Consider the following 72,089-nt stretch of genomic DNA (forward strand, 5'->3'; position numbering starts at 1 on the left):
GTAGATTATCGGTAGACATGTGCGCAAGCTACGAACGAGATGGTGACGCAAGACAGACATGAGGTTTTATCCAGGTTCGGCCGCCGTGAAGGTGTAATACCTACATCCTGCGTCTGATTGTATTGTTGTGTGTAAATGAGATGATTTTTGAGAGGGGTCCCCTGCCCACCTTATATAGTCTAGGGGCAGGGTTACAAATCTGAAAACTAATCCCAACCAGTTACAATTGCCATAGGTGGCCGAATAAGGATTCCTATTCTAACCGACCAGGATCTTGATTGATCTCCAAGTCTGCCTTGATTCCTTACGCGGGACTCCGAGCAGATCAGCTAGGCCATGCGTCATCTTCTAGTGGGTCGGACCCCCTGGTCTGGACCGGCCCAAACCTAGCCATAAGGGTATAGGGGTTAATACCCCCACAGCATTACAAGAATAGGCCACATACTATATGTCGACCTAAAGTTGCCAAATGGATTGAAACCATCTGTGGTGATGGCAAGCCTCAAGTTCCTTGGATCATCTGCAAAAGTTAGGTGCTTTCTATCAAAGTCCTGCCATGCCTCATCTGCTAGATGGCTCATTTCACCGGTATTCTTCTCTCGCTTAGTCTCATGACATTCGGCGTTTGCTATTGTTCCTCGAGCAGCAAAGATCCTCTTCAACCTCGGTATTAGAACAAAATGCCTCAAAATCTTATGTGGAACCTGCCTGCTACCATCTGCATCCTCCCATCTGGACTCTTTGCATTTTGGGCACACTTCCAATTCCTCACGATCACCCCAAAACAACACACAATTGTTTTTGCACACATGGATACTTTCATAACCTTGACCCAATTCTCAAATATATTTGTGTGCCTCCTCACATGATTTTGGTACGTTGCTACTAGGGAATGCATCTGACAGCAACGCTGATAGTGCATCAAAATAGCTGTTGCTAAGTCAATAGTGGGACTTGATATAGAGCAACCTGACAAGGAAGGAGAATCTTGAAAAGGTAGATCCAAAAGAAACTAATTGCTTCAACTCATCCAACACTCTTTCAAACTTTGGGACTCTTATAGCCCGCTCTTTAGATGTCAACAGGTTTTGAACTAAATCATCAAAATCTAGTAATATGTTATCATCACAGTCCTCCTACCCCTCCTCTGCTATCCAACCATCATGATGAGATCCATGCACATCTAATGGCTCTATAATGTCAGTACCTCCTCCCTCTTCCCCATGATGAATCCATGTGGTGTATGTGGGTGACATTCTATGTATAAGTAAGTCATCCTTCACCTCCTACCATGTTTTAACCACCTGGTTAAGACAATATGTATACGGGCAAGGGATCATTTGCTCCAGATATTTTTGTTTAACCATATCCATGAACTCTTCAACTCCTGCAATGAATGTCGGCGAGAATGGTCTCCCATTAGGAATCTAGGATCTGTCCATCTATTGCAGCAAAAGTAAGCAAAGTCCATTAGAGTTTTGACCATTGGGTGGACAATGGCAAAACTAGCATTAGAACAAAGCATACAGTGTTCAAGAGAACTAACTTGTGCATTTGTTCATATCATACTATGGGACAGTCTAGTTTTCTATTTTTGTGTGACAAGCATTGATTTCAATTGAAATTCATATAGAATAGCCTTTCTTTATGTGTTCTTTACTTTATCATGTACATAAAATGGAGTTCTATAATCACAGAAGAATGTACTCATACCTTTGTTCTATGAACTAGCATGGCTCGGCTACAAGCCACCTCTGCCGTGGCACACACCTAATCACGTGGACACCAATGCCACCACGCTCCACCAGGAGAGCCCTGCCATGCCACCAAAAGGACACCTGAGCCAGCATAGTAGACCTGCGATCCTCCGCCTCCACCTCCTCTACCGCCACCGCAAGTCTAGTAGGCATAGATTTGTTTCCACTTGCAGGCGATATATCCAATTTAGGTCAACCTATAGGGCATCCACACAGCCAATAGGATACTATAGCTACTCCAAAGAGATGTTAGCATAGCCAGGCATCTAGCGCAATGGTAAAGACACTCCAATCCTTGGTCCAAATCCCGTGTTCGACTCCTAGGTATCAGACATTTTTTGAGAAATTAAACCCTGATGGCACACATGGTACAAGTGACACGCAAGCCATCGGGTCCCATAGGTTGGATGGAGATGAAGAAAGGTCCCATAGGTACACGTGACACATAAGCCATCGGGTCCCATAGGTCGAATGCAAAAGGACCGAGTGGAGACTTTTGTGATGAATTGCAAACATCAAGTGACATGCAAGCCGTCGGGTCCCACAAGTCAGATGGATATGGGCCATCAGGTCCCATTGGTCGGATGGAGATGGTCCGTTGGGTCCCATAGGTACACGTGACACATAAGTCATCAGGACCCACAAGTCGGATGCTGAAGGGTCCCACAGGTACATGTCAGATGGAGAAAGGACTAAGCGGAGACTTCTATGATGAATTGCAAGCATCATGGATGAGTAACTGCAGGTCCCATAGGTACACGTCGGATGGAGAAGGGTCCCATAGGTACACGTCGGATGGAGAAAGGATTGGGTAGAGACTTTTATGATGAATTGAAAGTGTCACGGATGAGTAACTTAGGTCCCAATAGGTACACGTCGGATGAAGAAAGTACCATGTGGAGATCTACGACGAAGCACTGTTCATTATAGATCGAATATTATTCATCACAGATGTTCAATGACAAAGCCCTGTTCGTCATAGTATTAAAGGAGATCGTCATAGATGGGTCACACGAGTGATCTGTGATGAAACACTATGCTCTTCTATGACATTTTTTGTGACGATGCCTGATTTCATCATAGATAGGGAGGGTTGGAGGATTGTGACCACTGATCTATGACAAAACTGAAATATTCGTCACAAAAAGCGATCTTCTATGACGGTTTTGGATTCGTCATTAAATTTTTCGTCATAGAAGTGGATATTTCTAGTAGTGATAGCAATGCAATTTTTACATGCTTGCCGCTTAAGTTTGTTTCTCCAATTTTAGGCTATGGGTTGAACAAGCCGTAGAGAAGTCCCTACCAGCAGGGCAAAAGGCAGCACCAATATGGGTCCTAGGGGATGGCAATGGCAATCCAAGAGGGTGAAGCCAACTAGTCCAGCAGAATTGCAACATCTTGTACTTCCAACTAGGTCCAAAAGTCAGCACGCACAAGGCGAACAAAGCCCTATGAGGAACTGGTCACGTGAAGATGACCTTAGCCATGTCGAAGAGGAGACTCCACCTCCCCACCAACAGAATGACCAAACTTGCGAAGGTTGGTACTACCTTAGACATGTCTATAAATCATGTCACACTATTTGATATCCATGTTACTTTTCTAACAATCTAAATGTATGAAAATTGTGTAGTACCATTGCAGAGAAGAGCGAGGAAGTTGAGGCAAGCAACTAAGGGGGTTGGGCTTCACAAAACCACCTAATCAATGGGAACAGGGATGCCCATCTCGGATGTCAAGGGGAACAGAAGGCCACATGATCCATTACAAGCTGCCAAGTTTGCCTCAGAGGTAGGTGTAGTAGTCAGGGCTCAAGTACCAATTTTCCCACACTAGAAACATTACAAGCAACAGATCGAACATCTCAATGGATTTGTGGCCAAGCTATCTATAAGTATGTATGTCCTCTGTTGACATTCAACTCTGCCTTGAGCAACTTAGTAATGGATTTAATTTGCATTCACACTTCTATAGTTGAGACTGGCCATTGATGACAATGATGAAGAAACAAAAGAAGCGTGCACGAGTATATTCCAGTCTATTGTGCAGCAGACACGATATAGGTTCAAGCGATCTTACTTCAACGGCATCCCCGCTGATGAAATCAGAAAGACCTCTCCTGTGTCTTGCATGAATGACGCATAGTGGTGTGCACTTGTCCACATGTGGTTAAGTTCCAAGAACAAGGTGTGTGTGTGTGTGAACTCGTTTATTTCTTGTCTAGTCTTTATGTGGTCTACTTGTGCTGCAGTCTAACACAATTGTGGTTATAGACAGTCTCAGAGCAGAACAAGCAAAACTATGCAAAAGTCAAGTGCCACCAGGTTATAGGATCTCGCTCCTATATTGCCCACCTACAAGCATATGTAAGTGATGGTTGTGTTACTCTTTTTATATCAAATACGCAATGCCTTTTGTATCAATAGAAAGGTATGTGCAATTTTAATAGAAGGACAAAAATAGGAAGGACACAGGACACGATCAAGAAGTACTCGTTGAAGAACATGATCGACCTCATGAAGATGTTGATGTAGTGGGAATCTTTAACAACTTCCATACCAGTAGCAAAACAAGACTAAGCGATGCTGCAAGAGAAGTAGTAGTAAGTACCTTCTTTTGCTTTCCTTGAAATCTACTGAAGCCATTGTCATAAAAGAAGAAAAAGTAGGAGCCTAAAGTGGCACCATCATTTTGAAGTTGTAATATTACAATCGTTAATATGTTACCTATGCATTATGCTTATGAATCTCTATTGGCAGTAGGCTGAGCAAGACCTATGCATTACTTGTAATGAAATAATCTCTTGGTTCTACAATTTATGTCCTCTTCCTAATGTTTACTCCTTGTTTTTGTAGGAAGCTATGGAAACTATACAAGCAGAAATTGTTGCTAACGTTGTTTCCAAGGTCCTCTCCTAGGCTAGCTACAACACCTTTTCTTTGAAGAATGCTGGTATCAGGACAAGCTGCTCCAGACTTTGGGAATGACTTGCTGCTCATTAGAAAAGTTTAGCTGTCCTCGCCGAACAAGTGGATCAACTGAAGAGAAAGGCAGAAAACACTAATAGGGAGTTTGAGGAGTTCAAGAAACAGCAACAAGAGGAGTACAATAAGCTCCATGAGCATATCATGCTCTTAAGCGCTAGTAACTCTTAGTCTTGTTGATGCAGTGAACATGTGATTTGTTTGCTGTTTTGATGTGAAATTTTGGTGGCTTGATATGTGAACTATGTCAGTGGTTTGTTGCTAAGCTGGACTGTTGTTATTTGATTCAGGTTCAATATAATTATGCATGTAGTCATTTTGTGCAGCAGTGTATATCTGAAATTATTTTCTCTGATGTAATGATTGGTGTGCACATGGTAGATCCGGCATAGGCATGTTGTTAAATAAGAATCTAACATGTGGATGAACCAGTGAATGACACATGTAACAGCCATGACAAGGCACATGGGCCAATACAAACAAAATACGTGGTACAAATCCATCCTACCATGTGGTCGAATCAGAGAAAGACATATCAGTAGTTTAGGGCGTGACATGTGGCCCAATAAAATACCGACACATGGACATACAACATCGAGACATGTGGTCAAGTAAAAGAAAGACACATGGGGTATTGTGGTCACACCATGTGGACCAATAAAAATACCATACATGGTCCAATGAAGAAGTGACACATGACCCAACCGCAACACGACATGTGTGCCAATAGAAAACTAACATGTGGAAGAACAGGGTCCCAACACGTGGTCCAGTAAGAACCTAAAACGTGCAAGAACCAGAGATGGCCACGTTGTGCAATAAGAAGGTGACACGTACCCGAACCATCTCCAATGGAACCGGCTATAGCATGTACATATGGAAAGCATCTCCAACGGAAGCACCCACCAGCGTGGCTGCCCCCTCCCACGCATGCCAAAGCAGTTCTATGACGGTCAGTTTTCATCATAAATCTATCCACTTCTATGACAAATTTCTAGAATCATCATAGAATTTCAAGAATGACGCGACTTCTATGACGAACCGTTTTTCATCATAAATTCATCACAAAACTAAAATTATGACGAATTTGGCTCCTTTAATGACGAAAGTTGTTCATCATAGAAGTGGATATTTCTAGTAGTGTAAGTCTACCGAACCATCCACCAGATGCCAGAACAGCAACAGTGAGTGGAGAATGAGTTATCCTCCACTTACCCATGGTCCCACCTGTCGTATGCACGAGATTGAAGAATGGATCATCAGCTGATGTAGCTCCCAACTCAACTCACTCTCCCATTTCTCACCTTCCTCTCTCTCTAGAAGACAAGAACAAGGAAGAACTAGAGAGAGAGTGGAGATTGGAGGTGAAGGTGAAAGGTGAAGTGGAAGCAAGCAAACCAAGATCATCATCTCATCAAGCTCAAGTCATCCTTATCTCAAATCTATGGTCATGGTTAGCTCATGAGCTCTCATCTTGATTATTTGGATTTTCTCTCAAACCCTAATCTCAAATCTCTCATGCATGTATGGATCATGGAGTGTGGTGATTTCTCTTTCATCACAAAGGTAAGATTATGGCTCTATGCATCATTAATCTTTAAAGATCCTTCTCAAAGCTCTTCTTATGCCATTGTACGGATTGTTGCAAGATTTTCAAGAAATGGCTCAAGAGACCCCTCATGGATGGAAAGCAATATGTGCTCAAGATCCTTCTCATGATCTTGATCATTCCCTAGTTTCCAAATCTCAGAGCTAAGTTCTCATGGTCCAACCCTAAGTTTAATCTTGAGCTCTCATGATTAGGATCATGCACAAACCCCTAGATGCACTAGCTATCCAACACACAAAACCTAGCTAGCTTCAACTTAGAGTGTCACTAGAGCTACGCTAAGAAGGTTGTGCACATGCATGGATGTTTGCATCCCCAAGCTAGAGATCAACCCAGCCAAAACCTAGAACATAGTTTCTATGACCCAACCCATCGGAGTGTCCTCGAATGCGGCAAAGTGTCTGATAAACCTTCCTAATTCAAAAATCTTCCTAGCAGAGACACCAACACCCTTTTAGAGTGAGAGATGGAGTGTCAGTCAAGCTTGATGGAGTGTCCATCAAATTGTTAAGGTTGAAACCCCAAGAACCTGAGAACACCAGTTTCCCACCGGAGTGTCCGCCGTTCCTCGTGGAGTGTTCACCGATTTATATACTGGGAAACTAATGAAACCCGAGACTTCCCAGTTCCTACCGGAGTATCCGATGCCTGGCTCGGACCATCCGATGGAAGACAAGAACCCTAGGAATGCCTAAGTCCTAAACCATCGCAAAGAAATGAAGTGTCCGTCACCTCCGACGGAGCATTCGCAAAACCAAACCAGAGTTAGAACAAAGCCTAGGTACGTCAAAACCTAACCCGACGGAGAGTCTGGCGCTTATAGCAGAGTGTTCGTCTGATAACAGTAGGAGTGAAGTTTGTTTAGGAAGCTTACCTAAGAAGTGAACAACACTAGTATAGATCTAGATGTAAATATGGGTAATAGTAGAGCCATAGTTAGATGTCCCTTTCCAAGTCTCTCAATCAGTTGCCTTCAAGTCTTATCCTTATCATCCCTTTTAGGAAATCGAGTAGCGTGAGGCATGTGTATGAGTCATTACCAGCTTCAAGATGATTGAACAGCATAACCAGGTAGGCACTCGACTACTATGAACCCTATTTTGGATACTTATTGTGTTTCATTACGAGTTATGCATTTCATGTAGATTTGGCTTAATAACTTAATATTGTTTCACTAAGTTAGAACTACTCATCATTTAATTAGAGCCTTCATTTAATCAATGGGTTTGGCAACGCTTAATTGCTTACTTAGTAATGGTAGAAGTCAAGTATGAGGAGGGAACTCATGCTTGCGCGTGTAGGATGTTACATAGGGATAATCAACTACTAAAATGAATGAGGGTTACAACTTGTCTACTTCCCTGAACTTGATTAAGGACTCAACCTAATCCTGATATATAAACTTGATGATCAATTTGGTAATTCTGGCTCAAGCGAGGGGTAGGTCACTGTGAGTGTGGGATCTTAAGTGACATAGCTCGTGGAGCAGTTAAGGACCGTGCATTGGGATAAGTGAGTCCGAGTAACAGCCTATATAGACCACATGTCGCATATGGGGGCGGCAAGCCTAGTAACTAATTGCGACCGGTCTATCCATGAGACTAGCAAGAAGGTGGCGCCGGTTAGATGGTGGTAGCATTAACTGAGCACTAATCGAACCTTTCATGGGATATTCGGGCCGATTTAGGGAAAGGTTGGATGTCGTGAGGCAACCCTTACTACCAGTCCTGGAGTATGGTGGTTAGTCCTGTTTTTCGTGTGGATACAAGTTGTACACCTCTGTAGAGTTTCAAAAGCCTAAAGTCCCTCGAGACGGACACCTCATGGTTGTTCCTACTTTTCTATACTCATGGTAGTGTAACGATGAAACTTGTTATGATATGAATTACATATGTTGGTCACTCTTTTGGATTTCATACCTTACTAATATTAATACTTCTAATAATTAATCATGAGCATACCATCCTAAGAAACGCCATTGCTTTTCTACAAATGTACAAATGCCTGATACTAACCTTGCATCCACCAAATATTCATATGTTAGAATTAAGTCCTGCGAGTACGAAATGTACTCACTGTGTTGTCGTTAAGTTGTTTTGTAGGTGTGCAAGTCAAATGGCTTGGGCAAGGCTCAACCCATTACAAGGTCAGCAAACCTTGGATCAGGCATTCTCCAAGAAGAGCTGCGTGTAATCCGATGCAATGATGAGTGACGAGGTGTAACCTAGCCACGTATAGTTGGTTCCTCTGTTAGTTCGATCAAACTACTATTTTTTAAGTTCTTAATCCCAAAAGTGGTTTCATGTGTGTTTGGAGACTTGGTTGGTTGTCCAGTGAGGGATTCGAAATGCTTCGTATTGGGTATGTCAATGTAACCCATAGCAAAGATCCTAAAGAGGAGGCGCGGTGTCACTCTCCTGGGGGCCTCGCGGTAGTAGCGACAACCCCCACTGTCGTAGGGCGTGATAGCACCCCGGACATGACAAACATGACCCTCGCTACACTACACAACCATGTGTTGAACAAGCCAACAATGTCTGTAAGGGTCCAATGACTCGGGCGAGAGCGCAACGACTACAACATAAGGTGGATTCACTCCTTATTGATTATGACCATGCATCTACTAAGAATGATATACTGCCTAATAGAGGTGCAATGCTTGTACTCAGGTTTGAAGAATGCTCCATGGATGGATAGGCCACTCAGCATCCAAAGAAAGCAAGTTCAAAATGACGTGTTGCTGTCTACACTACTACAGAACAAGTATTCACTGCCGGCTCCAGACCCCCATCACCGCCGTTTTTGGCCCTCGGCAGTATAAGTCGACAGTGATGCCCATTGTCATTACTGCCGGTTAGGAAACCGGCAGTGCTGAAAATTTATCACCACCGGTTCATGTTACCAGCCGGTGGTGATAAGGATTTTCAGAAATTCCAAAATCGAGTCAAAAAATAGCAAATTTTGTCAGCCGCACGGTCGCAAGTCATAAGTCATGCAATTTTTTGCGCGAAAATCTATGCTCTGCGCGGTGTTGGGATTTAAACCTGAGACCTGTGCTCTCACGTGTAGCTACTCTAACCACTCCGCCCCTAAGTCACTTATGTCCATACAACATGTATATTCCTTTAGTATTAACTTCATAGGATTTTAAAATGAATATTTAGAATCCTAAACGACCTCAAATAAAAAAGTCATCAACTACAAAGTTATTGTTCTAATCGAGTTCTACAACTTTGATGTTGGTGGTTTCGCCATCTAAGGTCGTTTAACAAATTTGAATTTCAAATCGTCAAAACTTCAGCCATACTGTTGGGACATCAAATGATTTCAAATGGAAAAGTCATCAACTACAAAGTAGTAGTTCTCATGGAGATCTACAACTTTGGTTTTGGTTGATTCTACATCCGAGGTCATTTACAAAATTTGAATTTCAAAATTTTAAAAATTCAGATGCAAATTTAAGACCCTAAATGATTTCTAATGAAAAAGTAGTCAACTATAAAGTTGTAGATCATAGCGAGATCTGTAACTTTGCTTTTGATCATTTTTCATCTGACATTGTTTCTGTAATTAAAAAATAATAATTTTAAAATATAATAGCTTCAAACTGAATTCTAGGACTATAAACAATTTCAGATGAAAAAGTCATCAACTATAAAGTTATAGATCTCGCTTTGATATAAAGTTTGTTTTCATCCGACTTTATTTGTAAAAGTTATGAATTTTATTGTGCTGCTGCATAAATCATCACCGCCGGTTCGTATTATGAACCATTAGTAAAAAGATTTTCACCACCGGTTGGTACCATAAACCGGTGGTAAAAATGGGTCGACCATCACTACCGGTTGGTAACACAAACTGGCTGTAATGATAGGTTATTACCGCCAGTTCGTGTTACCAGCCGCCGGTGATACTCATGTAAATTTTCACCAACGGTTCATAACACGAACCGGCGGTGATGAGTATCACCGCCGATTTTTAGCAAACCAGCGGTGAAGGTGGCGGCGGTGGTTACCAGTTATGTAGTAGTGCTAGATTCTGACTTCCAAATTCATGGTGAATTCTGTACCATTCTCGATGGTTTCAACTCAAGTGTTACATATGGATGGAAAGATGATGAAGTCTACTTTCATATGCAACTGACGGCACATCGATTGGAGCTCGGTAGGCTGAGTTATGCCTGTTTTAGTGAATACTAGTCCAGAACTCTATTGCTATCGAGCTGGGCCAAAACCAACCCATTCAGCGGAGGGATGTTTCTAGTATAAATAGCACTCCCACTCCTCCCTGAAACCCCAACCATGAATTGACTCAGAAAAACAGAGAAGCCAAGTGCTCTTGTCCTTAGGGTTGTGCCATAGCTGCCCCCTTGAGGATTGGGAGTTTTCTCTTCCACTTGTTCTTGTGTATCCTTGTGATTTGCAAGAGCTTGTATCTACCTTTGTGTGGTTCACGTAGACATCGATCCATTGTGTGTGGTTGGGCAACATAATTTGTCACAGGTGGCTACCTAGAGTAGCTGTTGGTGCCATTGGTTCGTTAGGTTGCATGGGTCAAGTTATCCCCCCCCCCCCCCCCCTTCGATCCTACAACGAGAAGATTGGGAAACCCCCCGCATCAGGAAGGCTCTACAAGGAAGAGAAGGCAAGGAGAAGGAGAAGGAGAAGGACGAGCTTGGATGAGCCACCACCGCATCAAGACTTGATCCATCTTCTTGCTGAGTTAAACCACCAATACCAGCACCTGGAGATCTTAGAGACCAAGGTCTAGCTAGTTCATCACGTAGACATCCCCAAGTAGATATTTTTGTGAACCAGGGCAGTGTATGATAATGTACTACCTTGCTACATGCAAACTAGAGAACATTAGGAACACTTATGCAAAACCTCGTAGATATGCAAGAATCATATATGTACTTTTCAACAATGAAAATCACTTAGAACACCTGTACTGTGATCCATTAGAGAGTCCGATAGTCACCAACGGCCCGGTCCGATAAATCACCCTGAACCCCAAAACCTTTTGTAGAAACTTTGTAGTTTTTTTGGACAGTCTGACTTCACCCATCGGACGATCCAATGACCTCCACACTTAGAGTTTTCTCTGTTCAACCGAGTCCATGAGTTACAGGCCAGTCCATTGAATTTTGTCGGACAATTTGATTAATCCATCACCACAAACCCGAGAGCACCAAAAACTTTTGTGACTTACCGGATGGTCCGATCAACTCAACACGTAGGCTTTGGAACAACCTAATCTCTTCGTACCATTCCCATCCCATAACATAACAGTCCGAGGTCCATCGGACGATCCGATACCATATACTGGATGGTCCTATCACACCTCAACAACACCTATTTATCTACACTACAACACATTATGTTATGTACATATAATATTATGTTCATACTTAATCATACAAATGCCAAAGCATATCATGTCAAGCACAAGTATTTCATTTCACTCATGTATGTCATGCATCATATAGGAGAGGAAGCAATAATAGAGGAGACCACAGATAATGACGTGACCCCTAAACCTGACAACATAGCACCACTCACTGAAACTCAAGGAAGGCTCCTAAGCATAATCTCTCTTTGCTAAATGTAGTTAAATGGCTATGTTAAGTATTGCACTTATGTTACAATATGACTAGATATGCTATGTGACCTACTTGAGCTTATACCTTGTGCTTTGTTTCCCTTACCTTGTATCATGTATGATGTTGATGTTTATCGTGTAAATCATGCTTAGTATGCTAAATAACAGTACAAGTCAAGATAGTGATGGGCTTCTCACTTCTCGTGTGTTATAGCGGTCACGTCACTTGTACACTAAATAACATACCATGGACAAATAGTCTAAAATTTGACCACTTGATGATAACTTGAATTGAGGATTGGCAAGCGCTTGGACCATGCCAAGACCGTGTATCCGTGGTAGCAAAACATGAACATAATTTGTACAAACCACTTGCGTGAATGGGAATGGTAAGCCTAGTACTTTGTTCCGACTGGATTTCCCATGGATTCAGCGTGAGGTTAGCGCAAGGTAGCTAGGAAGGGCTAGTGCCTCATCTCACTCTCTAACCTTTGATGGGAGGTTTGGTTATACTTGGGAAAGGTTGAGACATGAGTCACTCCTTATGTAGCGATAGTCGTATGGGTTGTGACTATTGTCTTTGATGGGGTTAATGTGTACCCCTAGAGTTTGATATATATACTTTTTCTATTCTTCTAGATTCAGATTAGTGTATGTGAAAAGGACTTGTGGAAGATCGAGATCCATTTTGCTAATTTCTTAATCATATCAACCATGCTATGCTTGCGTAGTTGCTTAGACAACTTTTTACATTGTATAAAAGGGTGCCTTCATGCAAAACCAACCGCATTCTAGTTAATATAAGGGTAAGTTCTATGGTGCACAATTGTATACTCACCCGTCTACTTGTTGAGTTTTGCAGGTGAGACCACCTAGCATGTGGCTTCTTCTATGCCACCGAGTCCAAGCAGACTGGGAGTGGTAGAGGCAGCCCTGTGAGGCATAGGTTTGTGGGGATGGCACACCCATGAACGTGTATCGAACTATTTTATTATGTGAAACCTTTCACTAGACTCTGTGTGAAGTGTAATGACTAAATGTTGAAATAATGTCTCATAAACTTAACTACATATGTTCGACCTGCAATGATCATGGATAAAGGTCGAACATATGTGTACTATATGGGTAGTACACTAGGATGACCGAACGAGTTGGGTCGGTCAGTTCGGCAAGCTTCACCTCCGCGATTCAGAACTAAGCCAACCGCTAGAGGAAATCCCACACTATCACCTCGAGTTCATCATCAGGATAGAGGAAGTCATATCTCCTCGCACCAATGCGTTGGCTCAGCACATGAATCTACGCCTTTGACTGAAATTTTCAACCTCTGACCGGGCATTCGATGTCACAATCTGGCTCCTTATTGGGTTCTCCAGTCGGGATTGGGGCTCATCAATAGTGAACTCATCACAATCCCTCTCGATTGGGAATTTGCCTCCAACCCCCACTCAATGTTTATCAGTATGGTCTACCCGATGATGGGCGACTTCTTTATGTTTGACGTTGCCAACCTCACCTCTCTGAGATCTTGGCTAGGGTCTCTGGCAACTACGACTCTGATGGCGGGAGCACTGCAAGCTATCATCCATCTTGGGAGTGCTACATGGAGGACACACCAGAGCGGCCGCAAGGTCCCCAAGACTACCAAAAGTACTTGCAAGAACAAGAAGATCTGCTCAGGGCCTAGCAAGCAACTTGAGACGGAGTGGCGCCAACTGACGGATGAGCAGGCTGAACTCCAATGGTGGCACGACCTTGAAAACATGCGCCACTGCAGCCACGATGTCTACAACAAGATCACGCAAGACATTAGGAATGTGCTAGTCTTCAACCACGCTAGCCAAAACATCACATCCATGGTTGAGATCCTTTATGACCTCCGAAAGCTAAACGATCCCGAGTTGCGCTGATCACACCGAAAGTCCAAGATCGATCCTAACCGAACAAGCATCCTTGCATGCAACGAGAAATCACACTTCACGACGTTGAGCTCCAAGAGTTTTGAGGAGCCACCACTTCCAGCATGATTTCTTGATCCACCATAGCTCGACATCTCATGACAACATCAGTGGGATGTCAATAGCAGCCGACGGTCAGGGTCTCAACACCCTTGTTCAGTCAACTGAGCATTGGGGAAAACAGGGACATCTGTGATATTCCAAAGTATGCAGCTTCAAATGAAATTATGATATCAAAGCCATTACTCTCTCATTTCATCACTTGTTGGTGAATATCATCATATCCTAGGAAGAAGATATCTGCTTTACATAATGAAAAGGACCACAACCATTAACTTTTTAGACATGTAACCATTACATGAACACAAGTGGTGTGGGTGTGCACCTCCATTGCCCAAGTCCTTGATCCTATTTGAACTAAAATTTGGGTACTTTATATTCTTCGTTTTTTCTTCATGAAATGGTAGAAATTTCTCTATGTACTATTGTTTGTTTACAAATACAAGAACTGCCATTAAAATTTCAGCAAGAAGGTGCGTATCTCCATGGGTCCTAGTTCAACGACTAGAGCCCTACTATCAACTGGGCCACCTTTTACTGGGCCCAGACCACTTTCAGTGTCCCCAGTGACCCTCCAGTTGAGCTTCTTCATCTCTGACTTCTTTTGATTTGCTGAAAGGTTAGTCTCGGTCAATTCCTTGATCTGCACATACATTTGAACATCGTTAACATTTAATTGAATTGGAACGTCTAAGTTCTGATAAAAATTTATCAGAAGCCTGCTACAGAGTTATTTTACGACAATTTTTTGTGTTTCGATGACCTGAGGTGCAGCAAATTTTCTACTTACAGTTCTCTTTCCGAACACCTTTTTCAGATCAACCTTTGCTACCACTGAATACTTTGGGTCCTCAGCAGCCTACAGATCCAGCAAATATTGATTAGTATCGATGATTCATTATCAAGGATAAAAAAAATTAAATAAACTACAAACATACTTGAAAAAGATGGGCCAAGCGGAGTAGTGTGGTACCAGCATCTAGGTTCTGAAATGTTAAGACATTCACCATGATGGAAAATATATAAGTAATCGGATTTCGGATCCATGGGTAAATGGTAACGGAATGGGGAGAACAGGTACAGTAATACCTGCAAAGTAACAATTGCAACATTATCAGGAAGACTGTAATTTGCATCCATCATACCACCTTTGGCCACATTGTAGGATTTCGAGCTTGTCTCATCCTGTAACAAGAATAATTTGTCAACTTCGACGGCATGAAAACACACAACAGAAAGGTTGATAGGGTAAGCGAATGTACCTCATGAGTAAAAGCAAGGAGAAAGGGTGAATAGACTTGTTGGCCATATGTACGCCGCCAGTGAGCTCCATTCCCTAGCTTTTCAACATTGACATAGTAAGTGCCCCTGGCCTGTTTTTTTTTTTTATTTTGAAGAGTTACAATAGCTATTAGTAACTGGATAGCAGGATAATGCTAGAGAATATAGAGGCGAAACTGAATGTGTACCGTAAGCCCTTCGCAATCTTGATCCACACAAACAACTTCATCAAGTGGCTCTCCAACACCTCTGCCATCATCTTTAAGTAAACGCCTGAAATTGACAACATCTGTGGTTAGAGAGTTTCAGTGTGCAAGGGATTCACAAAACATAATATGCAGATCTGCAGTCAATATCAAGAGGATAGAAATTAACTTCATGAAAAGAAAAGCTACAAATTAAATTGGAATCTCTTGCAAAGTTGGTATCTTATAAGCCACTGATTTTAATAGTATGTGTGGCTATTGGAGACACATTTACACAATGTTTTTATTCTAGTTTAGAATCTGATAAGGCACTGTTTGAATCATTGAGTAACTGAACCTGCCTTATCAGATTTAGATACAGAAAAAAAATACAATAGTGTGTGTGGCTAACTGAGCACATGCCACTTTAGCTAATACCTGTGTAGCATAATCTCTAGCTGACCATCCTGAATGCTTGATGCTCCGACAGCACGGTCCACAAGTACAGATAGCTCATATTTTCCATCTGCTACATACACTCCTAGATTGACCTGGAGAGTCAACATGTCAGAAATCTGTGAGGCTAGTAGATTTCCTATATAATAATAAAAAAGATAGAATCATGATGTTTTGGAACTATTGTCTTTCTTTACACAAAAAGATAGATTTAATTGGCTAAAAAATAGAAACCTAATTCTATGTCTACTTGAGCAAATTTGGCCTGCTCGCCTGTAAAACATTTTTGTATGGGAATGATCAAAGATAAGTAAGCCCCAAAAAATTTAGCCCAGTCCTAAACATAAATTTGAATTATTTGACAATGTTAAAGTCACGAGTGGGCCATCCAAAGCCCAAGCCTAGCCTAACCGTGGTCCAAATCTACTGCGTAGTGGGATTACTGGACTGGGCTTGAGAAGTCATTATAGGCCCAAAATAAATCGGTCCTTTCCTTATTTAAGCATGGCCACACTGGTCCCAAAAATGCTCAGGTCATCCATGACCATGAAAAAGAATGTAAATGCTACAATTGGTTCAGGTATTATCAACTACAGCACCAGACACACACATAATCAGTACACTGTTCACCAATACTTCTGCTTATGGCAAAAAATATTGAACAAGGAGAACGAGTTGCTATCGCGCTATGACTTATGAGGGTAGTGGCAACCTGCAGATGACTTCACTCTGTTTATGTGAACTTTTCCTTACCGGATAGTAATTTCCTGCAACTGGTTGAGTCACTTGAAGATTCCAGTCCTCCCTGTAGTTTCTCACCTGCAAATGAAAGTTTCTGTGAATCTGTAAGTAAAAGGAGACTAGGCAAATATTTCAGATGGGCTCCCACTGTCCCACATTCGCCAAAACGATAAATCTAAAAATGCCAAAACGACTTAAAATTTGGAATGGAGGGAGTAGTATACTATACAATGGTGTGATTTAAATAAACAAGTAACAATAGCAAATATCCAATGTATAAATTATAAAGATTATTACCCTTTTGAGGAAATCCCTTCCATTGGAGTCTGTATAAAATGTACTATTTGTGGCCATATTTGCTGTCAGCCGTGTGATGACCTCCTTCCCCTACATCATCATCGACAGGGATTGGCCCAATCTTTGTGATAAATGAGAGCAACCAAATAGTTAGTTGATTTTGAATAATAGATGCCCCGAATATCGCTACCATCACCTGGAATATTATATTGTCCAAAAGTAGTGCACACATCATTTTTTTTCCAGTGGAAGTAGCTACTAACCGTGTATTCAACTTCAGCATGCTCCTTGTTCTTGTAGAGTCGTGTAATCTATACAAAGAAACACTAATTACAAGTTCATTCTCAAATAAATGTTGCTATAAATTTTTGAATGTAGAGCATATAAGTGGACCAATAAAGAATATTCTTGTAGATTTCAAGTATGTTCAAATGATGCATTGACAACCACTTGCCAAGAAATGATGTCATGTACATACTTCAAATCTACAACTTAGTTGAAAGTCTGGATGCTAGAAATAAGTCATTCTTCTAGTACTAAGGTAAGGAAGAAAGAACAAAAAAACAGTATAGTTGTTAACTAAACATATAATGAAAATGTGTAATGCGATAAAAATGGTACGATTTACTTTCCCTGCAACAGGGTTGTACAATTTAATGCTTAAAAGAAAATTCCAACTCCGTGATTTCCGCTTATGATTCGTATAATAGGGATGCCTTATACTATAGCTAACTTCTAAGACAACATTTTTCAAATGGACTGTCTATCGATTTATTAATTTCAATAGACAGACTTGAACCAATCCTATAGAGTTATACTTTAAGCAACCTTTTTCTTGTATGTTAGTAGTATATATCAACAAAAGGTTCTTATTTTAAGCAACAATCACGTAAGCTACATTAAATTAAATTACAATTTCGCTCTAACATTGCATAGGGTCTAACCTGATAAATCCATGAGCTGAATTTTTGATGCACTTCATCAAATAGTGGTCCACGGATAACTTTCAGTGGCACCTAAAAGTAATTAAAATGAATCAGTTCACTGACATGGAAATACGAATTTTGAAGTTGTATCTGACTAGTCCACGACTCCATGGTAATATTTTAGGTCTTTTACAGGGGTGCTACAGGGAAATGGATCAATTGAGTGGATTATAAAGAAACTCAGGTAGGTTGTATGGTATTACCGAGGATGAAACTGTAGTTGGTGTATTACCATCTGGTCGAAATATATAAGCTCCAGATGCCTAGCATAAAACACAAACATTAAAACTACCAAATATGTTCACATATTTCCTTTTAACCGAGAAAAGCTAGTTCCTGAGTAAAACCTGTGAATCCGAGGCATCACCCTCACTTGATCTATACCAAAGAAAACTTTGTTGAACTGGTAAATCCACCTGAAACATATTATCAAAGAATAAATGTACTAATGCTTCCCTTACAAAAAATCAAAGCATTGTTTAGGTAATGAAAAAACTCCATACTACTCCTTATGTTTGAACATACTTTTAAAAAAACACAGGAGAGCTGTGTTTCATTGTATTAAAGAGAAAAGATGGTCCTCAACAGGATCCTCACTCATACGGGGACCAAATACTAATCCGGCACACATAGCAAAACCACAGAATTTGAGTGATATTTAGGACCTATTATATTTGCACCCTTCGATAGAAATAGATCTATATATATGACTATATCTAATAGTGTACATGACTAATATTGTGCAACTTCCTATGATGCGTACATCACTAATATTGTGCAACTGAATAAATATCATGAAAAGAAAACTTGGATGCATGTTTATCATCCTTGGATGATATAGGTAGAAAAATCACGAAAAGCAGCATAAGTAGCATAATAAATACTCCATCCATTGCAAATTTTAAGTCATTTTAGCTTTTCTAGACTCGTACTTTTACCATGTATCTAGACATAATGTTATCTAGGTACATAACAAAAACTATGCCCCTAGAAAAGCCAAAACGACTTATAATTTGGAACTGAGTATTGTTACAGCAGAATCTTATGCCAACTAGTACAACAACAACAACAACAACAACAACAACAAAGCCTTTAAGTCCCAAACAAGTTGGGGTAGGCTAGAGTTGAAACCCAACAGAAGCAATCAAGGTTCAGGCACGTGAATAGCTGTCTTCCAAGCACTCCTATCTAAGGCTAAGTCTTTGGGTATATTCCATCCTTTCAAGTCTCCTTTTATTGCCTCTACCCAAGTCAACTTCGGTCTTCCTCTGCCTCTCTTCACGTTACTATCCTGACTTAGGATTCCACTACACACCGGTGCATCTGGAGGTCTCCGTTGCACATGTCCAAACCATCTCAACCGGTGTTGGATAAGCTTTTCTTCAATTGGCGCTACCCCTAATCTCTCACGTATATCATCGTTCCGAACTCGATCCCTTCTTGTATGACCGCAAATCCAACGCAACATACGCATTTCTGCGACACTTAGCTGTTGAATATGTCGTCTTTTCGTAGGCCAACATTCTGCACCATACAACATAGCAGGTCTAATCGCCGTCTTATAAAACTTACCTTTTAGCTTCTGTGGTAGTACAAATGCCTAATAATTCGAAGTTAAATCCACTGCAAATCATAAAATAATGGATAATTTATGGACCTACTTAATTGGGAAAACGATTAACAAACACCTATGAGAAACGGCACTTTTTGATTCATTTATGTCGACAGATCTACTGTGAAATATTATCAAATCATTTAAAAGGGACAGATTTATTTTGATACTCACTCCTGAGATAGAATTGAATATCCTATTGAGTTGTCCAGATGCTGATGAAAAGGACATCTTTAAAGGTCCTGGTCCAACTTCAATCATGTTGTTACTTGGAAAAACCACGGTTGAGACATGCTCAGTACTGTTGTATCCTGGACAAATGTTATTTAACATAGAACTGATCAAAATCCATTAGTTTAATCAGATATTAATATCAAAAATAATTATATTGAAATTTGAAGTGCCATTAAGTTTTTTTTTCATTTTACCTTATTGACTAATGCTAAATTAGGTGAAAATAGACGAAATAAAGTTTTCCTACCCATAATTTTGAGTTCACAATTGAAGCCAGTTCTGAGACATGTAAATATGTGATATGGAATGCCTTACTCTGTTATATCGTAACTCTGCTATGGACAAAGCAGTTTCAAGCTTCAACAAGAATGATATTATTTGCTAGTGTAAAAAAATCGAAATAGTATTTGCTAATGGGCTATCAATGTTGCATTTTATTGTAAATAAATATTAAAATGATGCCATTCACCTGCTCCAGTTGATTTTGAAATGAAGTAAGAATTCCAGCCCATTGGTGGTGCAGAAGCTTGAAATGTTAGCCAATACTTATGGGCCTTGTCTGTTGTGATTCCAAGATAAGCTTTCACATAAAACTTTCTTAAATTGCTTGTCACATTATCAACCTCAACTAGTTGTGACTCAACAATATTTCCATCAGAGCTTTTTACAACTAGGTTTTGATCATTGACCTGAAAATGTTAAAAGAATATGTAACGATAAAAGTAGAGATGGTCAATAGGCTATGAGCTGAAACGAGGTGCATGCTTCACTGACAAATTTATCCTAGTATTTTTACAAATTTAGGTCCTCTATAAAATGGCCATGAGCCTTGATATAATTTCTCTTAATGGGTATCCGAAATTTCTGGAGAAATGTTGAGTGAAGTTTTCAATCACTTACAGGAACCCTTATGAAGTCACTACGTTCCCATCCAAGAGGATTGTAAGCAACTACAACCTACAATAAATCATGTCAATATCACAAACATTAATTGGTATACAAAATGACAAAACAGATAGTACTCACTAAACGCTTTGTTGCTGAAATTGCTTCCTCAGTCGAAGGGCAGTAGCTTATATTGAGAAGAGGACACTAAAAATTCAATCAACAAGAGATGACAGTTTGATTAGGTTAATATCTTTAAGAATAACACATGAGAAACTTGGAACATTTATACGGAGTTCATATAGCACAAAACAGTAGGTATTCTATGACCAAACAATCAAAGTAAAATTTCAATCAATAAGAGAGACAATTTTGTTCTTTTGATAAGAAAATTTAATATCCATGGGAAAAATTATGGAAGAAACATATTTAAAATAATATCTGAAAGAATGCACCACAAATAAAGAGTACATTTTCTAACCTGACTAAATTGTACTACAGAGGATACACATGTTCCGTTGGAGCTGGTCAGACAAGTTAGAGCAGTGTTTACACCTTTTTCAACCTGATCGACAAGAGAAGGTAATACATCAACATTTCGTTAGCAAACAAAAGGGCATTGTAACAGAAATCTTTCAGCAAGGGAAATTGTGAACCTTTGATGCTCCAAGAGCAAGCCGTTTCGAGTAGTCATCAGTTGTGTGCTGTTTTGCAGTACCTGAGACTGCATCGTGATGCTGGGCAATTCCCATTGCATCTTCCAAGCTAGAAGTGAACAATCCTAAGGAACTGCCACCCACCAAAAATTCTATTTGACGTGCAGCCTGTCAGGAAATACATTTTTTCCATGGTTATTCAAGAACTTCTTAATACATGGTTTAGATAGCAGCATGGTTCATGTAGTGCAGTGTGTGAATATTATACCAAGTAATATCCACTGTGTACTCGAACATATCGCTTGAAAGTTGGACGGCTTGTAAAATACCCAGTCCAGTATGCATTTGTTGAATCAGCATAGCTGCAATTTGCAGTACAACAAGAGCATCATGAATATTTTCTTTAGCATAAATATTCCATGTTATACTTGTAGTTTGAGAACTCACGGGAAATAATCATCGTATTTTACTGGCCAAGATTCATTTGATGCATGTTTAGCATCTGTGTAGATAGACGGAGTAGAATACAACGCATGCACTCTGCCATCCTGCAGGGTTCAGGACATTATTATCTTACTTCTCAAATTCAGTAGAGATAATACTTAACCACAGCTGGCATGTCACTGATCTACACTGAAAATCACATTGGTAGATGTTAAAAAACACAAAATAGGTATGCATTGTTGAATGGGATTCGGTGTGGTCAATCCTGCATGCCTGTCATCAGGAGAAGTAAAACCACCATAGTGACGTCCTGAAAAGCAGGTTCGCCACACAGGTCCCTAAAAACTGTGATTTAACTTTTACAGAGATTAAAGTATATCATTTTAGCAGTGCAGTAATGTTTGAAGATGCCAAAAATTAGTGCTAAACATGTAAACCAGTATATCGAAACTTCACATGGAAGGATAAAATTTGCAATACCTTGTTCACATGTTGGATAAGTTTGTCCATATTCCGGAACCAGGATTCAGCATACTGATAGTTAAAATCATCCCCCATGGTCCACATTATGTGGTCTGTACGCGTAACATTTGCCTGATTACCAAAACATTTCAGAAGTGAGTTGCATGTTTCAGTTAGAAACAACTTGAAATCGCTCCATTCAACCGAGGTATAAAAAAATGGAGATTTACCTGTGCTAAGGCTGCAGCAACAAAATCATTTACACGTTCTTGGACATTATAGTCAAACAGTGACAGGTCATCCTACAAATAGTTGTACATAATTAAATAAATGTAAGGTTGCATAAAAAATCACTATGGTTCGGTAGCATGAAATTGGTTATGTATGGATATGTACCTGAACAGGTATGATATTTCCATCCAAAACTTCAAACCCAAAGCCATCTGGTGGGCTATAATGGACAGGAAATGCATTTGTAAAGATCTGCAATTTAATTATACAATTACATGAATCTTACAGAAGTCAGAAGAAATTAGTTCTTCATGCTAATGAATAGGATATGGTGACATACAAAAATATTTGTTCGCGAAGGACAAAAAGAACCTGTGAAGATGAACCGAAAGTTCTTGAGCCACGCCATATAACCTCTAGGCCTTTATCTGCTTTCCGTCTTTTCCTATCTTGGTAATCAATTCTTGCGAAATGTACAGAATCAAAACCAAGCTACAAGTGCAGTAAACAAACGTTACATGCAAACAATTTCACTTTTTTCTAAAATTGCAGCTATAATGCTTTCAGAGATTTAAGTCTTCTATTCAGTGAGCCTAGGAATTTATACTACTACATTTGTTCCTGAAATAACTTAATTAGTAGTTCCGTCAGGAACTTTAACAACATTTGCAAATGTGATGTTTACAGTACCTCTGCTCCAAGCAAATAAGCTTGAACTGCAGAATGACCAAAAGGATCAATTTGCCAGCCAGCTCTTGGAGTCTTATTGAACTGTTTCTTGATCAATCCGGTGACCAAGTGTGGTCTGATCAATCATGTCAATGTAATGCACGGCAGCTTCATCATGCATACACCACCCACCATTTCTGAAAAAATTATCCATAAGAGAATTTTGGAAAAATAAATCCGAAGCCAAGATCAAAGGGGATAAGGACAATCACATTCCATACATGAACTCTAGCTGACCGGAATCAACCAGTTTGTGGACTATGGCCTGGATTGTGGGGCTTTTCTCTGCCCACCACCTTTGGAAGAAAGCCTGAAAGCAAAAGGACTAGGTAATTACCTGGAAAACAACACATACAGAAAAGGTTCTTTTTCTACGCATGAAACTTTGGGCGACATACTTTTGAGCTGTTTTTTTGGTAATAGAAGTCAGTAACTTAGAATGCAATGTTTTGACTAGTCTGTGTCTCAGAATTAACTACCAAAAAACAATCGAAGCCTAATACAAGCAAGCTTCAAATGATAATTCTCTAAACCATATATCGAATTAATAATCAGTTTATTAAACTTTTGTAGTCCTTAAATTTAAATCAATAGTCATAGATCCATGTTGGCATATTTTGATTCTAAAACAGTTAATCGTATGCGGGCATCAAGATTTGTCGTACACTCTGTTTTGTGAAACTTTGGTTTAATCGCATAGCAAGCACCATTTGGTTCGATCCCAATCTTTGCAGTAACTTTGGTTTGGTCAAAACTTTTATTTTTTCCCGGAATTTGACACAGCAAGAAATTGAAACAGGTATGGGCATCCATATATAGGAGCAGAGTCCACATGCAACATGTTGTTGGTCCTTGTTGCAGCACTTGTACATGTTTGGACATTAACCAATTGGTAGGCAACAATGCACACTCTCTGAAAGTTGTATATTTTTTTCAGTACTTTCAGCGTAGGAGTACTTTCTGCATAAAATCCATTTCTTTTTATATGTGGCCCAATATATATAGTATTAGAAAATTTTGTTGACCTAAGGTAGTACTCACTAAATTTCAATTGAATATATCTGTTTCAAAATGTCCATAACCTTTGAGTCGAATCTTTCTGTTCTGGAGGGATCCATGTGAAGTTGTGAACCGACTGATGAATTGGGGGACAAACAGAGGACGCCATCATAACAAGTTCAGTGCTCCGCCTAATTTTGGACATGATAGCAAGCAGAGTGGAGGAACAAGACGTGGATGTCAGTTCACATGTGGGAGGCCATTTCTGTAACGACGCTGTTGATAGTTACGTCAAAAAAAATAAAAAAAAAAAGAAGTAACGCTGTTGATAGCTGGCCGCGACCGATGATTGCTCTACAGTGGAGCAAGGGGTCCCTTTTGTTTTTGTCGTTGTTGTCAACATCAAATCGATTAGCAACGAATAATGCGCATATCGTCTCATCTCATGGTTAGATTTGTGGAAAAGGTGGACTCCTACAATGGTTTTGGTTTGGGGCCTGAGTCCTGTCCTGAGGTCACACAGACTAGAAGCTTTCTGAGACGACAACGAAGACGATGACTAGTCTGTAGTCTGGACCGGAGCTAACTGTAGTACCTAGGCAGTAAAAGAAGATATGCTGGAGCTATCTAGAGTATCTTTGATTGTCTCAGGGTGGAAAGCAGAGTATGTAATCCAAACGGCGTGCACCCTCTGTGTCCTTTTCTACTTGTCAGTATCGACATCACCACGTCAAAATTGTGTGCAACACTGCTCTGCTCTTATATCACCGATGGCGAAAACTTCAGACTCTAATAAACTAATTAATGGCGTACAGGTATGTTTTTGGCCTGAAATCCGACTACCTTTTTCTTTTAAATATACGACCAAATTTTTGACTGCAAATTAAAGCACGCAGGCATTGTAGACGACGAGGACGAGGACAAGTCGGGACGAGAAAACCTGGTCTCAAACTTATAGCTGAAAGTGGCTGAAAAATACTGATTCTGGCTGAATTATTTTAAGGAAAAAATACTGTTCCTACTGATAAAAAAAAAACAAGTCAAACAAACCACGCGGCGCAACACAAGCAGTGTAGACTGACGACAAGGAGGCTTGAGAGGTACTGTACTGACCTGCTCGACGACGACGAACTTCCGTGCGGGATCCTTGGCGAGCGCGTCCACCACGGAGTCGAGGGTGTTCATCACGCACGCGCCCTGGCGCTCACCTCCACTAGGTGACAACCGAGAAGACCGACGGCCGGAGCATGGCGGCGCAGGAAAGGATGGATGGTGTGTTTACGTACCTGGATGGAGTTGTTGGATCCGACGTAGTACTGGTCGACGGTCTTGAGCCACCCGACGTCGTCGTGCGAGTGCGGCACCAGGTGCACGTTCAGCTTCCCGGCCACCACCGCCGTCGCGTTGGACGCCACCGCGAACGCCGACGACCACCTCCGTCGTCGCAGCTGCCACCGCGAGCACTACTAGCACTGCCAGCAGAAGCGCCGGCGCCATCACGGCCGCTGATGGCTTGCCCGGCCCCGGCGAGCGCACAACGGTCAGTGGATGCGGGAGTTGCGCTCACGGTGGGCGGGGCTCCGCCGCCTCCGTCAATAGAGCAGCCGAATGGGGACGAGGACCGACTTGTGCTGTGACAGCCTTGGTATATCGTATTTATACACACACATTTTGTTCCTAAATAAATGAGATCGGCGCGGGGTACAGTGTATGTCCACTGCGAATATGGTGCGTGTTTCCCCTGCCTGCCTTATACGGCGTGTGACGTCTAGATGAAATTCTAATAATCGATATGTAGTGACACGTGTCTTGTCCGCATGTACGTGTACGCCGGACTGATTTATAGACTGTAGTGACACGTGAACCGGCCGGGCCGGCGGCCGGCCGGCCTGCACAAACAATTCCATTCTTATATCTCTAGACTAGACTGCGGTGTAGCACCAGAGCAACAGAGTGAGATTTTATTTGTTCTTTCTGTACGGTAGACACGATGCAAGCAAGCCATCTTTGAATATACCAGTAGTACAAGATTCAAACAAAGTGTTCCGTAAATCTACTTACAAGAAAAACAAAAAAATAGAAAAAAAAAACACAAGAAACAACTAAACGTTTGCAGCCGGTTGGCAACAAGCGCCATGCTCAGTATAAATACAACAAACTTCACAATTACCGGCAACATCACTAGCCTCCGTAGCAAACTCGCCACTACATCCCTCAGGTCACTCATGCTAATCTAAGGGCCTATTTGGTAGGACTCTTTCCTAGCTCCTTTGGAAGAAGCCTTATTAAATACTTTGTAGGATGAGTTGTTTTTCACTGAAAAACAGAGAAGCCCCTTAGGAGGACCCCTGACAAACACCCCTAAGCCTTCAACACAGCCAAATGGCTCAACTCGGCTCGCATGTGTACTCATAGAATACCCCTAACCGTGGCCTCCATACCGTTAGAGAATGAGAGAGAAGGCCATGCCATTCGACAAAGGCAGCCGCTTTGCGGGACCCACCACTATAGTACCACTAAAACACCACAAACCTCACGACGACTAAAAGATTTCTTTAGATCTAAAGTTTTTCAAGGCTACTTCGTAGTCACCACCGTGAAAACGCTGAACACAGGGGCCTTGTGCATATCCGCCATTGGACTCCACACCTCACTCTTTCGTCTCGAAGTATTATTTTTCAATAGTCAAAGTATCTAAAGATTTTGACTAATTTTTTTTTACAAAAGGAGTATTAGTATTTATATAGTTATCATATGAAAAATATATTTGATGACGAATCTAATCATATTTATTTGGTATAAAAAATATCAACATCGTTATAATTTAATCAAATTTAAAATGGTTTGGAATTGTATAATTTTTTTCAAGACGATAGGAGTATATAGGAGTTTGTTATATTCGAATGCACACTTGATATTGGAGCAGAGACGTACTGGTGTCTGGATTTGAATTCATTCAAAATTCAATTATCCGCCCGTGCTGCACCACAACGTTAGCGCTATATCGTTTTCGTGCTCCACCTTACCACCACGTATATAATACCTTATATATATTTGCAGTCGCCGTTGGTGGGCAGTACAGAGCAGCCAACTGGGACGTCGCGTCGCCATATCGGCAGTCCGTCTCCCACGCCGGCCGCCGATCCGCACACGACCAGTTGTGTTGCGTGCTAATTGGCTGAGGCTGGTATCGGACGTGCTAGCTGCTTCATTACTTCCTCCACTTCTGAACTTCTGTTTGGTGGAAGCCCGGTCCCGGGCCAACTTTGGCCTTCCATAGAGAATCTTTGGACCATTCATCTTATCTTAAAGCTACTCCCTCATGGGACAAATCGTATACACAGACTAGCGTATTAAGAATACATTATATCTCACTGCTCTAATCTAATAGCCGATGAAATTGATTAGAGCACCAGGTTAAAAAGGTGAACCAGCACAAAGATATACTATCATTGTCTTGCTATCATACTGTCGGCACGAAAATTTGTCCCATGCCGGGTACATGGGCAAGTCAGAAGGGTCTGCTCGATAGAGCTCGAGACGTGCCAGTCAATTTGACCCTGTAATTGACAAGGAGAGAAAGTTTATCAGTAATTTAAGGTGGAACATGCCGGTCTGTGCCCAGACAGTTCCAAGTGTGCCGCTTCGGGAGCAGCCAGACGCGAAAGGCGACTAAATAGCCGATCCGCACATAAATCGGCTGTTACGGACTATAAAGCTTATGAGTACACTACACAACACCACTTCAGCCGTCAGACATCTGACGCTAAAAATTATATTTGGCGATGGATGATCTGACGCTAAAGATAACTCAGAGACCATCTAACGTTAAGTCCTCATTTAGCGATTTAGTATCTGTCGCTATAGGTATTCATATTTAGCGTTGAACCGTCTGTCGCTAAAGCCAAGTGTACCGTCAATCTGTCTGTTGCTAAAGAAAATGGGCCCATGCTGAGCTCGCGTGCCCACCTCTATCTTGCCTGCTCGTGACAAACCCTAGATCCTTTCCCAAATCCTAAACGCAGCAGCCACTGCCTCTTCTTTCATCTCCCTCAAGCAACCTCTAGCTTTTTCCTCTTCCGTCGCGCTCCACTCTCTCTCTGGTCTCTCCCTCGTGATTCCAATCCGCCCCATCCCACCCCATGCGACTATGGCGGAGCTCCGTTCTTCCTGGGGCTCGGCGGATCTAGTCCTCGGAGCAGTGGATCCGGCCGACGGACGTCCCTAAGGCGGCAGCTCCTTCGTTGTCGATTCAGAGATGGCGAAGAAGGCCCCGGAGTGGTGGAGTCATGGAGAGTGCCCAGCCCCGGCCTCGATCCACCTCGATGCAGCCAAGGGCACTCGACGGTGGCGCTCCAATCCAAGGCGGTGCCGGTCGGTGCGGTGCCGCGACAGGCTCCCTCTTTCGATCCTGCAAGCTCCCAGCTCCCCCTCCTAGGTCCCGCGTGCTCCCTGCTCTCGGTAGACGGTAGCAGGCTAGCAGCAGCCGTGGCCGCGCCCAGCGTCCAGTAGTTTTAGATTATAAAACATATTTTTAGTTTGATTCACATGCTGCTTTATCTTTGTACTTGATAATAAAAAAATAATTAATAAATCATTATTAGACAGTAAAGAGCGAATCAATTTCGCATTTAGCCCATAAGTGATTCGGTCCCTTTCAACCCATCTCAGAGCATACTCACATTTCGCCGAGATACACGAAATGATGAATAAAACACAACACTCTCTTCTTCTCAGTCGAAACCCTACTGTCCTCTCTTTCTCCCTCACGCAGTCCCCCACGAACTCCTACTCCCCTGCTCTGGCGGCGCAGGCAAGTACGGGACGAGCCCCCCATCCCCCCTCCGGTGGCGTGAGCTTGCAGGCCGTGGCCCCTCCAGCGGCACACCACTCTGGTGGTGCGTGCAGGCTAGGGACGACTCCCTGCCTATGCATCGCCGCTCGCGACCCCAGCCCACGCACCGCCAGGCCGACCCTCGCCGTGACCCTCCGCCCCCACCTCGCCACGGGAAGAGCTGACAGCGGATGGCAAGTCGGTGGTCCGTCCTCTGCAGATCAGGCACCAACGGTCACAGATCTGAGTGGAGACATCGATGAGGGTTTGTTTCTCGTCCCCGCTTGTCCTTTTGTTCTTAACAAAACAAATATGTTGCGAGTATATTTGAGCTTACGTCAAACACATTTCTATTTGGAATCAGGGTGGATGCATTGGTCTGTATTTTATAAATAGACCCGAGTGGGTTATAGTTGACCATGCTTGTTCTGCACATTCATATGTATCTGTGCCACTTTATGACACTCTCGGTATGTTCACAACACAGAATGACTATACTATAGTTCTCTTGTTCATTTATGATTTGTCTAGTCACAGTTTTTGTGTATTGTACATTTGTACTTTCAAGCCCAGATTTCATTGTGAACCATGCAGCGGTGGAAGTAATATTCTGTGTGCCTCAAACTCTAAGCATTGTGAGCTTTAATCACTTCTCTCTTTCAACCTTTGACAATTACTAGTTCCTAAAATAAAATTTGCAAATGAAGCCTATGATGAGGCTGCATGTCAGAAGTCATCTTAGTCATAACTAGTGAGGCTGGAACTGCTCCAGGGATTCAGGTCATTCTTTATTTGTACTTGTATAACTCTGATAATAGGTTTCTCTAGCATAAAAAACATCGTATAGTATGGGACAAGTGGCAGCCATGACAACCTTTTTGCGGGCCCATATACATGAAAGATATGGTTAATCTTGTGGATACTGGGGCCTGATATTTAAAGAATAAAATTTTTGTTCTTATTTTGAAAAGCTACATTGGTTTATTGATGCCATTTAGCTTTCAACTTCACATTATTATTGTATTATTATGTCATTCTACATTTAAAAGACGTAGACTGAACTTACGGCTATTATCTTACTCATGGTTATCTATTGATGGCAGCTGTTAAGTTTTATAGCTCAAATGCCATGTGTTCGGCTTATAGTGGTAAGTCTGGGCTCCTTACTGTTGACAAACACAATGTAATATTCATGATTATTCAAGGACCTTTCCTCCTTAATTTTCCTAGTTTCTTTGTCTAGGTAGTTGGTGGAGATGATGCAAATATGCCATCAACGCCAATTACTACTGGAGTGTGTCGACGAAATACGGTTGGCAGTCTACCTAGGGGTATGCCCAAGGTAGTAGATTATCGGCAGATAGATGCGCAAGCTACAAACAAGATGGTGACGCAAGACAGACACAAGATTTTATCTAGGTTCGGCCGCCGTAAAGGCATAATACCTATGTTCTGCGTCTGATTGTATTGCTATATGTCAATGAGAGATGTTTTTTAGAGGGGTCCCCTGCTCGCCTTATATAGCCCGGGGGGCAGGGTTACAGATCTGGAAACTAATCCTAGCCAGTTACAATTGCCATAGGTGGCCGGATAAGGATTCCTATTCTAACTGACCAGGATCTTGCTTGATCTCCAAATCTGCCATGATTCCTTGCGTGGGATTCCAAACAGGTTGGTCGGGCCACGCATCATCTTCTAGTGGGCCGGACCCCCTGATCCGGGCTGGCCCAAGCCTAGCCGTAAGGGTATAGGGGTTAATACCCCATAGCTAGTCCCCGAGCACCATATATTATGCTGCGACACGCCGTTCGATCTCCTTTGACTAATGCGATCCGTCTTCATGTCATCTCCAACTAATTGAAACATTGACCAATCGAATGTGCCAGCATTCTGGTCAGAACAGAGAGCAGTAGACCACGATTATAGCTAAAGATTCTGGTTGTCCAAAGAATGCATGGTGCTCTAAAGAAAAAAGAAAAAGATTTATTTCCTTATCAAGTGTGCCCACTTGTATTTCTGAAAAGAAATGTAAGTGACCCTTGGACAATAGTAGTTCTGGCAATCAGTCAAAGCGTAGGGGTCGATAAAATAAACACATTCACTGCAAGGTGAAGTGTGCCCACTTAGTCCCTGAGCCTGGTAGTAGGTGACATAGGCACGTGGTGCCAGGGTCTAAAAAGAATTTCCACTGAAGTTAAGAATCCAATCGTCGTACAAGCAATACGAGATGCACCAGCAGGTGCATCGTACCGATGTAGTCCCCGAGCTTGCTGAGTATAAGCCTTGTAGCAAGGTCTAAATAAATACCTCTCAACTGTATGTGAGTACAAATCACATGTAGCCGAGGAGAGTGGTCTCCAAATAATGGTGGGAACAGTCCCCGAGCACGGTAGTTGTCTGAAAAGTCCTCTAGCACGGTAGTGGTCGGATCAGTACCCGAGCACGGTAGTGGTCTGGACAGTCCCCGAGCACGATAGTGGTCTGGGCAGTCCCCGAGCACGATAGTGGTCTGGGCAGTCCCCGTGGTCTGGGCAGTCCCCGAGCACGATAGTGGTCTGGACAGTCCCTGAGCACGAGAGGTGTGGTGAAGAACCAAATGCCACTTGTACTATTATTTGGTGTATTTATTTATATTCTTACTCTGGCAAGTCCAATCTGACACGTCTGGTCAAAAAAGTAGATGGGTATAGCACGTCATACTGCCTTCTTATCCTTTCAAGCAAACAGTCACTTGGCACCTATAAGGAGGTGCGTTAGCGTGGGCCCTCTCACACTGGTAATGAAGAGGCGCATACACTGATAACGAAGAGGCGCATATATTGGCATAATCTCGAGGTTGTGAAAACAACCATCTACGGCGTGTGTGCACGTCTCCCAAGAATCTCAGGGCAGACGAAACGGCGGAACTCTTGGTTAAATATACTATAGAATTGGTAAGTTACTTTTTACCGAACCCCATTACCATTCACCGCCTGCAGCCTTCTTCTTCCTCTTGCCAAACCTAATACCTCTGAAATCATCACCAATCAATCCTCCACCGTATCCTCTTTCATCAGCAAGGCTGGATTCATGGCGAAAAGTGACGCCCAGAAGAAAGCAAGAGTCATGGCGAAGGAGTGGTGGAAATCGAGAAGCAACTGAGCAGACCATCGAAGACCTCGTCATCATGGGAGTACTCCACAACAAGGAACTCGCAGGATGGCGCGCGCCGGAGGGCGAGGGGTACCCCGATCCACAACCAGGTGAGATTGTGGTTTTCGAAGATTTCTTCAAGCGGGGTTTTGGGGTTCCAGTGCACCCTTTTCTTCAGGGGCTCTGTCTGTACTATGAGATTGGGATTTGCAATCTGCATCCCAACTCGATTCTCCTTGTCTCCACCTTCATTCATCTTTGCGAAGCATATGGCGGATTCCAGCCCGATTTCGACTTCTTTCACCATCTTTTCTATCTACGGAAGAAAGGAAGCGACGGCTCGAAGATAGCTAGAGGTGTGTACCTCAACCTCCATGACAGGGATGAAGGCCCAATACCTGCACTGCCCTTGGAACACGTCGCTTGAGGACTGGTACAAGAAGTGGTTCTACATCCGTGAAGAGCCGAACATGATCACACTGTGCGACGTGGGGTTCATTCCAAAGAAGAGGACCAGCTGGTCAGGAGAAACCCAAGCGCCTAGAACAGATTCCAGAAATACTTGGGATGATCCTAGTGGAAGAAACTTGATGGTCCTAGCAGTGGTCGGGAACTTCATCAGCCGAAGGATCTAGCCCTGCTAGAGGAGGGTACATCCCGGCTACGAGTACTAAGGTAGCGCAGACCCAACGAGGACTGAGGCAGGAGGCGCTTGACAAGATCGAAGTCAGAGCCAGAATTGGAGAGCTATTTAACTTAGCTGATCCAAATTATGTTAGATTGAGCGACATCGAGCATGCTTTCAAGCTCGCCCGACCTCCCCCAAAGGTAACTCATCTGGCCTAGTACCCGTAGTCTCATATTGTAGTAGAAACTTACTGTGTGATCTCCTATTTATTTCCCTAGATTAATGGTCGGGATAGAGCGACAGTGTTTGTGTCGCCACCCCCTTAGTGTAGATTGGCCGCAAGTTGCTGACCCTGACCACCCAGACCAGCGTCGGGGGCGAGGACGTGGACTAGGCCGTGCTCGGAGTTGGAGAGGAGGCAGCGGCCAAAGCTGCCGGTAAGCGGCCGGCGACCAGCAAGCGTCGTCAGGCGATCTTGACTTTTTCGGACGACGACACAGAGGATGCAGACATCTTTCAACTCGTCCCTCGAAAGAGGAGGAGGCAACTAGAGTCGACGGAGCAAGGTGGCTCCTCTGTGCCGGTGGGACTCACATCACCGACCACTATAGCGCCGAGGACAAGTGGCGGAGGGGTCAAGCACCAAGCCTCGGCGTCGGTGCTAGACGTAGAGGGAGACCAGGTGTCACCCGCACAGCACGTGGAGCAAGCACGGCCAAAGAGACGCGCCTTTGCCACATCATTCTGTGCTTCCAACATGTAAGTATTTGTAACCTTGATGTAAGCTTGCAATTTATATTGATTACGGTTGCCTTCTGAACTTATCTCGGATATACTAGTTCGGCGTCCACCGAAAATCTAGACCAACTAGCCGGGAGCGACGTGGCTTCGCCAGCAATTTCAGAGAAGACTGCCCAGCAGCTGGCCATGGAGAAAACCATAGTAGAAGGTCCGCTGGAGCCTCAGCATACAAGCAGCCAGACAACAGTCCCTGAGTAGGTAGTCGAGGGAAGAGCCGAGCCAAGGACAAGTGCTCCGAGCACCAACCTACTAAGGGCAACACCTCAGCACCAAGAGTAATGGAATAGATCGAGAAGCAGCGACCGAAGGTGATAGCACAGAGCACATTTGTCGATGCTGTAGCCCGCGAAAGGCCATAGTGATCGTAGAAGCTGCCAACTCCGGACCAGCACCGATACTCGAAGAGGAGGCCGAAGAGGACGAAGTAGAGGAGGTCCTAGGCCATCCACAGGACAAGCGACAACATGTATATGTGTCGCGCTGGCGGAACGACCAATGGGTTGTTCATGAGGAAATCCCAGAGGTCGAAGAGACCAAGAAGGTTGAACGAGCGGCGAAACGACTGGTGACGGAGGTCCAGGTATGTTTTGCTTCATCACCTGTGTAGTCAAACTTTCTTACTTAGCTTTTTGCACATAGGACTTAATGAAGACCGCAAGGTACCAGTAAGAAATGCTTCGACCAGGTCGAGGGGATCACTGCAAGCAATAAAGAGCTAACTGGTGGAAGTGGAACGCTTGCGCCACCAACTTGAAGCCACCAACCGTGAGAGGATGGAGCAAGAGTCCCAAAACCTAGAACCTGGTCGTCCAGCTCAGTAACAAAGAGTAGGAAAGGACAAGTAAGTAGTCACTTTATCACAATGAGTGCATGACGAGTGTTGTTGCGTTGTTGGTAGTAACAGATGTAGTGCAGGCTTAGAAGCCGAAGTGGTCCAGTCTCCTAGAGGAGAACAATCGTGCGGTCGTGGAGTGTGATCGCCTGAAGGAGGACAATAGAAAACTGGCGCACGACCAGTCACAGCTCCTGGGACCACATGACCAAGATGAAAGAGGAACTGAAAAGTAAGTTTTCCAAACCCCTTTGCTCACTTTTGTTGCCCGCTTTATCTTGTCGTGGTATGACATTTTAATGGCTTATGTGCGGTTTGCAGTTTTAAAAGTCAATGCCAAGAAGCATCTGGAAGCCAGTGATAAAGGATCAGTGACAGCTAGGAAGGCGCGGTGCCAAGAGATCTCCGAGGATCGGGACACATGGAAGAACCGGTGCCAGGAAGTGGCAACGAGGCATTTTGTCGGTCCTCAACCTTATCGATCCAGCGCTTTACAGAGGACGTGCTAAGGACGCCATAGCTCGGACTGGTCGATAGATGCCGAAAGGCATGGGGATGGTTCCAGGAGTTCAGTGAAGGAGGTGGGTGAGTACACCGGTGCACATGTGTTAAGCATGGTGCGTGCTCACTACCCCTTGATCGATCTCAAGCGCCTAGAGGCTGGATACCCGAAGGAGGTAGATCTAGACAAGGCTGAGGAGCTTCAGATGACCCTAGCTAGGACTTGTCTGGCAAAAATAATTGGTGACATTAACCTGTGTGGAGGTGGGACAACACCTGTACAGGGTACGCCATCAACAAGTCAGCTAGGAAGCGCCATCAGTTTTGAGCCAACCAGGCGAAGCCTGCGGTCTCGACCAGCCAAGCATCGGTGGGGCCATCTTCTTCAGCTGCAACTAGTACAAGAGTCCCTAGGGACTCTAGCACGATGCTAGGCCCAGTGAGCAGCAGGTGCCTGTGTGACCCTGACCAGCCAATAGTATAGGCTGTAGCTGTAGAAGAAGATGTAGTTGTGTTATTGTAAACTTAGACCTTTTCAGGCAAGCTTGTAATAACGTAACTGTATATCAGCATAAGATTATTTGTTTTGTGGAAAACGTATTTAAGCTTGGATCTCGTGTTGGTGTAACTAAGTAAGAACATATTAGCGTTCTATTTAGTTGTACTAGTTTAGTCGACACATCATCCTGACAGGTTTGTATGGCCCTAGTTTGTCCTGTGGTCGGAGTGTGAGGTGCGTAGCCTGTGCACACGTAGACGCAGACAAGTCAAACAAGAGGGGACCTGCCGATCACCCTTAGCACAGAGAGCAGATCCCATGCACGCGTTTGGAGGAACCGGAGATAGGGCCTGCTCCGAAAACCCAGGAAGGAATGGTGGTCGGTTTTGATTGGTTGAGTTAGGATAACGATAGACTTCAAAGTGACACATTAGAGTGGTCGGAGAAATCATAATAGCTTTATTGAATTAAATCGAAAGTACAAGAGGAGTACATATCTTAGTAGTTAAGCATAGAAATGCCTAAGCTTGTCGATGTGCCATGAATTGGGTACGTCCGTACCGTCCAGGTGAGCTAACCTGTAAGACGTTGGTCGTGTAACTTCCTTGTCATGAAGGGCCCTTCCCATGGAGTTGCGAGTTTGTGGACACCAGCCTGATTCGTCTTCCACTTCAGGACCTAGGTCCCTGACCATGAAGAAATGCTCCTTAACATTCTTGCTGTAGTACCTACGCAAAACAACAAGGTATTTGGTTGTACGTACGCAAGAATCAAGCCGCTTCTCTTCTGCACTATTCACTTCTAGCTCCCGCACTTCATTGACATTGTCTTCGTCGAAGTTCTCTACCCTTGCTGACCTGAAGGCTATATCTGCTAGGGAGCACTGACCTCAGCACCGTAAACCATAAAATATGGTGATACGTTGGTATTGCGACTGCGCTAGGTTCTGAGGCCCCAGACCACTGGCTGGTAACTCTTTGAGCTATCTTCTAGGAGCTTTGTCATTTTCTCTATACATCCTCTTCTTAAGTGCATCCAAGATCATACTTTTTGCCCGCTCGACCTGATCCATTAGCTCTAGGGTGCACCACCGAGACGTACTTTACTACTATGCTCCTTTCATCAGCAGAAGTCCCAAAAAGCATTCCCGGTGAACTGAGTACCTAGATCAGTGATGATGCTGTTGGGTATGCCGAAGTGGTGGATGACCTGGTCGATGAACGTGACAGCCTTTTCTGAGGATGCCTTGTACAAGAGGCATATACTCTATCCACTTAGAAAATTTGTCGATTAGCACAAAGACACATGTAAATTTCCTAGGAGCCGGTTTGAAGGGCCCAATCATATCCAGTCCCCAGCATGCGAAGGGCTAAGAGGCTAGTATTGTCTGGATCTCGTGTGCTGGTACGTGGATTCTCTTGGCAAAGAACTGACAACCCTCACAATGGCGGACTAGCTTCTCTACATCGGCTACAGCTGACGGCCAATAGAACCCTGCTCGGAAAGCCTAGCCAACTAGCGTTCTCAAGGCCACGTGGTTGCCACAGGAGCTAGAGTGGATTTGGTCCAGGAGTTGTTCGCCATCCTCCTAGGTTATACACTTCATCAAAATTTCCTCCTTTGCGTTCTTGCGCCATAATTTGCCATCGATGAGCAGATACTGCTTACTGCGATGCATCAGGCGTTCGTTTTCTATCCGATCAGTGTAACCGCTGCCATCTGTTAGGTATTTGATGAAAGGTACTCTCCAGTCGGGCTCAGTTAGTGGTTGAAGGTGGCTCGATGGTGCTTGACGTCGGAACCGTAGCCACCAATAGCTAGTTTGGAGGCTTGTCGACCATGGGATCTTCCTCTTCGATGGAAGGCGTGAGCAGGTCTTGAACGAATACGCCATGTGGGACTTTGGCTCGGGATGATCCTAACTTTGACAGCGCATCTGCTGCTTGATTTTTGTCCCAGACCACGTGTGTGTACTTGATGCCATAGAACTTGCCTTCCAGCTTTCTGATTGATTTGCAGTATGCATCCATCTTTTCGCTGGTCGTGTCCCAGTCCTTGTTGAGTTGGTTGATGACTAGAGCCGAGTCTCCGTAGACATAGAGACGTTTGACACCGAGCTCAACCGCAATGCGCAAACCATGTAGGCATGCTTCATACTCGGCGGCGTTATTAGATGCTGGGAAATAAATCCTGAGGACGTACCAGAGCTGCTCCTTGGATGGTGACATGAAAAGGACTCCTGCTCCTGCGCCGTCGATGTTGAGAGAACCATCGAAGTACATCTTCCAATACTCATCGGGCCCTCTGAGAGGCAGGTGTGCTTAAATCTGTCCACTCGACGAATGAAATCGACTGAGTGCCTGAGACTTGATTGTAGTACGGCTTGCAAATTCCAAGGAGAAAGGGCATAGCTCCATTGCCCATTTGACGATGCACCCGTTTGCATCCTTGTTACGAATGATGTGCCCCAGAGGGTACTTGGTCATGACCACCACACGATATCCGTCGAAGTAATGTTTCAACTTTTGGGATGTTATCAGTATGGCGTAGATCAGTTTCTGAATCTATGGGTACCTAGTCTTGGATTCATTGAGTACTTCACTGATGAAATAGATTGGTCGCTGTACCTTGTAGGCGTGGCCAGGCTCATCATGCTCGACCACCATGGTAGTGGAGACCACTCGATTAGTTGCTGCAATGTAAAGCAGGAGGGTTTCGTCTTCTCTGGGAGAAGTGAGGACCAGAGGTGATGTAAGGAATTATTTCAACTGTGTGAAGGTAGCGTCTGCTTCCTTTGACCAGTCAAACTTCTCGGATGCTTTGAGCAGCTTAAAAAATGGTAGTCCTTTTTCGCCTAATCTTGATATGAAACGACTGAGAGTAGCCATGCATCCGGTAAGCTTCTGGACATCCTTCACCTTTTTAGGCGGCTTCATGTCTAAGATAGCTTTGACTTTCTTCGGGTTAGGGCATATGCCGTCGTGACTGACGACATTGCCAAACAGTATACCAGAAGGAACACCAAAGATGCACTTCTTTGGGTTTAATTTCCATTGGAATGTATTAAGGGCTATAAAGGTGCGTTCTAGGTTGTCAACTAGGGTATGTGCTTCCTTGGTTTTGACAACTACATCGTCAACATAAGCCTCGACGAGGTCGTCTTTTATCTCGTCTTTGAGGCAGGCCTGTATGGCGCGTTGGTAGGTAGCCCCAGCGTTCTTGAGCCCGAATGACATGGTCGTGTAGCAATAGGCGCCGAAAGGCGTGATGAAGGATGTCTTGATCTAGGTTGTCCTTTTTGAGAGTGATCTGGTGATAACCAGAGTAGCAATCGAGAAAGGAAAGCAGCTCGCAACCGGCGGTTGAATCTACGACCTCATCTATGTGAGGTAAGCCAAAGGGGTCTTTAGGGAAGTGTTTGTTGAGATCAGTGTAATCAACGCACATTCTCCATTCATTATTCTTTTTGCGTACAAGAACTGGGTTGGCTAACCACTTCCGAATGATACACTTCTTTGATAAATCTGGCTACCAAAAGCCGTGTAACTTCTACCCTAATCGCCTCCTTTTTGTTGCGAGCGAACCATCGTAGCTTCTACTTGATAGGTTTGGCCTTGCCGTTGACATTCAAGGAGTGCTCGATCAAGTTCTGAGGTACACCGGGCATGTCAGTCAGGTTTCCATGCGAACACACTCACAGTTGCTCCTCAAGAACCTAACGAGCGCGTCTTCCTATTTAGGATCTAGGTTGGCCTCGATAAGGGCTGTTTTGCTGGGATCACCGTCGACCAGCTGGATCACCTTGTGCTTCTTGGACTTGATGTTCTTGCATGGAGCCTCGAGCTCTGGGATCTTCGGGTGGTCGGCCGAGGTCTTCTTGGCATCGAGCATGGTCTCAGCCATGCGAATAGAGAGGTCGTGAGCCTCTTGCTATTTGAAGCTGTCGTCCTCATAGGTATAAGCTGCGTACACATTGCCCCTGAGAGTTAGAACCCCTTTCTCGGTAGGCATCTTGAGCACCAAATACCTGTAGTGAGGTATGGCCATGAATTTGGTGAGCGATGGTCGACCAAGGATAGCATGGTAGGTGCCATCGAAGTCAGCGACCATGAAGTTGACGTAGTCGGTGCGGAAGTAGTCTGGGGTACCAAACTACACAGGTAGCGTGATCTGCCCAAGAGGTGTAGAGCTCTAACCGGGAGAGAACACCCTAGAACTGTGCCTCGTATGGTTTGGGATCCGCCTAGGGTTATCTTCAGGGATGGCAGACTGTTCTTGAACAGTATATCGATGGAACTACCGCTGTCAATCAGCACTCTGTCGAACTGAACCTTGTTGATACAAGGATCGAGGACCAGGGGAAAACATCCTGGCTCAGGTATTGCCACCAATTGGTCCTTTCTGCTGAAGGAGATCTCACGGTGAGACCAAGGAGGGAGCCACGGATCGGCGATGAGGTTGTCGGTGTTGGCCACGTTCAAGCAGGCACGGGCGAGCAGCTTGCATTCTCGTTTGGTCTCGATGGACACTTTGCCTCCAATGATGGTGTGGATGCGATCTGGTTGGCTTGATGTACTTGTGACAAGGATCTGCGTCTTCATCATCGTTGTCTTCGTTGCGCTGTTCCCCTGCGTCGTTAGGCTTGTCGGACATATTCGGAGCCTATTGACGCATGTAGATAGACTTGAGAACGCGGACAATTTTCCATGGTATGGTTTGACTTGGGGTGGAGCTGGCAGGGTCCTTTCAATGCTTTGGCGTAGTCTTCTTCATAGTTGCGACGTCCGCCACCTTTCTTAATGGTGTTGACCTCGCCGTCGTCTTCCCAAGCACGCTTGCCCCTGTAATCGTCACGGCGATTACGTCACTGATTACGCTGGTTGCGGTGGTCGCAGGGGTCGTTGCGCTGGTTGCGGCGATCAAAATTGTCGTTCTGACCACGGTTGCCGTGGTAGTCATCGCGGTGTGGGAGGTGGTCGGAGCGTGGAACCCTTGCTGCTTCTTCGATGATTATCTTTTTAGCATCGTCGGCATCTGCATATTTCTTGGCAGTGGCCAGGAGCGCTGTGACTAATTCAGGTCTCTTGCGAAGGAGCTTGTCCTGTAGGGCATCGTGGAAGTGGAGACCAGTAATGAAAGCCTCAATTGCCTCATTGTCGGAGATTGATGGGACCTTGATGCGCATCTCCAAGAAACGCCGGACGTACTCGCGTAGTGGCTCATCTTTTCGGTCTCGAATCCGCTGCAGATCATATTTGTTGCCGGGTTGCTCGCAAGTAGCAATGAAGTTGTCAATGAAAGCTTGCTTGAGCTCTTGCCAAGAATCAAAGTAGTTCGCCGGCAAGCTGACCAGCCATTGGTGACCTGCATGGCCGACAACGACTAGGAAGTAGTTAGACATGACGTGCTCGTCAGCCATGGCTGATCTGCACGTAGTTTCGTAGAGCATGACCCATAATTCGGGGTTCTCCTTGCCATCGTACTTCTGAAGTTTCTCGAGCTTGAAGTTTTTGGGCCATATGACTTGGCGAAGGTGCGGAGTGAACTGCTTCAACCCCAGAGGGCCGTGGGTAGTATCATATTCCATACGACGATAGCTTTCGTGGGATGCACGATCGTTGGCTCTTTGGTTGATGCAATCGCGTAGATCGCGTTCTCCGAGGTAATGGCGGAGATCGTTATTGCCATCACGACGATCTCGGTTGCCACCCTGATTAACCCTGTGACCGTGTTTATCGCGGCGATTATCACGGTTGTCCCGGCGGTTGTCGTCCCGAAAGTCACGGCGGTTGTCATCCCAACAGCGGCTGTCGTCCCGACCACCATCATGGCCACCGTTTCTACCTTGACAGTTGTCTGATGGGTCGTTGTTACGCGAGCCATGTTGGTTGGGTGGCTATGAGCGACTTGAGTACTGGAGGCTGTGGTTTGATTTGACTGAGACGGATGGAGCCCGGGCTTGATTTACAATCTCTACGGTCTGGGCCATAGCAGCCGTCAGGTAAGCTTGTATATCATCACAACTGCCTGTGTTTCCAGGGTGTTGGGTAGTCGTTGCATTGTCGCCATAGCAACAACTACATTGGCGCTTGGAGTCCTAAAGACCTGCTTGTCCCCCAGCCTATCAAAGGCATTGTTAAGGTCATGTGACTGGACCCTTATGCGTCAGGCCTCCTCTTCTGCCTTGGCTTCGATTTGTCGGCGATTAAACCGGTCAATATTGCGTGCTTCACGTGCTAGCCTTTCTTGTTCTGTTTCGCCGACTACCGGTGGTTCGTCATTATTGACAACATTGATCAAGTCTCCTTGCCTTGGTGGGAAGGATGGGAATCGCGGGAATCCTAGGGCATGGTCTGGGATATCCAGACCGTATTCAATGCCTTCATCGTCATGATGCTGGAGCTCGGTGTGAACGAAGGCATTAGATGCGATGTCGGACGAGGAGCTTGAGCCACCCTCTTGAACTGTGTGGACCAATCCTTCTTGATAATCCTCAATTTGGACCATGTTGATGAAGTTGCGCAGGCCGTAGGGCTAGACCTGGTGGTTCTCCATCGAGGCTTCATACTCAGAGAGCCGAAGATCCGTTGCAGGGGCTGGCCGGCAACGAAAGGAGCGCCCTTCAGAAGTAGATGTGACCATGAGATTCGTACTGAGTCATGCAGGACGACTGGCCCAAGCTGGTCGGGTAGATCTATTGTGGGTTGTAGTTACATGCTCATTAGGTTGACTTTGAATCAAACTTACTAGAGCCAGGGTTTCGGCAAGTTTGGTGCCGACCTGATCGATGGAGTCGAGCAAGTCGGTGTTGTCGATCTACCTCCTTTTGTAGCGAGGAAGCAGACGACGGGTTTGTCGGCGTGGCCGAAGACGACGCTGGCGTGGTCAGAGCCAGATCCACCGTGGTCGGAGCCAGACCCACCATGGTCGGAGCCGTAGCCAATGCAGGTGAAGCAATGGTCGGCGCAGATTGAACCCGCACCTCCTCTGGGGTCATGGCGATGAAGTCGTCGGAGCCGGTGGTCTAGGTGATCCGGCCGATGGTGAATGTGAGGCCGTTCGGCGTAGCCATGGAAATGGGGATGATGACCATCTTGTTCGCCTGGAGAGCAGTATGCATACCACCTACCTGGCGCGCCACTGTCAACGAAATACGGTTGGCAGTCTATCCTAGGGGTATGCCCAAGGTAGTAGATTATCGGCAGACAGATGCGCAAGCTACAAACAAGATGGTGACGCAAGACAGACACAAGATTTTATCCAGGTTCGGCCGCCGTAAAGGCGTAATACCTACGTCCTGCGTCTGATTGTATTGTTGTATGTCAATGAGAGATGTTTTTTAGAGGGGTCCCCTGCTCGCCTTATATAGCCCGAGGGTAGGGTTATAGATCTGGAAACTAATCCTAGCCAGTTACAATTGCCATAGGTGGCCGGATAAGGATTCATATTCTAACTGACCAGGATCTTGCTTGATCTCCAAATCTGCCTTGATTCCTTACGCGGGATTCCAAACAGGTTGGTCGGGCCACGCGTCGTCTTCTAGTGGGCCGGACCGCCTGATCCGGGCCGGCCCAAGCCTAGCTGTAAGGGTATAGGGGTTAATACCCCCACAGAGTGGAAATCATAACTTACTCCAGGGTGCTCATCCAGGTGCTCATGATGATTTTTCTCTTTTAATGATTTCAATCACTACATAAAGGGGTAAAGGCTACCATGGTATAAGTTGCTTCTCATAAACTGCATGATTTTACTGAAGTGGATACCCTTATTTCTCAATGTACCTGAACTTAAGGAAATTTTGATACAACTGCATGGCAGCCATTTTCATTGTCATTAATCTGGAATGGCCTAAGTCAGATTTGTGGATGCACTCAACTATAAGTATCCCATGTCCTTTTGGTTCCCTGTTTTCTTCTTGTTCTTTTTCCTTGCCTATGTGCTTCAAGAGTTTGGCCCTTAGAAAGTTGGTGTGATTTCACACCTAAGCCGCACATATGTACTTATGTTATTTGTATTATGTTCCTAGATTTTATACATGGGATGCCATGATTTCTTTACCATCCTTTGTTGAGTGGAAGTTAGATCTATCTAGAATGCAAACTGAATCTTCCAGTTCAGATTAATCTGAAATTTTTGTATCTGCATGCTTGTATGGCTGTAGAGGTCAGTTGTTTTTGTTTTACTTGTTTTTTTAGGGGAGTTCTCATTTTACTCGTTGTATGCAAAGTACACATGAGATTACAGATCAAATGTTCTCCTTGATGGTTATAGACATACATGCATTTGATGGTTATAGGCATACATAGCATGCTCAAGCTGGAAATTACCTTTACTTTGCATATATATAAATGTGTATGCATTTCCATATTAAAATTTTCATTTATGGAATTTGAATGTTTAAGTTGTTAATACATTGTCATTGGCGTTTTAATTTTGAATAAAGAAGGGCACATCACCTTCTGTTTTCCACTTGCTCCTATATATTGTGTGCCCTTGTTTTCTGTAATCCTTCAATTCTTCAAACTCAGGGAAAGGCCAGTCCTCAACATTTTCGTCCGCCAAAACCTGAAGATGTTGCCACTATCTATTACACTAGTGGCACTACTGGCACGCCAAAGGTAAATCATCCATCCTTCGATTGTTTTTTTGCTTCATCAGCAAAGTTCTGTTACTTGTAGAGTTGTATATTTCAGATCTCTGATATTGGATATCATTTTTTTCCAGGGAGTTGTTCTTTCTCATGAGAACTTAATTGCAAATGTAGCAGGATCAAGCCTGAACATTAAGTTTTACCCCTCCGATGTGTTAGTATTTTGCATATACACTCAAAAAAAAATTGTTTGTGCTTGATCAACTTATCCAATTCACATCAGCTCTTACCATTTCTGACAATCACTTTGTGGATCACTCTCCTCAGGTATATCTCATATCTACCTTTGGCTTACATCTACGAGAGGGTTAACCAGATTGCAGCACTGCACTGTGGTGTTGCCATTGGATTCTACCAAGGGGTATGCAGATTCAACTTTATTTGGAATGGTTCTATATAACTACGTAACTACAGAACAATGCACGCAGTGTCTCCTCATAACATATGCTAGGTCTTAGGGGGACCTGTCAACACACTAATTAATTAAAATGCACGCAGTGTCTCCTCATAGGCTTAGCCCAGCTATATATAGTATCTGGAATCTACATGTTAATGTTCTTTCTGGTTCTAACTACATGTGTGATGGCCTGATGGTGTTCTGAACCTTCTACAATGTGCTTATGGAATAGTTGTTGTGGTAAGTCATGATGGTCATGCTAGCTTTATCGTCCTGCCATATCAGCTCATTATCAGGTTTAAATTTACCAAGTTTCAGGATGTGCTTATGGAATAGTTGTTGTGGTAAGTCATGATGGTCATGCTAGCTTTATCGTCCTGCCATATCAGCTCATTATCAGGTTTAAATTTACCAAGTTTCAGGACTTGTGCCAGCTGGTATGGTTTGTAGACTACAAATCTTTTGGTTTAAGAATTACTCAACTATTTCTACAAAACGGATAACCTAACAGTCAATTAAAATTGTGGTCAAGGTCAGAGCTCTAGAGAGGTCACACTTTTATCTGATATAATTCCCTCCTACAGATTTCGACTACTTTTTATGGTTACTGCAACAACACAAGAATTTGGATAATAAAAGGTTAATCTGCTTCCTAAACAGCAGTACCCGTGGTTGACCAAAAATTGCAAAAGAAATATTCAGAGTATTTTTATTTTTCAATAACATAATTTATTAGGCATGATAAAAGGATCATGTGTTACCTATAAATCTTTAGTTGAGCTAAAAATTTTCAGAGGGAAAAATGGATGTATTAAAATTTTCTGAACTGCTGATTTGCAAAGAAAAATATTGAATAAACTATTTTTCTCCCAATGTGTTATCAGCATAACAGTGCTATGCTCAAATTCATTATTCTTACATTATACCATTCAGTTTCCCACCTCTAAGCAACTGGTTCTCACACCTAGGAAGCAACTGATTCTCACACCTATGAAGGCGCAACCAATAAAAGTTGGTGCTGTTTCATTCTACTAGGACAGAGTCACTTTAGTGACATTACTAACCATTAGCGTTGCAATCCTTGCAGTATATCGGAACACTTTTCAGTATATCTAGGTGGCAAGCACCACCTAACCCTCAGGTATGGCACTGTTGTGAGGAAACACATACTGGAGTTTTAGTTTGTTGGCTTTGCTATTTACCATTTCTGTATTGTTCTCAGATAACATTTTCAGAGAACAACATAATGATACATTAAGGTAGTACATCTATATTCCAGCTGTCAAATTTTGACATAGATGAACCATTCAATAATTGCCCACTACTTTTAGTCTTCTATGTCCACCTTGCGTAAAGGTTCATTTGAAAACCAAAGTGCAATAGGAGTTTGTTATATTCAAATGCACGCTTGATATTGGAGCAGAGACGTACTGGTGTCTGGATTTCAATTCATTCAAAATTCAATTATCCGCCCGTGCTGCACCACAACGTTAGCGCTATATCGTTTTCGTGCTCCACCTTACCACCACGTATATAATACCTAATATATATTTGCAGTCGCCGTTGGTGGGCAGTACAGAGTAGCCAACTAGGACGTCGCGTCGCTATAGATGGCCAATGGGCCGGCCCGGTCTGGCATGGCACGGGCCCGTGCTTGGCACGACCCGATAGGGCACGGCACGGAAGGGCCCATCGGGCCACCGGGCTGTGCCGTACTAGTCCATCGTGCCTGGCCGATGGCCCAGGCACGGCCTGTCGGGCCAATTTCCGTGCCTGGCTAGCCCGATGAGCCCGGCCTTTTTAGCAGGTTGGGCCGGCCCGAGGCCCACCAAATGCGACAGAGAGGAGGGGGAGGCAAGGAGTGGAGGTGGCGGCGGCCGCCGGCGAGCTCCCCCCTGGGTTGCTTGATGCCGGATCCGGCGAAGTAGCGGCCGGATCGAGGGCGTAGAAGGCCGGATTGAGGCCGCTCCGCTCGAAACCGCTGCAAGGGGACGCGGAGGAGGTGGCCAGACGCGCGGGGGCTCGTGGAGGAGGTGGCCGTTGCCGTGCTCGATGCTGGCGCTGCTGTCGCGCTGGACTTCAGCGTGGTCGAGGGACGGGGAGTAGCCGAGGAGGAGAGGGGTTGGCGCCGCGGAGGGGATGGAGGCCGCTCCGCTCGAAGCCGTGCGGGGGGCGCGGAGGAGGCAACCACAGCCAGACGCGCGGGGGCCGTGGAGGCGGCGGCCGCTGCCTCACTCAACGCCGTCGCGTGGTGGAGGTGGAGCTCTGGAGGCGGCGGCATGGGGATGGGGGAGGCGGAGTGGAGTGGAGGTGGAGGCGGCGGCGTGGCCGGGGATGGCGGAGGCAGGGCATGGGGATGTTATGACTAGCGGGCCTCTATCGGGCCTAAAGCTTTTAGCGGGCCATGCCGTGCCGGCCCATGTGCCTAGGGTAAGGCCTAGGCACGGCTTGCTCCTCCGGGCCGTGCCAGCCTGGGCCCACTCACCACTGGGTCGGGCCAGGCCAAAAAAACGGGTCTTGGGCCGGGCTGACGGGCTCGGGCTGCATGGCCATATATACGAGTCACCATATCGGCAGTCTGTCTCCCATGCTGACTGCCGGTCCGCACACGACCAGTTGTGTTGCGTGGTAATTGGCTGGGGCTGGTATCGGACATGCTAGCTGCTTTATTAGGAGTGTGTGGTTCCTCCTCTTAAACTTTAGTCGTAGTTTTATCGGATGTTTAGACACATGCATGGAGTATTAAATATAGACTAATTACAAAACTAATTTCACAGTTTGCGACTAATTTGCAAGACGAATCTTTTAAGCTTAATTAGTCCATGATTTGATAATATGGTGCTACAATAAACATATGCTAATAATGGATTAATTAGGCTTAATAAATTTATCTCGTAGAGTACCGACGGATTCTATAATTTGTTTTTTATTAGTATCCGAAACCCCATGCGACATCCTCATATGACATCTTCTAAACTTTAGTCACCGGACCCAAACACTTTACTTATTTCACTTTTGAACTTCTGTTTGGTGGAAGCCAGGTCCCGAGCCAACTTTTGCCTTCCATAGAGAATCTTTGGACCATTCATCTTATCTTAAGGCTACTCCCTCATGGGACAAAACGTATACACAGACTAGCGTACAACGAATACATTATATCTCACTACTCTAATCTAATATCCGATGAAATTGATTAGAGCACCAGGTTAAAAAGGTGAACCAGCACAAAGATATACTATCATTGTCTTACTATCATTCAATTGACTATGGTAACGACCAATACAACACAACTAGGCATGTTACAATAAAGTAGAGTACTGAGGTGAAGAAGAGAAGACAAATTTATAAAATAACTTAAATCATATCTCTATACCTAAAAAGATTTTAAAATAATCATCTACCCAGTGATACCAAATCCTGATCATACCCAAGTCCTTGTGCGTGCATTCGATAGGAACGGATACGAAGTCCTGCGTTCAATAGGAACGGATACGAGTCCTGATCCGACACGAACTCTCCACGCATTCAAATAAAAAGAAGACGTCCCTCCCGATCTCCGGACCCCAGCGCATTGTATACAGAGCACTTAGCCCGATGTCTACAGCCCGGCCGCGGGAGTGGACAAGAATCTGTGCACGCGTCTAGGAACTCAGCTACTACTACAACAGCTGAGCCATATAGGAATTTGATTTTTTTTAAATGAATAAATATTGCTACAGTTAATTCACAACTAGATGAGGCCAATCAAGGTCCGCTCAAAACCAAGCAGGCCCGAGAGCCGGATTCTTGTTGACGTGGCTACGGTAGAAACTTGTAGGTAAAGCGTGCTCGTGCGTTGTTACGAGACGGGAAAACTTTTGTACTAAAAATACAAGGACCGCATGATAAAATAACAATGATGTGAAAATGTTAAAGTGATATTTAATTCAAAAAGCTAAATTCGTGAAATTAACATCGTTACGGAGTATGCAGCATCGTAGGCTCACTGACTCGGTAAGGGCCAAGCGACAACCTTGCCCATACCTATAACAATCCAAAACTTAATGTATTAACCATGAATTTACGAGTAATCAAGTATGTTTTAGAGAAAGAAGAATCGTTGTGGTAAAGATAGAAATGATAAATAGATCAACAGAACTATCAGAATTGTCATGAACTCTTTAAGGTTTTTCCTAAGCAGTTAGTTCTCAGTTTACTATACAATGTCAAATGATTTGTGCATCCACCGGATAGCAATCTGGACACTAATAGACTTCGATCACATTAGAGAAGTTCGCCGATGCCAAACATTAATCTTTGTCCAAAAAATACAAAAGATATGCCCTATAGCAATCGTCACCTATGTGGCCGGTGTACAGTAGTCACCGATGGTACTTCTCCTTATCCTTGGTCGCTCTTGGAGGCTGCAACTTCACGTCACCATTGAAATTGTAACATTCAACATTCCAAAAGAGAAGCACTACGACAACATTCAAACGGGGTATCAGCATGCTGCAAAAAATCATTGAATCACAAGGAATCTGATAGAGCAGGGGAAGCTTGCACAGGTTAGACGAGAAGAGAAGCACTAGGCGTGATGGGCTGGTATGTGGGCTGAGCATGCCAGAGCTTTAGTTGCTACTTGCCTGACTGGAGCTACGAAAGGGGGAGCCGCCCTTGTGATGCCGATGGAGAGGGGAAGGTTGAAGTAGCTAGATCAGGGGCTGCACCGTCGCCAGGGGCTGCCGAGCACGCGGATTTGGCCAGGCTATCACCGGGGGCCGCGGAGCTCGATGGCCTAGCCGTACCTTGTCGAGCTAGGGAGGAGGAAAGGACATACCTTGTCAATCTGCTCACTCCTCATCCCGCTCGATCTGCTCGCCCCTCATCTCGCTCGAGACTCCTCCTGCCTGTCGACTGGATCTGAGGGGGCATCGCCGCCGCCGGTGCCACTACGGGGTGGCCACGCCATCGCCCCTATGCCTTGCCGCGCCTGTCTTGGGAGTCACCGCAGGTGCCGGTGGCGCGGTGGGATAGGCTAGACCTAATGACAGAACGTAGAACCCCGGCGTCTGATGCTGAACCTTCCTAACCAGTGGAAACATAAACAAAGTTTAGGTCAAAGTCACATGCAAGCATCACATTTTGAGAAAGAGTTCCTTTTCGATTCCGATACGGTGCTGCTTTACTTGCACTGATTGTGATTGGAACATGAGTCCCATCTATCGCTCCTAAGCAATTCTGCAAGGGAGAGAAGAGGTGCTATTTGTAATTAGTATATATGTAAGAAAAAGGTAAGAATTTTGAAACAGTACATATATTTGTTATATGTACATGAAAGTAAGGTGCAAAATGTGGATTGATCGATATTTTCCAATGGGTCTCAGATGATGGGGGCTTCACAAAATCAAAAGCCAATGAAGAGATTGCATCAAAGGCTGCTGCGATATGTCTATGTATTGTCTCTCCACTGTGCTGAAACCTATCACACAATGCAGTAAAACTTGCATTTCACGCAAGCATGTACATAAACGTTGCTAGGTGTTCTTCTACAGTAACCCCTCTTGTACTCTTTAAAAGCCCTCTTGAACTAAGGTAATCTGCAAGTGCTTTGAAAATCCATGGCTCCATACGCAAATTATGATAAGAACCATGTGGATGGCCCTCAAGAAGTTCACGTGTATATTCTGAACCACTAAGCTTTGAAGTGTAACATGGAGTTCTTGTTCTAGTTTTGATAGAAGCTAAATATAGAGCTGGAAAAACAAGCACCATCATTTCATCTTCTTCTTCTTCTTCCTTAGATATAGTTTCAGCCCATTTATTATAATCCATATCCACTGACTGGACATATCTATCTGAATTACCTAACGAACTAGGCCATGAGAATTGAGAAAAGGGAACATTGCAAAGCAAAGCATGACCAAACAGCCTGTATGTAGCACACTGCACACTTCCTCTGAAGTTATACACGTGAATGCAAAAACAACAAGAATGCAGGCTGTAGAGTTGAATATGCGTCAAAGAAGATGGCTCGAGTTGATCAAGGATTATAACCTCTAAGTGCACTATCACCCTAGCAAGGCAAACGTCATCGCGGATGCCTTAAGCAGGAAATCTCATTGCCACTCTTTAATTGAAAGTGACGTCCATTTGTCAAAACTCCTTCATCCTGCAGTCCTTTACAACATCACTGTCAGTTGTACTCTACAAAGTCGAATTATCGAGCTACAGAAGACAGATGCAGGTGTGTTCCACATCGAGCGCAAGATGAAAGAGCAAGAAACCAAACATTTTCGCATTGATGAGAATGACGTGTTATGGTTTAAGGATAGGTTGGTGGTTCCGAAGGATAGAAAACTTAGAAATCAAATCATATCCGAAGCCCATTCCTTTAAATTATCTATTCATCATGGTAGTAGCAAAATGTATCATGATTTGAAGCCTCGCTTTTGGTGGACCAAAATGAAGAAAGAGATAGCCGCTTATGTGGCTAGGTGTGACACTTGTTGTCAGGTCAAAGTTGTGCACATGAAGGCAGGATTACTTCAGCCACTCTCTATTCCAGGTTGGAAATGGGAGGAGATAAGTATGGATTTTATAGTTGGACTCTCTACTACTCAGAGGAATTTTAACTCTATTTGGGTGATTGTAGATTGTCTAACCAAGTCTGCACACTTCATTCCTGTCCACATAGATTTTTGTTCAACTGACTATGCGGAACTGTATTTTAATCAGATAGTCCGACTTCATGGGATACCTCGCACTATTGTCTCTGATAGAGGACCACAATTCACTGCTCGCTTTTGGGAGCACTTACATGGACTATTAGGAACTAAGTTAGTAAGAAGTTCTGCCTATCATCCGCAAACCAATGGACAAACTGAACGAGTGAATCAAATCTTAGAAGATATGTTGAGAGCATGTGTCATCTCGGCTAAGGGTTCATGGGAAAAGTGGTTGCCCCTAGCTGAATTCTCATACAATAATAGTTATCAAGAGAGTATCAAGATGGCACCGTTTGAAGCTTTGTATGGCCGGAAGTGTAGAACCCCGTTGAATTGGGTAGAAGCCGGTGAAAGGAGATATTATGGAATTGATTTTGTTCAAGAAGCCGAAGAACAAGTCCGTACTATACAAACCCATATGGCCGCAGCTCAAGCTAGGTAGAAAAGTTATGCTGATCGATGTAGAAAACCTATTGAGTTCGAAGTTGGAGACTTCATTTATCTGAAAGTCTCACCCATGAAGAGTGTCCAACGCTTTGGTGTGAAGCGAAAACTTGCGCCGAGATATGTTGGTCCATTTGAAATCATTGGACAAAGTGGTAAGGTGGCGTACAAGATTCAATTACCTCCTGAGATGAGTGCTATCTTCAATGTCTTTTATGTATCCCAATTGAAGAAATGTCTTCGCGTCCCTAAAGAGAGAGTTCCACTGGGATATCGAGTTAAAATCTGATTTGACCTTTGAAGAAAAGCCGGTCCGAGTGATTGATACTTGGGAGCGAGTGACTCAGAGTTGGGTGGTCAAGTTTTACAAAGTCATGTGGAGTAATCAGGGTAGTGAACGCGATGCAACATGGGAAAGAGAAGATTATTTGAGGGACGGTTATAAGGAATTCTATCAACAATGGTACGCTTTTCAAATCTCGGGATAAGATTTTTATAAGGGGGGAGGGCTGTAACACCCCAGGTGTTTGGCTTCCATATTTGCACTTGCATTTCATGAACATGAGCATCATTCATCGATTCATGAGCTTGTATTGCATGAAACATGTTTTCAAAACATTGCAACGTATTGTTATATTTCATGTGTGTTCTTTTTATGAAATGAATAGTGTGCAACACCCAAGTGCAATATGTGCAACTCACTTTAGTGAAACATAGTTAGTTAGTACTATGCAACAAGATCATGAAACATGTGAAACATGACTATGAAACAAATGTAACATTTCATTGGTGTTTCCTTGTTTCAGTACATATAATGCTTGAGTCTTGTGTGACCAATGTGTGGTGTGGCTAATAATTCTCTTAAACAACTTAGTGATACTTAGAATGTCATTTGGGACATTGTTCATGTTGCCTAATTATGATTTCAAATAGTGGTTTGACTTGTTTTGACCCCTGAACTCTTTTGTTTGACTGTTTAAAAAGTACAACTTAGAGTGTTTGCATGTCTGAGCAATCTAAAGCAAAGTTTTAGCAAATTTTATAAGGAACAAACTTTGTTTAGAAGCCAAGTCATGAAAATGTGCACAACATGCTCAAAAAGGGCCCACAAGTCAGTGTTGAGGGCTGATTCAACACTTAGAAAAATTTCTAAGTCTGAATTGCAATTCCAGTTTGATTGAGCTGACTTTGGCTTGATATAACTCGTGATCCGTTGAGAATTAGCTGATGATTTCTAAAACATTGTTGTAGCCCTATCATAGCTCTACAACTTTCATGTATATTGCTTCCACTAATTCTTCACAATTTAGGAACTGTGTAGCGTTGAAAAGCGCCTGTCAGTCGGCTCAATGGTAACTGAATCGAAGTTTTAGATTCGCTACAATGTCGACAAGGTTCAGAACTCGACGGCCGCATGGATGACACCCATCGCCGGCCGCCTGACCGCGCAGGCCACGCGCCGCGGCCGTCCTAGCGCTACTGGCCACTACTTGAACCCACGCCCGTCTGCCCGACCAGCTCGCCATTCCATTTCTCGTTTTCAATCGCCTTCCCCGCTCGTCGCAGCAGCGCACCACCGTTCCGCCATTGACGAGTGAGCTCCGCCGTCACCTAGCTCACTCGCCGCCACAAAAACACGACCTCTAGCTTGACCATAGCTCCACCGTGTCCTCCTCTACCTCGTCGACCTTCTAGCCAAGCCATCCGAGCCATAGGTGAGGGCCATTGGCCATTTTTCTGACGCCATCTCTAGGGCCGCACCTCGCTAGAGCAGAGCTCACCGCGGCCAACCACCACCGGGACCCTCTTGTCCTCCTTTCTCTGCTTAGTTAGCTCCGTGATGACACTGTGAAGCTCATACCGAGCTCAGAAGGGGCATTGGGGGCTCGCCGGCGTCTGCACCTTGCTCCGGAGCTCCGCCGTGCCACCTTGGCTGACGATGAGCTACCTCCGGTTAGCTTTAGGCCTTGCCGGCAGCATCATTCGACGCGTCTCGCCACGTAGATCGTGTTGGTGCCCTCGGTGTCATCGGAATCCTCATCGTCGATGAGCTAGGCCGCTGCCGCACCGTTGCAAGCCACCTCCCCTGTTCTGGTGTTGATCACAAGTGGGGCTGGCTGCACACGCGGGTCCCATGCGTCAGTGATAGTTTAGCTGTAGGATAGTTCAAATTTGTAGATTTGAATGCTGTTTTGTAAAATTTGTATCTCCAAATTGGTAGATACAAATGGTGTGATTCAAATTTTGGTAGAATCACAGTGAAGTCTAGTATTTAATAAAAATATGACATGAGCACTTGAAGTGGAAATTTTGGATGAATTAAATAGGAACTTGAAATGTGTTTTTAAATGCATGCAAACTTGTTTAAATTATATCTTGAGTTTCTGTGCTCCAAAAATTATGAAATTTTGTGGGTGAGCTATTCTTGCTTAGTAGAAGCTCTGGTAAAAATTTGAGAGTCATTGCAGGTATGATTTTTGAGTTATAGATTTTCCTTTTATCATTGATTGATACTTATGTGAATTTTTGTAAATTATCTAGGAATCCTATGACCATGAAATTTTGTGGGGAGTATCCTAGTACCTAAATGATGCTAGGAAAAATATGAAATCTGTTGCTTGACACTTTTCCCTAAGGTTTCCTAATTATGTCATTTTAAGCCATTATGTCTTATCATTTTTGTGTGGGCTGTTATACTTGCTCAAATGGTGTGAAATTTTTATGGTAGCCTACTTAGAGCATGTAGTACTTACTGTAATTGTTGTAGATTTAATGGTGTAGTTTTTATATATGTTTACCATTTCCTCTAATTAATTAAATAAATTAAGAAAGATATTAAAAGAAATATTTTGGTGATGAACACCCTACTTTCTGGTGTTCTTGTGATATGTGTAATAAGTGAGCAAAGTTAGTTTTGTCCAATTATGTGTTTACATCATAAGTTAATAATTATTTTGTTTGCATTATGTCTTTTTGGACAGTTCTGGGGACTTTATAAAGTTCCCCATGATAATTTGGTTTGCTGTGAATGTGATGAATACAAAAGTTGTAGATAATTTATGTGTCTAGCTCCTATCAAAATTTGATGGCATTTGGCCCAGTTGTTTAGGAGCTACAGCTGTCCAAAGTTAGGTTCCAGTTTTTCTACTCTCTGTCTTGTTAAGATAGATATCTGTTGATTAAAGAGTTCGACCTAGTAGAGGTTGGAATCTTGCTTTGAGGTCTGAAAATGAATTGTAGACAATTTGATAAGCTTTCCAAATTGTCTTATTGCATGTCATTTGGATTTCTAAATTTCTAGTTATGGCTAGTTTATTGTACCGCTTTATAGTTTCTATTTTTGCTGACATACAAATGCTTGTGTGTATGCGTTGTTGTAATGTTCTCGTTGATTGTTTAGGGGCTAGCCTAACTTGAGAACATGCTTAGGTGCAGGTGCTAGGTCCTTAACTGAAGATGAGCAATTATACATTAGGTTGTATAAACTTGGTAAGTTAAAGTGATTTGAATAGAGCTTAAGTGGAATATGCGGACTGCAGTGAGCATGTGCATTCCCCGAGCATCCCTAACTTCGTTCATGTGCATCCATGATATTTATCGTGTGCATACATGCAATAGGTGTGCCAAAGGGAGTGACGCTGCTAGAATTCGAGGGAGCCAACCAGGAGGAGGAGCCCGAGGTGCAGGAAGCCGATGAAGCAGCCGCCGAGGAGGAGTTGCCCGAGTGCCCTGACCACCATCCTTCCTCTTTCCTAAAAGGCAAGCCCTGGAGCATATTAAGCCTCCCATATTTTTACAAATACATTGAGTATCTTTTATTCGTTGATGCTGCATTAAGTATAGGAATTGGTTGGAACCAATTGTTGCATTATATATCCATCCTTGTCCAGATATCGCACTGGAATCCTATTTAAGTTCAGGAATGGGTTAAATGCTTAGCCATGCTTAGTGCGGTAGAAGTCAGGTGATTTCCTGTCACCTGTGAGCTTTAGGATGAGGTGGATCACGGTTGGCTATATTTGCTATCGTGGAAAAGAACCATGTTAATAATGAATTAAGACCGGGCGGAGTCTTGTGTAGGTTTGGACATAGTGACTCCGTCTGAGTTGTTTAAGGACCGATACACTATATGTCCTTATGCCATGTTGAACGCAGCCTAACACTTAGCTAGCCGGATAAGTCGTTCCAACCGCGAAGTCTAGTAGCTCGATTCAGGCCGGCGACACGAGCAGGGGTCCATAATCTGGATGGAAGTAAGGATGTGCAGGGAGCCATTGGCGTAAGCCCAAGGGCAGGTTAAGTCACCGAGCACTCATGGCAGAGTGGTTCTGTGATTTTGTGGCACTGTTCGGACTTGCGACTTCTGAATTGTACCAACGGTGACTTGTTTGCGACCCTGACAGGGAAAGCAAGGTTTGTGTTAGGAATACCCCTCCAGCTGGATAGGAATCGATTTGAATCGCCGTCTCTCCCAGATAGTGAGAACTTGACTGAGCAGCGGCAACGTAGATTCAATTAATTTAACGATATGGTTAAATGGATGATGATGATAATGTTGCCACGATTTATACCTGATATGGTTATTAATGTTTGCATCTTAATCAAATGATTGCTTAGTATAGGTGCTAATATAGATGACAGGTTAATGGCTAAAAGTCATTGCTAGTTTAGGTTAAGAGTTGATCATTATTACTTATGCTTTTCCGCAAAAAAAAGTGTCAGCCAGATCCACTAAATTAAGCTATGCATAATCCTTGGTGTCATCTGTTTTGGTTTTCGATGGGTAAGTCTAGCTGAGTACATTCTCGTACTCAGGGTTTATTCCCTCTTATTGCAGATGACCTTGTATATCAAGGATTCTGTAAGTATTATCTCCACCTGGTGGGTGATGAAGACTAGATCATGGGCATGATCTCTATTTCTCTTATCTGTATACTTTTGCGGGTGGTGATCAGCAAACCAGTATTTGTATTTGAACTCGGGTGTGTAAGTTAAACTATTTGCTTCCGCATGTTTCACAAGACTTGTTTTGTAATAACGATGACTCTGAGGTGTTGTAACCTAATTGCAATCGTCTGTGAAATGTTGTAATGTACGATATGTTATGTTGAATTACTGTGATCTTGGTTGTATACAAGTTGGTTTGAAATCCTTCAAGATTTCAGTTGACTACCGGGTTTATATGGGCTCAAGTGCGAGAATTTGATCATTTTCGGTGATTGTTTTTGTACTTGTGCTCTTATAAATGGGTCGGTTGTGTGACACATGTGGCCTCAGGTGATTGATTTGTTTCCTTCAAAGTAGGCGGGTATCACAAGTGTGGGCAGACGGATGAACCAAAACAAATGTCGCACAAAAAAATGTCCACGTTTTGTTCTTTTTAGTTGTAGGAGATTTCATGGTTTGGACTACACTTATGCTAACTTCTCTACACTAAAAAATACTAACCATTATTATTTGCAACACTCATATGCCCACTTGCCCCTCCATCAAAACACATGTCCTGCGTGTATGTTATTCTAAGCCGTAAGCCACGTGTGTCATTGTAGGTGTAGCAAAAATTTCTGACCCCATGCAACGCACAGGCATATATCTAGTAAAGAAAGAAAGGAATACAAGAGCTATACTAGACCTCCTCAAAGACTAGAGCTAGAGACCCGAGACTCACTCTAACTTCTAACTATACTAATACTACTGCATCTTGAGAGAATAAAGAAGCTTGCTCCTTGTGGTGTGTTTTGAAAGTGAGGTGATACCCCCTATCTATTTATAGTGGAGAGGGAGTGACCAAGTGGGCCCATGGATCCATGTGCTTCCATCCTCCATCCTTAGATCAAACTGGCCTTGAATTGATGGTGGAGATCAAGGGGGTTGTGTTTCTTTGCATGCCTCCATGCATGAAGGCGGTGGAGGAAGTGCAGCCATCGGGTGATCAAGGGGGCTTGGCCAAACCCCCTATGATAGGTGGGACCACTCCACCTTGGTGGGGAGTATGTGTTCTCACTCCATACCAAAATTGGGCTTGTTTGGTGGAAAAGGACTATTGGCCGATGGGCCCACTTTGGCCAATCAAGCCCATCTTTTGCACATAGCCATCGTAATCCAAGCCCATCATAATGATGTATTTAAATGATCAATTGGCCATACTTGGTGGGTCATTCAATGGGCCTAGTTGGGCCCCCACTTAGTTTCTCATTCACTTTGTACCTACATTCAAATAAAGTCCATGTACATGTGGAACCAAGTTATTTGAACAAAATTCAACCATGCTATGTGTCGGGTTCATAAACCCGGGGTCCCTCACGGACTGACTTCCCAACAAAGGCTCGGCCCAGCAGGCAACATTGCAAACAACGTGCAACTCATGGGCTGGCCCAAGTACCTAAACGATAGGCCAGAAGGGCAATCCAATCACCGACCGAAAGGCCTGGCCGAGGAGGAACGACGCCCGTTTTCTGACTCCAACCCACCTCTCCGACCAGAGCGCTCGCTTCGGTCTCCAGCCCACCTCTGGATGGCCTCTCCGACTAGAAAGCCTGGCCAAAGCACCACTTCTGACTCTGACCCGCGTCTTCGACCGAGGATGCGCCAAACTCCTACCCACTACTCTTCTCTGACTCGCGCGATCAGAGCTAACTAGAACCAACTGACCGAGGATGCCCGCTCGGTAAGGACTAGGAAACAGACGGAGAAAGTAAGGCAGGGTGCACAAGTCAAACCACAATACTGGGGACCATACTTTATACACCTGTAGAAATAGTGCTCTGCAACCTCCTTGGCACAGCAGAGCCCAAGGAGTGTTGTAGGTGCCGACACCTTTCCATACAATATTGTGGGCGCTATTAACTCCCATACGGTAAGGCTCCTCCCACATGCCTCTGGGTATTGATAGTGTTATGGGCACCGACATTTACCATACTAGACGAATGTGGTAAAATGCCTTGCTTGCCTCTAGGTATCAACAGCATGGAAGGCACCGACGTCTGCCATACCCGAAGAAGACAACACAACCTCCCATGTGCATCTGACATTCAATAGTGTTGTGGGTGCCTACCATCATCCTGTACCCGCTGGTGTGGGCAACAAGGCTTAGAAGCATACGTACTCTCTCCCTCTCACTTGTAAGGCTATCCCCTTCATCTATAAAAGGGGATGCGCCCTTTCCCAACAAAAAAGAGTGGATTCAGATTCATTTGATCAATCAAGTTCACTTGTAGACAACCATAGAACCGTCAGGTTCGAACCACAAGCACACGCTTGAACACTTAGCTCATAGCGGGGCTCCTGTCACTCTCGGCCCTTCTGACCGGAGTCCAATCAGACCTCTTTTACCCCCATCTTTATCCTTCTCGTTTGTAACCCCACTGCAAAGTTCGAGCACCCGGGCTCAGGAATAAAGTCACTGACCGACTCAAACTGGACATAGGGCACATTGCCTGAACTAGTATAAACCTTGTGTCATTGAGTACTAGGCCACCTCCAATCACAATGTACGACAAAACTACAAATATTTACGTGTTGGTCACTTTCTGCACCGATAGTTGGCGTCGTCCATGGGGAAGACGTTGTACGTTCAACACTTTTGGTCATCGGATGGCCCACTTTTCCACCACCTTTGCCATGGTGGGCTCAGGCAATACGATTTGCTTTGGCTCACTAGAGTTTCCCGCACTCCCACCTGTTGGGATGTGGGTTCCACCCGTCTCCCAGCCATCCCAGGCCTTCCTCTTTGGAAGCCTAGACTTCGTCGCTGACCGGCTCGATGTACTACACCTTCGCAAGGAGGCACTCATTCTGGCGCCCGTCGGAGGGGCACCCTCCATTGGCTCCGAGATGCACGACGACTTCAACGATGAGGCATCTGTGCTTTATTTTGAGCAAACTCTCTGCTCAATCCCCGCTATGAGTAATGTACATGCTGTTATTTACTTGCTATTATCTATCTGTCGCCGATTATCTGGAGGGTCCTTGTTGTCCCCGCCATGACCGCCATGCGACTGGTTCCCCTATGGCCTCATGTCTCCCAAAGACGCATATGCCTAGGGGCTCCGAAGGATGCTAGCACCACCCCCTCTCATGTCTGAATTCATGCAGATGGTGGGCTATGCTCCCACCTATTTCCTCGACCTCATGGATGATGATGTTGAGAGTGACGGCTCCAGCATTGGCGACATGGAGCCTAGCCACCGTCCGTCCTAGGAGTGCGATATGGCGGATGCTTCGGGACAGCCATCAATGGTAATAGAGTCCTTGCAGACTCACACCCCTTCGAACCCTTGTGCGGAGACCCCTGCGCTCACACAGGAGCATGGCGAGGAGCTATGACAACAGTGGCTGAACCACTTGCCGACTACACCAGTGCGCTCGATGCACCACACTATGCCCCAACTACATAAACCAATGAGCGGTGCCTGAGGTCACGCTAGTTGGGTCCAGCGCAACACCATGGACAGGGGAAACGATCCCCCATAGTTCGCTTAGGCCAATCAGAACATCGCCACTGTGGCAATGCTTCTACATGGACTTCCTAAGCCAAATGACCCCCAGGAACAGGTGATCCACCAGAACCACCGGGCACTAGTGGAGACCGCCACCGTTCAATAGGAGAAGAGCTCCGCATCGTGGCACCGACTCATGGTCTCTCCCCCACCGTGTGAGTAGGCACGCACCAGATGAATCACCCCACCCGCTCACCACTACAGCCACCAAGCGTGGCACAGGAAGCCACATCTCTGCCTCGTCTTGACTTGGCAACCAACTGCCTGTGCACGAGCGGCTTGGGCCAAACCGAGATGCTCACAGCAGCGACCGGAGTCCTAGCCCAGATGGCCTGGGACCACAGGCCTTTGTCCGATGCATCCATTGAGCGTTGCTCCAGTCATGCTCCAACGAAGGCTGGGCAAAGGCAAGGCCAAGCGCCAGGATCAGGATGAGGGCCCCTCCACATAGAGGAAAAAAAAGAACAGAAAAGATCACCACCGACCGGCCAACTCCGCGTTGGTCGCCACGACCGATCACACGGGCAAGCAGCCCCAGCAGGACCTTCTAGGCCACTTCAATGAGCTCATGGAGAGCCCATGCACCAACCACACCTACCCCATCAAACACCTCTACAAGGACTATGAGCTCCTCAAGCGCCTTCTACGACAGGCTGGTGGGCCAAAGAAAGAAAAAGGCAAAGAGGCAGCGGCCAAGAAAGGGAGCATAGCGGGCAAGGATCCAGAGGTGATCCGACCAAATGCCTACCGGCTAAAGGATGACAACGACGACATTCTCACCAATGCTTGGAACAGCTATGTCATTTCTTCCCCTAAAAATTCAGTCTTACCATTGTTTACTTAATATTTGCTCCCATAAAAGCGCCCCGACCCGAACATTTTCGGCTCGGGTCACTCGGGGGCTCCATGAGGGTGCACTACTACCTCTCTTTTTCATTTACTATCATATGGTGAAACTCCTTCCTACCCGAATAAAAGGGTAGTTCATTCCTTAAAATTGCCTTACGTAGCTTTGCTTTAAAAAATTCTAACCAATCGTACCCCGCCTCTACCTACGGTTACGAGCAGCTGAGCCTCACGGGCCACGCCTAGGCTACTAAGGTTGTAGCCTATGGGATGAACGGGCATGTATGAAAAAGAAAGAATAAAAAACAAAATTATGCTAAAGTAAAACTAAGGAACGAAAGGGACAAGCTTCCCTGAACGGTGTGACTCCATCACAAAAAATGAAAATGATTGTAGTCATTAATTACACAAGAACGTTTACATGGGGGCTCCCCCATGAACTTAAACTTTTTGCATCTACTAAACTACTTATACTTTACAAGCTATTGTGGCAGGTCGGTGGCATCTGCTGTCGGTGCAACCGGTGAAGGCGCGGGCTGCTACTACCCGACGGGACCACATTTGGCTCGGTTGAAGGTGAGACGACATGCTCTTCCGACCTAGGCTCCGTGCCATCTATAGGCTGGGCGATGTCCCCCCGATGCACACTTCTGGCCATGTCCGCATGACAGGCATACATCACCCACTGCACAAGGACTTGCTCTACCACCAACCTTGTGTGTGACAACAAGCTCTCCCCGAGCGATTGGATGTCCTCCATGCTCAAGCCATCGGCATACTCGCTGCAGAAAGTGGCGTAGTCCAGGTTTGGGTAGTATGTTTGAAAGGTCCTTGTGTGGTTTTGGTAATTGAGTGACAACCTAGGTGGACTAATTGTATTTATGTGAGATACACGGGTGATTAGTCCACAGGTACATATGTGTGAGCAACATATGCCATGAAGGTGAAAATGGCTTGGAGATGTTGCAAAGCTCACACATGTGATGATGAAGGAGCTCATTGCACATGAGACATGACATTGAGTCATGTGATCAAGGCAGAGAAGATCAAGACAAGACTTGGCTTGATGGACCGGTTGAAAGCGTGAAGGGCAAGTCGGAGGCTTTGGAGTGATGGACCGCGTGGCAGTGAAGCTTGAGCAAGACTTAGCACTAATGGACAATGGCAACGGTGAAAAGCAAGTGAAGTCAAGATTGATGAACCAATATGATCACGTGATGATATGAAGTGGATCATATCATTGTTGATCGTGTTGGTGCATGTATTGCATCGACATTGGAGGAGATGGAATGGAATGCGCAAGGCAAAGGTATAACCTAGGGCATTTCATTTCATCGGTCATAGGTGTGTAGAGAAGTTGATGACCGGGTTTAGGATAGATGGCCGTACTATCAAGAGGGGCAAACTTGTTTGCATATCGGTCATCTAGTGCCACTCGAGTGATCTAACTTTGCATCATCGCTAGGATTGAGTGGCGTGGCAAGTTGAGTGGCTAATCCTTTGAAAATGATTGTGAAAATGCTAACACACATACACACAACGTTGTACACTTGGTGGTGCTGGCACATTTACAAAGGAGATGAAGTTGGAGTTGATGTGGATCAACTCAGCAATGGAATGGAGGTGAGAAGGGTCTCACAGAGTGGACCGGACACTGGTCACATAGTGACCGGACGCTGGGTTCCATCATCCAGTCAGTAGTGGCAGTCAGCAGGCAGGCGTCGGTCATTGACCGGACGCTGGCGCTGGAAGTGACCGGACGCTGATGGGGTGCGTGCAGTCAAGGTGACGTGTGTTGACGTAGGCAGAGCAGTGTTGCTGGAGGTGACCGAACGCTGGTGCTGCTTGTTGTTGCAGTGTCCGGTCGACAGATGACCGTTGGGATCCTGCAAATAGCGTTTGAAGAAGGGGACACGTGGTGTGCATTGCACGACCGAACGCAGGGGTTCTGCGTCCGGTCGATCGGACCAGAGCATCCGGTCGTCCTGACTTTTGCCCAATGAAGGGGTAACGGCTCAATTTGTTCATGGGGTTATAAATAGAAGCCATGGTTGGCCTTGGGCCGGTAGCTAAGCACACTAGAGCCTTGGTGGCTTGTGTAGTAGTGCTTGGGAGCCCTCCATCTCACATATACTTGATAGTGATCATTCGATTGTGTGAGAGAGCGATTCTAGTGCGATTGCATCGTGAGGTTGCATCGAGTGGCACTAGGTGATCCAGTTGCAAGCCGGTGGTGCTTGTTACTCTTGGAGGTTGCCACCTCCTAGATGGCTTGGTGGTGGTCTCCGTTGAAGCCCGCAAGAAGCTTGTGCGGTGCTCCGGAGAAGAGCTTTGTGAGGGGCATTGTGCTTGCCCCACGGGAGCCATGAAGAGCAACTCTAGTTGAGCGTGTCATTGAGCTACCCTCACTTTCAGGGTAGGTTCTTGCAGTGCCCAACATGCGGGCTTTGCGGGTGATGCCAATTAGCCGCTGAACCACCAAGTGAGCGGTAAACACAACGGGGACTAGCGTGTTGGCAAGCACGTGAACCTCGGGAGAAAAATCACTGTGTCAACCTTGTTCTTCCCGTTGGTTTGCACCCTTGTTACACAAGCTTGTAATCACTTTCATATACTTTGAGCTTGTGTAGTTGCTCTTGTAATTAGTTAGCTTGTGTAGCTTACTAGTTACCTTCTTGCTTGTGTAGCATAGAAGTAGCTCCCTTGCGTGGCTAATTTGGTTTGTGTAACCTTGTTAGTCACTTTGCTTAGTTTGTGTAGCTAAGTATTTGCGCTCTCTAATTTGGCATTGGTTGCCTTGTTATTGAGCATTGCTAGTGAGCATTAGGTGGCTTTGTGCTTTTGCTTACTAGCATGTGTATGAGCTCACTTGTTGCTTAAAGTACTAGTGGCATAGGTTTGTGTGACCTTGCTCCTAGAATTGGTTAGGGGAGCTCTAGCTAGCCTGGCATCTTTGTTGCTTGATTAGTATCTTTGAAAGGTGCTAGAGAACATAGATAGAGGGGTGTAGTCTTGGCTAGACCGATCGTTTTAATTCCGCACTTGTTTCGGTTAGTCGACGCGATTAATTTTAGAAAAAGACTATTCACCCCCCTCTAGTCTGTCATCTCGACCCTACAAGTGGTATCGGAGCGAGGTCTCTCATTTGTGGTCTTCACTGACCCGAGAGGATGGCGTCTAATGGGCTAGATGTTTGTGAGGCTCACATTTTTTATGGCACAAACTTTGCACTTTGGAAAAATCACATGCTTGATCATTTCCATGCAAAGGGACCTAAATTTTGGTGGGTTGTCACAAGTGGTCTCACCCATGTCTTGGACCATAGAAATCTCACCAAAGCTCAAAGAGTTCTCTATGAATTTGATGCACATGCTTGTTGTTTTCTAATGGATGCTTTAAGCTTTTATTTGATGAAATAAGTGAACATCAAGGGAACCGCTCATGAGATATGGGAGTCCATCAAGGAAACCTTCAGTGATTCCTCCACATGGGATGATGGCAAATTCAAGAAGGAGGATGAGCCCAATAAGGAGATGCATGAGTGTGTTGAGCATAACCACAACTTGTGATTGTGGAAGATTGCTCCACCTCAAGGTCAAGTGATGATGATGATGATCGATCTACCACAAGTTCACTTGACAAGGTTGATGATGATGCCACAAGTGTTGTAAGTGATGATGCTACCCCATGCACAATTGTTGGTGATGATGGTTCATGTTCAAGCCATGATGAAGATGCTACTACAAGCTCTCCAACTATATCATCACATTGCTTCATGTCACAAGGTGACACCAAGGTAACAAATGATAATGTGGTTGATCATGTTGATTCATATGATGAGCTTGTTAGTAGACTTGCTAGCATGACCATGTCTTTAGAAAATGAGAAAGCTAAAACATTGAACTTAGAAAATGAAAACTCATTTCTAAAGAACTCTTTTGAAGAACATAAGAAATTACTTGATGCTTATAAATCTTCACATGATGAGCTAAAATTGAATTATGAGACACTACTTGCATCTCATGATGAATTATTAGAACAACATGCTTCTCTCATTAAAGTGTGTACAAAGAAACTTAAAAATAATGAGAGCTCATCACATGGATCAAATGATAAATTGCAAAATGTTGCTAACCCTTGCGATGTAGGCAAGAAGCATGTATCCACCTCTTGTGATGATTTATTAGATATGCCATGCTCTTCACATATAGATTCTTGTTCTACTTCTATGTCTTGTGAGACTAACCTTTTGAAGGAGAACAATGAGCTCAATGAACAAGTGAAGAAATTGAGCAACAAGTTAGAGAGGTGCTACAACTCTCAAGTCACCTTTGAGCATATGTTGAAGACTCAAAGAAACTTTGGTGACAAGAGTGGAGTTGGCTTCAAGACTAGCAAAGTCAATCATCAAGAAAGCCGCAATGACACAAGTGGCATTGGCTTCAACAAGAGCAAGATCAAGGGCAAAAGATGGGGCAAGAGAAGATATGAAAGAGAAATTAAGAAGCAAGAACAAGAGAAGCTCTCTCATTTCATGTGCTTCAAGTGCCATGAAGTGGGACATCTTGCAAATGGTTGCCCCAATGAAGAAAAGCTCAAGTTGAAGAAAGAAGAAGAGAGGCTAAGACATGTGAGGTGCTTCAAGTGCCGCACTTGGGGTCACCTTACCTCAATGTGCCCAACCAAGCAATTGGTGAAGCAACTAAAAGAGCCTCAACCAAAGCCACAAGTTGAGCAAGAGAAGACACCCCAAGAGCAAATCAAGATCAATCATGAAGATGGTGGTGACTTGATGATGAAGAAGGAGAAAACAAGAAGGGGTGGAAAGGCAAGGCATCCAATGCAAACTCAAGATGCCAAGATGATGAGCAAGAATAAAGATGAGAAGAAAGATTATGCTCACATCAAATGCTTTAAGTGTGGAAGTATGGGACACTTTGCCTCTAAGTGTCAAACCAAGCTTGAGAAGAAGGCTCAAGCAATTCATGAGAGGCAAGGCAATGAGAAGCATCACATGAGCAAAGAAGAGAAGGCTCAAGCAAAGAGAAAGTGCTACTCATGCTAGGAAAGGGGACACATGGCACATTCATGTCCCCTAGGTGATATTTCTAAGCCTATTTCAATTATTGATAATAATATGCTTAGAAAGGATGGTAATGGTACCTCTATGGTTGCTATTGCAAAATATCCCGCTACTCATACTAAGGCATTGCCTAAGTATGTTGCTCCTAACTTAAGAGGACCCAAACTTGTTTGGGTACCATCAAAAAGTGGATGATTGATTGTAGGTACCATCGGCATTGGAGACTTGATTCAATTGATTTTATATTGATCATCATATGTTGAGTCAAGATATGAAGCCTAGTGCGCATCCAAATCCAATGCCAAGTAAAAATTGAGTGAAGTCCAAGTGCTATCAACATACAAGTGCTATAATTCAAGTTATTGGTAATTCATTGGATATATTTGATGACTTGCAAATAATTATGTTGAAGCTTGCTAGTTGGATGATCATGAGCTAACCAAGGTATATCTCTTGTTGATCATTTCATTTGAGTGCATATGAGTTGATTGAATTGGATAAATATGCAATGTTGCTTGCTATGAGATGATTGAATGGATAATTGATTAGTAATCAAGTTTGGATTGATTTGTGTTGGATAAATTCATAAGATAACATTTAGTAAGTAGTTTGAATGGATATATGTCTTATGGAAGTATTCAAACAAGTTAGTTTTAAGTTTGATTCACATTTAATGAAGTATTGCTCAATTGTTGAAATCTGTCCTATAATTAAGAATCTGAGCTAGCTGTGATCTTAGCCATGTTTGAGTAATCAACACTTATTGGATTGACATAAAAATTGGTGTACATGCTCTAGACTTATCATATAAGATGCTGTACAATTTTCATGAGAATTGAATAAGAAATGCTTCGGTTTTGGAGTGGATCTTGTCAGCTATAGTGCAGCTGATTCAGCATGTAGCAGTGGTGGAAGAATTGAAATCTGGTAGCAATCTAGAAGTCAAATGATGCTCAAATTTTTACAGCTTCTAGATAACTTAGTAAAGAACGTCTCCACTAAATTTCGTGGTATTTGGATTTGTACTTTGGAAAATTTTCTCATTCCTTTGAAGGGTACAAAATCTGTCAGAAAAGTGACAAATGTTGGATTGATCTAGAGTCACTTTGATTGAAAGGTCCTCAAGTTGGAAACATGTTTACAAGTGTTTGAGGTACCTAAATTTGGTTTTGAGATGATCTAGAAGAATGACAAGCAAAGAGTACAAGGCTATTTGATTGTGGAGTGTACTTTGCATACATTCGGTACTCAAATTGAAAGATCAAGATCAAACTCAAGATGAAGTTGAAGTTTAAGTTCTAGTGACTATTGGAAATCATTTGGTAGAAAGAAAAGGACTTAAACAAGAAGAAAGAAAAGGACTTAAAGAAGGAATCAAGGTTACTCACCAAGTTAAGTCCATCACTTGGATCAATCAATCAAGTCATTTCAAGTGAGTATCAAGAATGATTCTTGGAGAAAGGTCACTTCTCCCTAGTGTAGGGGCTTGCCGCCTATGTGTAGGTGAACCAAGTATGGTACTTAGAAGGCTAACATGGAAGTGGTGATCCGAGGAACATTTGAGATGCTTAGTTGAAGCTATCAAAAGGGTTGATCAAGAAAAGCAAGCAACACCCGAAAGAGAGCTAGTCATGATATTTCAAGCGTATTCTCAAATTGTTGCTCTCATGCAAGCAAAGATCAAAAGATAAAGCAAGCCAACCACAACAAGAAAGTGCACTGGATCATAAGTGGTATTCATTTCATATGGGTAAAGAATGAAATTCAACATGGTATCTGTTGGTCTTCACCAAGCTTATAATTGGACTTCACATTGCTATTGGAGTAATGAATTGGAATCTATGTGACTATCCTCTACTCCAACATAGCAAATGTATCATTGTAATGTGCATGATCATTTTATCCCTTACTAGTATGTAGTTAGTGCATATAGTACATGCTTCATAGGATCATGCATGACAAATGAAATGCTAAAATTCATGGCCTACCACTATTGTTCGAATGATTACTTGATCTAGTGGTTAGTACATGAATTTGTTCATGAGCTAGTGAACACAAGTACTTGACTCAATTTGGATTGCTAACAAGTGACAAGTACAACATTGGCAAGATAACCCTTGCAAGAGGTGTGAAGAAGCTTGTCATTGGTTCAAACCGGACTTGGAAGCTTAGGTAAATCAATTTAGTTCAAGTCAATCATAGAAGCTCATGATAGTGATAAGAGTACAAGCAGAAGACAACAATGCAAATGGATATCTAGTTTGTTTGTTTCAAATGGTATCTAGACTCAAGTATTTTATCAAGAATCTACAAATAATGTCTAGATCAACTCACAAGTGATATCCTATAAGTGGTACTCATGAAGATAGCAAATGTTCAAGAAATGGTTTTTATTGAAAAATCCAACAAGTGGTTCCATACTAGAAGATTCTTTCAAGTGATATCACATCTACACATAATATCAATCATGCAAGAACATGGTTCCACAAGTGATCCTCAACTTTAAGTGATCATCAAATGAAGAATGCACCCCTCACCTACAAGAGCTCAAGTGTATCAAATGGATGACCCATGCTATCACATAGGGGGAGGTGTCACATAAATTGGTATCAAGATCAAAGATCCTATGTGTGGTATCTCAAGAAGCCTTACACAAGATACAAGTGGTATGAGTTACAAGTGGTATCTACAAGTGGTGTCATTCCAACAATCAAGTGATGTCCATAAAAAATGCAAGATTCAAGCCTCAACCATCTACCCCAAACGTATACCTTTGCATCAATGAGAAGCTCACCTTTTATGGAAATTGATGACAAAGGGGGAGAGATTGTACAAAGATATGAAAGCTTTGAGATTGAGATTGTACAAGGGGGAGAGATAAGATATAAAAGCTCAAAGAAGTAGAGGTTGGACATGGACAAAGAGGGAGCAACATTGAAGAAAAGAGATGGATCAAAATTCTTGGACAAGAGAAGCACACAAGTAGGGGGAGCAAGCTCATGAACTTTGATTGATTTCATTTGATATGTGCATATTCATATGCTTGCTTGCATTGCATAAGCTTTCAAATTCAATATGCATGCTTGTGTGGTGTATGCTAGTTGTAGAACTTGAATGATGATTTGATAACTAGCATGCATAGGATGATAGCTAGACACTTGGTATGCTTTTCAAGTAATGGTAGTACCTTGATTTTAATGTTGATCTCACAAAGTATCTAGTGCTTTTATTTCCAAGTGATATCTAGCTAACCATGGTGCTAAGGATGAACTTAAAGGTGCAACTCCGATTGATACACGCTTCAAAGGTTTATTGTATACACCTTAGCATCATTTGGTAGTAATTACTCTTCCACAATTTTAATCTATGCATATGTGCGAACTTCAAATCAAACACTCTAGCACATATGTAGGGGGAGCTAATACTACCATCTCGGGTTAGTGGTACTTGTCCAAAATCATTTTCACATGGTAAAATTGCTGGGGCAAGCAACATGAATACAAAAGAGCTTAATTTCCATATCTTTGTAGAGTTGTCATCAATTACCAAAAAGGGGGAGATTGAAAGGTCCTTGTGTGGTTTTGGTAATTGAGTGACAACCTAGGTGGACTAATTGTGTTTATGTGAGATACACAAGTGATTAGTCCACATGTACATATGTGTGAGCAACATATGCCATGAAGGTGAAAATGGCGTGGAGATGTTGCAAAGCTCACACATGTGATGATGAAGGAGCTCATTGCACATGAGACATGACATTGAGTCATGTGATCAAGGTGGAGAAGATCAAGACAAGACTTGGCTTGATGGACCGGTTGAAAGCGTGAAGGGCAAGTCGGAGGCTTTAGAGTGATGGAGCGCGTGACGGTGAAGCTTGAGCAAGACTTGGCGCCGATGGATTATGGCAACGGTGAAAAGCAAGTGAAGTCAAGGTTGATGAACCAATATGATCACGTGATGATATGAAGTGGATCATATCATTGTTGATCGTGTTGGTGCATGTGTTGCATCGACATTGGAGGAGATGGAATAGAATGCGCAAGGCAAAGGTATAACCTAGGGCATTTCATTTCACCGGTCATAGGTGTGTAGAGAAGTTGATGACTGGGTTTAGGATAGACGGCCATACTATCAAGAGGGGCAAACTTGTTTGCATATCGGTCATTTAGTGCCACTCGATTGATCTAACTTTGCATCGTCACTAGGATTGAGTGGCATGGCAAGTTGAGTGGCTAATCCTTTGAAAAATGATTGTGAAAATGCTAACACACATACACACAGCGGTGTGCACTTGGTGGTGTTGGCACATTTACAAAGGAGATGAAGTTGGAGTTGATGTGGATCAACTCGGCAATGGAACGGAGGTGAGAAGGGTCTCACAGAGTGGACTGGACACTGGCCACATAGTGACCGGATGCTGGGTTCCAGCGTCCAGTCAGTAGTGGTAGTCAGCAGGAAGGTGTCGGTCATCGATCGGACGCTGGCACTGGAAGTGACCGGACGCTGACGGGGTGCGTTCGGTCAAGGTGACGTGTGTTGACGCAGGCAGAGTGGTGTTGCTGAAGGTGACCGCACACTGGTGCTGTGTCCGATCACGACCGACCGGACACGTCCGGTCATGTCTGGTACCTTACTGGAAGTGACCGGATGCTGGGGTTGCTGAGTTTGGTCAATTGTTGTTGCAGTGTCCAGTCGATAGATGACCGTTGGGATCTTGCGAACAGAGTTTGAAGAAGGGGACATGTGGCATGCATCGCATGACCGGACGTAGGGGTTCTATGTCCGGTCGATCGGACCGGAGCCTCTGGTCATCCTAACTTTTGCCCAATGAAGGGGTAACGACTCTATTTTTTCATTGGGTTATAAATAGAAGCCATGGTCGGCCTTGGGCCGGTAGCTGAGCACACTAGAGCCTTGGTGGCTTGTGTAGTAGTGCTTGGGAGCCCTCCATCTCACATATACTTGATAGTGATGATTCGATTATGTGAGAGAGCGATTCTAGTGCAATTGCATCGTGAGGTTGCATCGAGAGGCACTAGGTGATCAAGTTGCAAGCCGGTGGTGCTTGTTACTCTTGGAGGTTGCCACCTCCTAGATGGCTTGGTGGTGGTCTTCGTTGAAGCCCGCAAGAAGCTTGTGCGGTGCTCTGGAGAAGAGCTTTGTGAGGATCATTGTGCTCACCCCATGGGAGCCGTGAAGAGCAACTCTAGTTGAGCGTGTCATTGAGCTACCCTCACTTTTGGGGTAGGTTCTTGTAGTGCCCGACATGCGGGCTTGGCGGGTGATGCCAATTAGCTGCCAAACCCCCAAGTGAGCGGTCGACACAACAGGGACTAGCGTGTTGGCAAGCACGTGAACCTCGGGAGAAAAATCACCGTGTCAACCTTGTTCTTCCTGTTGGTTTTCATCCTCGTTACACAAGCTTGTAATCACTTTCATATACTTTGAGCTTGTGTAGTTGCTCTTGTAATTAGTTAGCTTGTGTAGCTTACTAGTTACCTTCTTGCTTGTGTAGCATAGAAGTAGCTCCCTTGCGTGGCTAATTTGGTTTGTGTAACCTTGTTAGTCACTTTGCTTAGTTTGTGTAGCTAAGTATTTGCGCTCTCTAATTTGGCATTGGTTGCCTTGTTATTGAGCATTGCTAGTGAGCATTAGGTGGCTTTGTGCTTTTGCTTACTAGCATGTGTAGGAGCTCACTTGTTGCTTAAAGTACTAGTGGCATAGGTTTGTGTAACCTTGCTCCTACAATTGGTTAGGGGAGCTCTAGCTAGCCCAGCATCTTTGTTGCTTGATTAGTATCTTTGAAAGGTGCTAGAGAACATAGATAGAGGGGTGTAGTCTTGGCTAGACTGATCATTTTAATTCCACACTTGTTTCGGTTAGCCGACACGATAAATTATAGAAAAGACTGTTCACCCCCCTCTAGTCCGCCATCTCGACCCTACTACGTCGCCAACGAAGTCAACACCCCCGATGCTTCATAGAATAGCCTGTGTGTGATGAGGGCCTAGACCTCATCCGTGACCTCCACTAGCTAGATGGCAGGTGCGCTAGTACTTGGCGCCGA

The 72,089-nt window shown here is 44.1% G+C and overlaps 1 protein-coding gene and 1 long non-coding RNA gene across 2 annotated transcripts; one reads left to right on the forward strand and one right to left on the reverse strand.

Annotated features, from left to right (window-relative positions):
- Positions 1 to 14,137: 14,137 nt before the first annotated feature.
- Positions 14,138 to 25,870, reverse strand: LOC136538944 (alpha-mannosidase-like). Its single transcript, XM_066530868.1, is given in 32 exon segments — positions 14,138 to 14,615; positions 14,763 to 14,831; positions 14,911 to 14,958; positions 15,062 to 15,157; positions 15,235 to 15,345; positions 15,442 to 15,526; positions 15,877 to 15,989; positions 16,648 to 16,713; positions 16,933 to 17,022; positions 17,024 to 17,053; positions 17,196 to 17,243; positions 17,877 to 17,948; positions 18,122 to 18,181; positions 18,266 to 18,334; positions 19,705 to 19,841; positions 20,234 to 20,453; positions 20,665 to 20,721; positions 20,791 to 20,856; positions 21,131 to 21,214; positions 21,306 to 21,473; positions 21,574 to 21,667; positions 21,753 to 21,853; positions 22,230 to 22,343; positions 22,442 to 22,513; positions 22,608 to 22,694; positions 22,815 to 22,934; positions 23,133 to 23,228; positions 23,230 to 23,308; positions 23,393 to 23,481; positions 25,284 to 25,367; positions 25,457 to 25,601; positions 25,603 to 25,870. Coding segments are annotated over 32 exon segments (3,024 nt in total). The 5' UTR covers positions 25,668 to 25,870; the 3' UTR covers positions 14,138 to 14,426.
- A 17,223-nt stretch (positions 25,871 to 43,093) lies between these two features.
- LOC136491122 (uncharacterized) lies at positions 43,094 to 45,585 on the forward strand. The gene is made up of 4 exons (XR_010767950.1): positions 43,094 to 44,015; positions 44,122 to 44,201; positions 44,315 to 44,408; positions 45,532 to 45,585. It is a non-coding gene; the product is annotated as an uncharacterized lncRNA (long non-coding RNA).
- Positions 45,586 to 72,089: the final 26,504 nt, after the last annotated feature.

Source organism: Miscanthus floridulus, chromosome 1, assembly GCF_019320115.1.
Source record: "Miscanthus floridulus cultivar M001 chromosome 1, ASM1932011v1, whole genome shotgun sequence".
Lineage (NCBI taxonomy): Eukaryota > Viridiplantae > Streptophyta > Magnoliopsida > Poales > Poaceae > Miscanthus > Miscanthus floridulus.